Source organism: Salvia miltiorrhiza, chromosome 8 (assembly GCF_028751815.1).
Source record: "Salvia miltiorrhiza cultivar Shanhuang (shh) chromosome 8, IMPLAD_Smil_shh, whole genome shotgun sequence".
Taxonomy (NCBI): Eukaryota; Viridiplantae; Streptophyta; class Magnoliopsida; order Lamiales; family Lamiaceae; genus Salvia; species Salvia miltiorrhiza.
Window position 1 is genome coordinate 34,482,065 of NC_080394.1, and position 72,089 is coordinate 34,554,153.

At 37.1% G+C, this 72,089-nt stretch overlaps 4 protein-coding genes across 5 annotated transcripts; 1 reads left to right on the top strand and 3 right to left on the bottom strand.

Annotated features, from left to right (window-relative positions):
• The first annotated feature begins 17,940 nt into the window (after positions 1-17,940).
• LOC130997884 (aspartic proteinase 36-like) lies at positions 17,941-23,064 on the top strand. Of its 2 annotated transcripts, none has more exons than XM_057923315.1 (10): positions 17,941-18,435; positions 18,859-18,988; positions 19,095-19,345; positions 19,664-19,891; positions 20,713-20,875; positions 21,429-21,502; positions 21,632-21,728; positions 21,982-22,048; positions 22,541-22,612; positions 22,739-23,064. In XM_057923315.1, exons 1-10 carry the CDS (start codon positions 18,185-18,187, stop codon positions 22,888-22,890), a joined length of 1,485 nt encoding a protein of 494 aa, XP_057779298.1. In that variant the 5' UTR covers positions 17,941-18,184; the 3' UTR covers positions 22,891-23,064. The 2 variants fall into 2 exon arrangements, with proteins under 2 accessions (XP_057779298.1, XP_057779299.1); XM_057923316.1 differs by having other exon boundaries at positions 17,977-18,423.
• A 306-nt stretch (positions 23,065-23,370) lies between these two features.
• LOC130997883 (uncharacterized) lies at positions 23,371-29,777 on the bottom strand. Its single transcript, XM_057923314.1, has 12 exons — positions 29,529-29,777; positions 29,307-29,434; positions 29,134-29,196; positions 28,702-28,823; positions 27,926-28,041; positions 27,027-27,837; positions 25,807-26,538; positions 25,498-25,719; positions 25,223-25,318; positions 24,951-25,145; positions 24,677-24,790; positions 23,371-23,983 (listed from the first exon to the last, which is right to left on the bottom strand). The coding sequence occupies exons 1-12, from the start codon at positions 29,627-29,629 to the stop codon at positions 23,723-23,725; spliced, it is 2,961 nt and encodes a 986-aa protein (XP_057779297.1). The 5' UTR covers positions 29,630-29,777; the 3' UTR covers positions 23,371-23,722.
• Positions 29,778-39,037: 9,260 nt separating this feature from the next.
• LOC130997885 (peptidyl-prolyl cis-trans isomerase FKBP16-4, chloroplastic-like) lies at positions 39,038-41,742 on the bottom strand. The gene is made up of 9 exons (XM_057923318.1): positions 40,863-41,742; positions 40,547-40,602; positions 40,406-40,461; positions 40,055-40,112; positions 39,799-39,873; positions 39,620-39,709; positions 39,460-39,537; positions 39,346-39,386; positions 39,038-39,273 (listed from the first exon to the last, which is right to left on the bottom strand). Exons 1-9 carry the CDS (start codon positions 41,047-41,049, stop codon positions 39,246-39,248), a joined length of 669 nt encoding a protein of 222 aa, XP_057779301.1. The 5' UTR covers positions 41,050-41,742; the 3' UTR covers positions 39,038-39,245.
• An 8,000-nt stretch (positions 41,743-49,742) lies between these two features.
• On the bottom strand, positions 49,743-54,743 carry LOC130998382 (uncharacterized). The gene is made up of 6 exons (XM_057923801.1): positions 54,567-54,743; positions 53,991-54,265; positions 50,740-53,889; positions 50,405-50,522; positions 50,098-50,325; positions 49,743-49,979 (listed from the first exon to the last, which is right to left on the bottom strand). The coding sequence occupies exons 1-6, from the start codon at positions 54,741-54,743 to the stop codon at positions 49,743-49,745; spliced, it is 4,185 nt and encodes a 1,394-aa protein (XP_057779784.1).
• Positions 54,744-72,089: the final 17,346 nt, after the last annotated feature.

A 72,089-nucleotide genomic window follows, 5' to 3' on the forward strand; every position in this document is an offset into this window, starting at 1 on the left:
TGGGCATGTTTCTTTGGCTGATGGTCAGAGTTGTGATATCTTGGGTAAGGGTGATGTCTGTCTGAAATTTGAAAATGGGAGTCTGCTCACCTTGAATGATGTTAGATTTGTGCCAAACTTGACAGTGTCCAAAATTGCTGACAAAATGCTAAATGGTTCTGTGAACTACTTGAGATTTCAATTTGAGAAAGATTCTATGCTATACTTCACTGCTCCAAGAAAGGGAGACTAATATGTTGTTTGTGCTGAGTCAGTCCCTTTACCTGTTGCTAATATGGTCCATGAGGATAAGTCTGCACTTTGGCATGCTAGATTAGGAAACATGAGTAATAAAGGCATGGAAATCCTGAAAAAGACTGGTGTGTTTGGTAATGATAAGATTTCTGAGCTTCCTTTCTGTGAACCATGTGTAATGGGAAAACATCATAAGTCTGCATTTCATGTATCTGTTCCTTATCCTAAAAAGCATGTTAGCACTGAAATCCTTGAGTACTTGCATGCTGATGTCTGGGGTCCTGCTAAAGTGCCCACTCATAGTGGAAACTTCTATTTTCTATCTGTCATTGATGATTTTTCAAGAAAAATTTGGGTCTTTTTAATGAAAAACAAATCTGATGTGTTTGAAAAGTTGTCAAATTGGGCAGCACAAATTCAGAATCAAACTGGAAAAAGGATTAAATGCATTAGAACTGATAATGGTCTTGAATTTTGTAATCATGCTATGGATAACTGGTGTACTGAGTCTGGTATCATGAGGCATAAGTCTGTTCCTTACACTCAACAGCAAAATGGAGTGGTTGAAAAGATGAATAGAACTCTCATTGAGAGAGTTAGAAGCATGCTTGTTGCATCTGGTTTGTCCAAACACTTCTAGGGTGAGGCCCTCATGACTACTGTGTATTTAATAAACAGATCTCCTTCTGTTCCCTTACTTGGCAAACTCCCTGAATCTGTGTTTTATGATAAACCTATCTGTTTAAAATATTTGAGAGTGTTTGGGTGTGCTGCTTATGTTCATCAAAATGTTGGGAAACTTGAACCTAGAGCTAAGAAATGCATATTCCTTGGGTATCCTGAAGGGGTAAAAGGCTATAGGTTGTGGGATAGGTCAGTCCCTGGGTTCAAAACATGTGTGAGCAGAGATGTGTCTTTCAATGAGCTTAATTTTCCTTGTTTACTTGAATCCTCACATTCTGCTACTCCAAGTGAGGTGGAGAAAATGCATGTTTATGACTACAACAGATATGAGTTCATGTTTACCCCATCCATGGTTCCTTCTGAGGTGGAACCTCAGCCCAATGATATCCATGATACTGAAAACTTGACTGAGCATGTTGAGACTGGCCCCACTCCCACCCCTGAACTCAATATTGATCCCACTAACCCTACACCTTCTGATAATAACCCTTTGAATGACTATCAACTTGCTAGGGACAGGGAAAGGAGGAATATCAGACCTCCTGCTAGGTTTGATGATTACAATTTGTCTTTATATGCTTTCAATGTGTTTAACAATGTGGACCACTCTGAACCATGCACCTATTCTGATGTTGTTAACTCTGCTGAGTCTGATAAATGGTTGGATGCTATGAATTCTGAAATGAAGTCTCTGCATGATAATGAAACTTGGATCTTAGTCAAGAAACCTGAGAATTGTTCAGTTGTTGAGTGTAAATGGTTGTTTAAGGTCAAGCATGAGACTGATAACATAAGATACAAAGCTAGACTTGTAGCTAAAGGCTTTACACAAAAAGAAGGCATTGATTATAATGAGATATTTGCTCCAGTTGTTAAATTCACCACTGTGCGCATTATGCTTGTTTTATGTGCTCATTTTAACTGGGAACTGAAGCAAATGGATGTTACTACTGCCTTCCTTCATGGTGACCTTGAGAATGACATCTATATGAAACAACCTGAGGGTTTTGTGAATGAGGAGTTTCCTGATCATGTATGTTTGTTAAAGAAATCTTTGTATGGTCTTAAACAGTCCCCAAGACAATGGAATCTCAAATTTGACAAATGCATGCTGAACTTGAACTTCTCTAGGAGTCAATTTGATCATTGCTTGTATTACTCCAATTCTGAACCTCCTGTGTTTATGTTACTATATGTTGATGACATGCTGTTGCTTGGTCCCTGTCTGCAAACCATTGAAAATGTGCAGAAAAGATTATGTGAAAACTTTGATATGAAAAATCTTGGTGATGCCAAGAAAATTTTGGGCATGAGCATAGAAAGAAATAGGGAGAAATCCACTTTGTTGCTACATCAATCTGATTATGTGAAACAAGTCTTATTGAAATTCAACATGGAAAATAGCAGATCTGTCAATGTGCCTCTTGGTTCTCATTTTGAATTAAGCAGAAAGCAATGTCCCAAATCTGATCTCGAACTTGAAGAAATGAGAAACATCTCTTATGCTAAAGCCATAGGTTCTGTCATGTACTTGATGATTAGTACTAGGCCTGATATTGCTTATGTTGTTTCTTGCTTGAGTAGATATATGGCAAATCATGGTGTTCCTCATTGGGAAGCACTGAAATGGTTGTTCAGATATTTGAAGTCTACTATGAATTATGGTCTGAATTTTGCTAAAGCTAAAGATGGCATTAAATGTGTTGGCTATGTTGATTCTAACTATGCTAATGATAGGGATAATAGGAAGTCCACTACTTCTTATGTGTTTACTCTGTGTGATGCCTGCATTAGTTGGAAATCCCAATTGCAAAATATTGTTGCTTTATCTACTACTGAATCTGAGTACATTGCTGCCACTGAGGCTGTGAAAGAAGCCATTTGGCTTGATGGTTTACTGTCTGAAATCAGATTTATTGAGGATAAACCTGTTGTTTTCTCTGATAGCCAATCTGCTATTCAATTATGCAAAAATCCTGTGTTTCATGATAGAACTAAGCATATTGATGTGAGATATCATTTCATTAGGGATGTAGTTGAAAAAGGTAATGTTTTACTTGATAAAATTCCCTCTGAATTCAATCCTGCAGATATGGGCACTAAGTGTCTACCAGTTGCAAAGCTGGAATCTTGCATGGAGACTTTAAACATTGGTCCTGGTTGATTTCCCAGCTCTTGTGTGTGGCAAGTCCAGCCTTTGTGGCTGCTTGTTCCTTCTTGTTTCCTTCTTAAGTGTTGTCCTTGTACTTAGGGGTGAGCAGAAACCGAACCGATAGTCAAAATCGAACCGAACCGAACCGTATTGGTGCGGTTCGGTGCCAATTCTATTGGTGGTCGGTTCGGTTCGGTTCTAAAATTCAAAAACCGAAAAAATTCAGGTTCGGTTTCGGTTCTGAAGTTTTGGTTCGGTTTTGCACCGAACCGAACCGACTAATATTAATATTTTATTAAATATTTATATTTTATAATATATTTAATTTTAGTTTTAAGTTTTAACCTAGACTAAGAAACCCTAAGACTTGTTTATGTTGCTATTTGTTAAACTTTGACATTAGAATTTGTGTTTTTGTGATGTTGGTATTATCATTGGGGATTTGACATTTGAAATTTGTGCATTTTTTACCATTTTTAATAGGTAATTTCGAAAAAAAGCAAAAAAAAAAACTGCACATTTCGGTTCGGTGAACCGAACCGAAATCGACGGTTTTACCGGTTCGGTTTTGGTTCGGTTCCGAGTCCCCTATTGGTGCGGTTCGGTTTCAATTTTCACCGTCGGTTCGGTTTTCGGTTTTGAGTTTTTGGTTCGGTTTTGCACCGAACCGAACCGATGCTCACCCCTACTTGTACTGTCTGTTGTGTTTTGTTCTGTTTGTGTGTCCGATCTGTCCTTGTTGTCTGCCTTTTGCTTTGTGTGTCTCTATAGTTTGTGTCTTGTGTGGTGTTGCTTTCTTGTTGTTTGTGCCTTGTTGTGTCTTCAATGATAACCCATTGGGTTTGAGAAATGGTGATTTCCCTCTGGGTTGATCTCTGTGGTTTGAGATTGAGTTAAATATGCTAATATTTCTCTCACCCTCTCTTGTCTTGACTTTGTGGCAGATAAGAGTAAAAATAGGGGCTGTGATGATAACTCCAACTCGATGGCTGGCCCTTCCATGGTGACTAAATGATCAATGTGCCAAAGGTGGATATGTGAGGTTGGCCCATTTCTCATTTATCTTCTTTTGTCTGGGCCAGCTTTTGGGCCAAGAACCGAGCCCACTTCTTACCCTAGCCCATCTCCCCTCCTGATATATCCCACCCCAGCCCCACTCTCTCTCACTTCACTCTGCGCCACTCCATCTAACCCTAATCCTCTCTCTCTCTCAGACCCCTCGACTCCTCCACCTTCCCACCGCCCTTTTGCCTTGGTTTCTCCATCGCCTTCAATGGCGATTTTCCCTCCCGTTATCCTGCTGCTCTCCTATTTATCTCTGATGCTCTCTCAAATGGGGAGAACCGAATTATCAAAGTGAGAAAGGCTCTGCTATTCCTTTCAAGTGTGGTTGTTTTTCTTTGATAGTACGGGATTCCCTGTGTGAGTGGTGGTATCATCGGGCCTTCCTGTTCACCGGAGCCCTGTTTGGTGGTTACCTGAGAAGTTTCTGAGCCATCAGAGTTCTGTACTTAGGCTCCTGCTGTTGGTGGCTCTGCTGGGCTGAGATCTAAGAAACCACTCCTCCATCCTACACTTTGGTCTTGATCAAACTGCTGCCGGAAGGGCTGCCGAGTTCAAGGGGAAAATCTGAGCCCCACCGTGTCCCAGGGACACCTTTTCCCCTTCTCTGAACTTCATCTTTTTCTTCTTTCTTTTATTCCTTTTCTTTTATCACCTTTACTTGCCTTCCTTCTCTTTTGTGCAGATCTGAAGAAGAGCAGGAAGAAGAAGTCAAAGATCAGCAGAAGTGAAGAAGGAACGGAGAAGAGAAGATCTAGAGATCTGAAGTGGGGAAGACAGGAGGTTCGGGAACCAAGTGGTGAACCCTGGCTAGGCGAAGATACCCAACACTGTGAATTGCCCTATTAGGGGAATTCATGACTTTACGTAGATTATTTGTGAATTGTGGGGTAAAATAGTTAGAATGGCTATTTTTATTTTTATTTTATGTTAATTAGGGGTTAGATTTTATTTTATTACTATTTTAAAGTGGTTATTTTTGTTAGTTCACTATATTATAGATAATTTGTTTTAATTTATTAATAAACAAACGTTTAGGGTTCTTTGTATTGAATATTATTGACAAATAAAACTTATTTTTAGGGTGAAATAATAGATCATTTCTAGGTGCACTGATAACACCCATGTTTCCATGGTTTTTAATGTTGATATGATGATAATTTTATAGGAAATTGAGTGTTTGATAGTTGTTTTGTGCTTAAATTGCTTTATCTTGTGAAACATGATTCTTACTCAAACTTTGAAGGAATTTGCAGGTTTATTGAGTTCGAATTTGGCAAACTATTCTGAAATAGAAGTTGTAGATCGTCTCGATATGAGTTTGTGAGCGCAAACGGATTACAAATCGGAGTTTGGACGAGAAAGTTATGGCCAAAACAAAAACCACCGCGCGCAGTAGTAAAAATTCGGCGACCTAAACGGCGACCGCCGTTTATGGGCATTTTAAAGAAGAAATTCGGCGAGCTAAACGGCGACCGCCGAGTTGGTCGTCGAAATCTCTGTTTCAGTTTTGCACTGCGAGTTCTAAATTCGGCGGGCGCCGATTTTGGTCGTTTTTCAGCACAAAAACGGCGGTCAACTCGGCGACCGCCGAGTTTGACCGCCGAATTTGGCAGGTTTGCGAGATTTTCCGATTTTTAGATTTCTTCTGGGTTCCAAACACTATATTTTACACTGATACTTTAAATAGGTCTTCTTTTGACCTATCTAGGTTTCTTTTTCAGTCCTAAATTTTATTTTCTCAGTTTCATAACTTTAGATTATTATTGCTTTCCAGTTTTTACAACTTGGATTGGATTTCCACAAGATTGAAGATTCAAGCCGCTACAATTGTTTTATTCAGAGTTTTATTTAATTCAGTTCTTTCAATTGTGTTCTTTTTAATTATGTTTATGATTTATTTTAGTATGTCTTGCTAGTTCTTTTATCTGAACCTAGGGTTTGTACATAGCTGATTAATTATGTGTGTATGATTTATTGATATCAATTTGCCCTCCAACTTGTGATTCATGATTCCTGGTGCTTAATTTCTTGTGAATTATTTGGCCAATAATTTACATGTCTAGCTGTTCAGTTTGAGTCTTGAATGCGATAATTGTTCAGCCGATTCAGGAATGCATGTTATACTAGTAGCCTTGACACTTGAATGGGATAGGTGAAACTGTAGGGAGCTATTCTTTGTGTACGCTTGGGAGTTAATTTATTCCTTGGAGTCTTGAATGTGAAGGGGGGGTAAATTAATCTACTTTCATAGGTGTTCGTTAGATAAGCTTGTGAATAGTTCTGTGATTTCTCATCAGGGTTGGATTAAATTGGTAATTGAATCAATAGATTAAATGCATATAATTAATTAGTAAAAGTACATCCCTAGGGTCAGAGTCTTTTATTATTTGAGTTTTTACCTTATTTTATTTGTTGTTATCTGAATTTAGTGCTAATCAAACCTTCCTACTTTTTGTTGCCTGTCTACTGTTATAGTCTGTTTAGGAGATAGCTAAAGTTATTTCGTTGTGTCAGTCCCTATGGATACGATACTCAGTTACTGATTATTTGCTACAATTGCACCGTGTTAGTTGCGGTATTTGTTGCTAAGAAATTAGTGATCATGCACCAAATCACAATTGAGTCGTTAATAAAAGCTTTGACAATAAAATTAAATTGACATTAAGTTATAAATGCTAGAATATAATTAGTAACTTTTAAAAAGTTATAATAGAATTATTAAAAGTTGGAATTTATTCCATTGTTTTCAATGAATTCAAACAACTTTCTAAACGGTTTCCAAAAAGGCAGCACTTTTTCCAACTATTATGTTATTGCTGGCAAATGGTTGCAATATTGAAGCTATAATATACTCCACTTAACGAAAAGGTAAAAGAAGTTGCTCTTTTGTACATAATTAATAGAAGCAAAGAGAAACTTCATTTACAGCATCCCCCCCCCCCCCCCCACCAAGTTTGAATTTAAATTTCCCATCTTGAACAAAATAAATGCGTGTTTAATTGCTTTTTTGAATGGATTGCTTGGATAATACACAAAAATATGCATTCAATATGAATTGTAGGGCTTGTAATTTGAATACATTAATGTTTACAAAATTAAGGGGCTCAAAATTTGTTTTCATATCACATTTAGTTGGAAAAACTGTAGAATTGGCGATGCATAATATATAGTGCATGAATAATGATTATATATTGGGTGCGTTTATGATTAATTTACAGTTCAAATAATGTCATAATCAATATTGTGGATGCATATATAGTACGAACATCTATACACAGTATAGACCCACATAAAATCCACTTATTTATATTTACCTATCTCACCCTTCTAGATACCTTAGCCACTAAGCAACCCTTTTGTAATTATGCATCAATTCGGGGGGGAAAAAAAGTGCATCAATTGAAAGATGTGTCTTCAATTTGTGCCAATCAATTTCAATATGTGCTTTACCACCTTTTCACGCAGAGAAATATGCATGATTGACTCGTGTCTTTACTTATGCTTAATAGAGACATTAGTGACATGTTAATTATTGTGCTTGTATTATAGAGACATTAGAGACATTATAACGAGTTGCAACTTACACGTGCCTGGATACTGAAAAACAAAAGCTCTAAGATAATTAATTTTGAATTTTTCCACTATGTGCACTGATTAAGACAAGATATACTACATGAAGACGGAGAATAATAAGTATGATAAATATACTTAACACATGCAAAGTTACATCAGTCTACGGTGCAAAACGAAAAGGCCACGTAATTTACGTTAGGCGGTGCATGGCATAATACTGTTATATTGAATACGTGCAACAACAAATCAAATGGAATTAAGTCCGCTTATTTTATTCTCAAAATATTATAATAGTTAGTTTTTTATAAAAAATAAAAATATAGTATTAATTATAAACACTTTTACCAAAATATCACTTTATTATTTTATTTTCATATTTTCTAAATCCAAAGGGTTAATCGCAACGACAAATTCTTATTTTATACCCCAAGTTTAAAATATGTATTAGAAAAATCAATTATTATTTTTTTTGTAATTTTCTATTTACCAAATTTAGTATTCCCTCCGTCCACCAATTCATGTCCTACTTTCATTTTTAGTCCGTCAACCAATTCATGTCCTACTCAATTTTAATAACTATTTATATATTTTTTAATTGATGGGTCCCAATAAATAATACAATTTTTTTCCACTCAACTAATAAACAATACACTTTGTGGATCCATTTTTCCACTCAATTAAAGTGGTCGTCGTTTGAATGGCCAGAAGAATGTCAGCAAGCATTTGAAAGTGGTGGAGTCCACAATTTTTTATATGAGAAGGTGGCTTTCTTTTTTGGAACAAATCATTATTAATAGGACATATCAAAAAGGAAAGTGAGTCATTATCAATGAGATGGAGGGAGTAATTTTTTTTTTTTTTTTGCATTTCGAATTTTTTGGTTCGGAATAGATTTGATCCAAAAAAATCAATTTTTTCGATTCGAATTTTCACATAGTTCGACTTAGATATCATTTTATTCAAAATTCAAATATTCGATTCGAATCAAATCGGATTAGACAAAAATTCGATCCGAAATTCGAATACTCACCCCTAGATCAAAGCTAGCTATGATAAGAAAACTTTGGTTTGACAATTCCAAAAAGGCGATTTAGTTCTTTAGAGAGTTGATGCACTCAAATGTGAGGGCAAGTTTGAAGTGATTTGGCAAGGGCCTCTCTCTCTCGTCATCAGCAACTGTGGGTGTAGAAATTGATAGATGAGGTAGTTGTGGATGTAGCAATCGGTAGGAATTAATTTTAAATGAGAGCTTGCCGATTTGCAAAGCGTTTGAAAAGGTAACCGTGACGGGGATGGTGGGGTATTTGTTATTAAGTATTTTGTTAATTGGGTGGGGGCCACGTAGGGTTGTATAAACAGTAAATGAGTATTGATTAATTCGATAATAGAACCGCACCGCATCGAATTCGAGTATATAATAACTATTTTTTAATTATTATTATTATCTAGTCGATTTTCGATTAGTGAATTTGAAAATAATTAGGTATTAGTTAATGTGATAATTGAATCAGATTAACTAAATAATTTAGTTTTATGCTTAATATAATACTCCCTCCGTCCATGAAAGAACTTCCTAGGAGGGAGTGGCACGGGTTTTAAGAAAAAATATTATTGAGTGTATTGAGAGTGGATGAAAGGTAGTTGAGTATATTGGAAGTGGTGAAAAAGTGTTATAATTAATATTGAGAGTTGTGAAAAGTGAAAAGTAAGAGTATTATAAGTGGTGGGGTATAGTCCAAAAATAGGTAGGAAGTTCTTTTGTGGACATCCCAAAAAGGAACTATAAGAAGTTCTTTCGTGGACGGGGGAGTATAATTTTTATACTCAAATTTCTATTCCAAATTCCTAATTCCTCAAGTTAACTCACGCACGCCTTTCTAAATCTCTAATTCCCTGACCAATCAAACGCAACAACCCCGCTCAATTTCGTTCGTACAACCACCTCTTGTCGCTCGCCGTTCGTCGCTCGTCGCCACCCCATGTTGTCGGTCGTCCGCCAACAGAAGTACAATACAACACTTCATCTGGTCTCTGACTCTATGCTGCATTGCCCCCAACCAGCAGCTCCAGCCGGTCTCCGCTGCACTACGCCGCTATCAGCACAAACAGCTCCATCCGCCCACCACCCACAACGTGCATATATTTAATGTTATGTTTGGAATTATAGTTTCTTTATTTTGTGAAAAAATGGTGCATTTATCCATTTATTTCTAGCTTTCATTTGAGGATCATTTGTTCGAGTATTCCCTATTTTATACTCCCTCCGTCCGCCAAAAGTAGACTACTTTGGTTGGGTACGGGATTTAATAAAATTAGTGATGATTTTGATGTAGTGGAGAAAGAGTTCCACCACTTTATGAGATGTGTGGTTGAGATTGAATTTTGGGTGACTTTTATTGTAAATAAAAAGTGTTTATAAGTATAAAAGATTAAAGTGGGTGGTGGGACCGTTTCCATAAAATGAAAGTGGTATACTCTTTGCGGACGCCCAATATAGTAAAAGTGGTCTACTTTTGGCGGACAGAGGGAGTATCTTTTTATCCGTTATTTCGGATACCTGAATATCAAATTGAAATAAGGAATTGGTTATTGGATAATCAAATATTCAATTTGATTCTATACCAATTATTGAATTTAATAGGATTTCGGCTTCAAGTAACTGAAAATCTTGATACAGTTAACCGACCTCGAACCATTTGACACCCCTAAGATTGCCTCTCAATTTATGCAAAAGTTAAGATAATAAAATTGATTTTGTGTTGAATGCTTTTAAGGTATTTATTGAAATGGTCGTGAGTATGAGAGTAATTATTATAAAAATACAAAAATTGGAGGTAGCCGCCCTCGGAAATTGGAGGTAGCTAACTGAGCCGCCCCAAAAAACTAGAGGTAGCCAACTGGGCAAATTCGAGCTAGTCGGCAACCTCAGTCATTGGGACGACAATCTCAATTTAATTTAAAACACTCGTGCACTCAATTATTATTTCAAAAAGTAGAAAAAATCATTTCATCCGTCCACCGAAAGTATGACATTTTTACTATTTTTGGTGTTAACCAAAATTATAACACTTTTCTTTTTAGGACAAAACATCACGTCTTTTTCTTATCTTTTATTCTTATAAATTTCTTTATTTACAAAAAATCACACATGACACATTCAGTTCAATCTCAACCACTCGTATATATAATGGTTGGATCATTTTTCTACTACACAGAAATTATCAATCATTTTATTAAAATACGTGACCACCAAAAGTGTCACACTTTTTGGTGAATTAAAGGAGTAGTTATTTTTTATTAATTTTGGTGAAAAGTAATGTTTAAAGTTGTGCAAGAATTATGTTAGTTGATGTAGACATCAAAACTAATTTAAGCATCAAATTAATTTTTTTTATGAGAGTGTGTATTTTTAATATTAATATTATCACTATAGGCATTTTAATTTACTCTCTATGTATATATAAAGGCATTTTAGATAATAGTGGTTAGCTTCACTATATTTTTATTTTGTGGTTAGAATCCAACATTACTCAAACAAAATGATTATTTTAATATTTGTTCTTTTTTATATCCAACTTTAAAGGTCTCCACTTTTTGGTCGTGAAGTTTCCAGAATTCAATCTTTTCTAAAATTATCTTATTAATCTATGAACCAGTTAACCCTTTTTTGGCGAGGATTTCAAATACAATAATGCTATTTAGATAAAATATGTGTAAATAAAATATAATTAAATTTTAAAAAATAATTATATTTAAAAAAAATTGTTCAAAAAAAATAATTGGTTTTATTATTTTATTCACATTATAGTTATTTTTTTTTACAATTTTTTATTATTTTCAAAGTACAAAACCTATAAAAAATAATAAAAATAAAAAAAATATTATAAAATTACAAAAGAAATCCAATATGGAGAAGATAATAAAATTAATGGGAACTATCACATATAACCTTTTTTGTTAAAAATATAAGTTACATCGAGTACTCGATGATATAATCGATGGTGTCGTTGAGTACACCATCGAGTAAATAAGAATACATAAAAATCAAAGGGTATTATGATCTTTTAAATTTAAAATGGCTATATAATTGATCTATTATAAACTAAGGGTATAAAATTTATTTTTTTATGAAAGAGGGATATAATAAGATTTCTCTCGTCAAATTAATTAAATTCTTTTTAAATTTGAATCAAAACTTTTAAATCAATCGACTTTTAAAAATATTTATCTTTATTTTGTCCAAATAAATTTTGTTCAAATAGCCTACTATTTTGAATACTCCGTAATAATTGTAGTTAAAATATTTTACATGAATTGAGGCGGTGAATTCCGGGGATTATATGTCGGAGAATCTTTAATATTTTAAGATGGAATCAGAAAACAATACTCCATATGCTGTGAGTTGTTTATGCCATATATAAATCTAAATACTCCTGATTTAATACTTCTGTTGGATCTGCGAAGACATATACTCATCTTTTTCGACTAGCGCAATCATTGGCCGTTGAAGCAGAAGTGATTTAATTAGCTTTAAACCCTAGATATAATATCAGTCCCAAAAATTTAATTTCAATACATTGGGTTCAGTGGGGGCACATTAACACACATTCAGTACATCGCCTACATTAAAGTAAGTACTGCTAAACACCCACACGGAATGATTCCAACTGGAGTGTGAAGAGAGGTTGTGCGGAGGAAACCCTAGCCGCATGGTGCTCTCTCTCTCCCCCTCCGCCACGCCGCTGCGGCTGCGGTAGGGTCATCTTCTGCTTTTCTCCGGCCGGTTTGGCTTTCCCCGGCCCGGCATGGACTCTCGCTTACTTCTTTCGGAGTTTCCTCCTATCTCTTCTAATTTCTCGCGTCATTCTTCGAAGATACCGTTCAATCCTGCTGGAAATCTTCACTCTTTGGTTGATCGATCTTCCTTGATTGCTCAAGAGTCCGATTCTGTTGATGCCTTGCTGTTTCCAGAAATTAGGGTTCAGCCGCCACCCTTAGTTTCTAGGGTCTCCCCGTTAACTGCTCAGCCTCTTGCGGTCTCACCGTTGACCCTACATGGCATGCTGTCGCAGTCGCTATCGTCCGATTCTTCGGTGCTCGGCGGTTCCCAGCAGTCGTCGCCTGCTGCGTTAACTTTGGTTAACCGGTCTGTCGACGCTAGGGATGCGCTTCATTCGATGCAGCAGTCAGGGGTTCAGACGGTAACTGCTGCTATCAGCTATGCCGGTATCTATTTCCCGGAAAACAAGATGCCTCCGCCCCCAGGGTTTTCTGGAGATGGGCAGCCTTCTCGCCCTCTGCCGGGTTCGACGGATAGGCATGCTAAGGTTAAATCCTTCGCCGATTCGCTAAGATTGAAGTCGGGGCTGCCTGCCGACGTTCCGGCTCACGACTTTGCTGTCCTAAAGCCTTCGATGGAAGACGGTCGTCCTCGCCTCAACATCTCTCCGGCTTTCCATCAACGACAAGTCCGCTCGTTCCAATTTGTCGTGCATGGCCGATTGTTTCTTCGCAAAGGGGATGCTCCCCGCTTCGCTGCTGATATTTATAATGAGCTCACTATTTTGTGGAAAACGTCGCATCCCTGGGAGGTCATTCCCCTTGGAAAGGGTTTTTTCACTTTGAAATTCTCTTCGCATGAGGATTACTCCATTGCCTTCTCTAGGGTTTCTTGGCGCCTAAGTACTGGAATCCTACATCTTCAGGCTTGGGTTCCCAAGTTCAATCCTCATAAGGTCATGTCTACTCTTGCTCAGGTTTGGATTCGTATTTTCAATCTCCCACATGATTATTGGCACCCCGAGGTCCTCGCTGGCATCGCTAGGCAGGTTGGAACACCGATTATCATTGATGGTATGTCTGCTAGAGCTTCGGTGGGTTATTTTGCACGTGTGCTCGTGGAGATGAATGTTGCTTCTGATATTCCAGAATTTTTTGGATGTGAAATGTGGTGACGATATCTATGAAATTGAATTTGGCTATGAGAATTTACCTTATTTTTGTGGGATTTGCTCCGTGGTGGGCCATGCTGTTGAGGATTGCAGGAAAAACTCTGAGACTGCACCTTCCTCTCCGGCCATCCAGAGAAAGGATCAGAACTTCAAAGGACATAGCAGGAAAGGCAACCGGGGGTCTGCTGACTCTTGGCGGCCTATTCCCAAAACCGTCGATGAGAAGCTTCATGAGGAGACTCCTCATATCGCTGACTCTCCTAATGAAACTGGGGCAAAGAACGTGGCTCCGGATCTTAGCGTCTCGACATCAAATTCCTTTGCTATTGTTGAGACTGAGGACCCTATAGACAATGGCAAAGGAATGAATTTGCAATCTGTGGATCATGGCAAAGAATTTCAAGAGGGGGTGGTGGAAGAAGTGGATGAGGAGGTTGACACCGATACGGGCTCTCCGCCATCACCTCCTTTGAAGATTGATTCGGACTTGACTTCTCCTGCCCCGAGTTGTGACGAGACGCCAGAGAAGGAGTTGCCTCCTCCTCGCGGCCGAGGGCGACCGAAGGGAGCTACAAAGAAGGGGAAGGTTCCTGATTCCTCGATCAAGCACCGACTCCGACGTATTATAGAGCGTGGCCATGATCTTTCAACTAGCCGGGCTACTGGTGTTTTGCAGGAGGCCGTTCTTAACTCTACGGTGCCGGTGGAGTTTTTGAATAAGGTACAACATGCTCAATCTGGCGGAGCGATTCTGCAAAACTTTGTGATTCACTCCTCTTCCGATGCTGCCCGAGCTATGTCGGCGGTGGCCAAAAAGAAGAAATTGGGTGATATGTTGGATGATGATGATGTTGGGGACGAGAATGTTTTTTCTTAGCTTTCGTTCCTTTGTTTCGTCTTCCCGCGGTGCTTTGTGAGGGATTCTTACACGGTTTTTGTTTTGTTATTTTTGGTGTTTCGACCCTTTGTTGAGTCGGTGTTCTCTTTTTTCTTTTAATAAAATTTCTATTTCAGCTAAACACCCACACTGTGGTCACTCATAATTTATCTAAATAAAAACTAATTTAATTTATTTTTTAAAATAAAAATAAGATTTAGTTATTTTATCATATTCTCTACATTGTAGTTATTTTTTGCAATTTTTTGGTAACTTTTTTATATTTAGTAAAAAATAAATTAAAAACACAAAATGTAAAAAAAAATTAAAAAAAATAAGTACAATGTAGAGAATATAGTAAAATAACTAAATTTTATTTTTATTTTAAAAAATAAATTAAAATTTTCCTTATTATACTAGTTTGTGGGTGGCCACAATATGGCTGCATAGATTTATTGTAAAGTAAAACTATTGTAATTGAGGTATTTGTATTGTTTTTATGCAAACTAAAATGTTCACACACTCTCTAAGTATTAGTTGACGTTATTAAATATTTGGTGTTCCAGTTAAATTTTTCACGATTACTAGCATTTAATATTAAGTCGCTTCTTGGGTTTACAGAGACGGCCCTTCTTGTGAAACTTCATGCTATGTTGGTTGCGATTGAATTTTGCTTAGAACATGCATGATTTTAGCCTGGTGGCTCTATATACCAATTCTCTCTTGGCGATGCATCTTCTTTAGGATTTTAATCACGGCTTGAATTTTTTTTGTGACGATCATTGAGAGACTTTTGTGCATGCTCGTCGGCATGTAGTATTGGAATTCTTTCACGATTGTCGTGAGGCTAATAGAGTGACTCATGAGTTCACTCGTTTTTCTTTTTCCTACCAAGATGTAATGATCTTGAAGTCGGATTTTTCGAGCTGGCTTTTAGATGTAGCCCAATTCGATGTTGATTAATGATAGTTTCCTTTTGATTTCAAAAAAAAAAAAGTACTATCTCCATCCCATGAATCTTGACACGTTTGGTTTCGGCACGAGAATTAAGGAATTATAGATTAGTGTTTTAAGTGTGTAGTTAATAAAGTATAAAAGTGATAAAGTAGGTGATAGAATGTATTCCCTTCGTCCCACTCGAATAGGCTCACTTCTTTTGGGCACGGAGATTAAGAAAACTTACTTTTTAATAGGAAAGTGGTAGTAAAGTGATGTGGTCCACACCAATTAAGTAAAACTTTTTTACCCAAAAAGGAAAATGAGCATGTTGGAGTGGGACGAATGGAGTAAGAGCATCCACAATAGGGGCTCAATAGCCAGTGTGAGCCCCCATTTATTGCACCCGCTCCCGTTGCCGCATCGGCGGTGCAAAGGGCCGAAGCGCCCCAATGCTCCAGGTGCAAGCCACCGCGCGTGTTGCCAGCTCCCTCTTTTATCCCTATTTTCGTATTTTACATAAAAAATAAAAAAATAAATTAGAGAGCCAAGGGTGGGCTCTCTCATTGTGGAAAGTGGGTGCAATAGTAGTGGGGACCATCATTTGCACCCACTTGGGGCTCACCATTGTGGATGCTCTAATAAAAGTGATAAAGTAGGAGAGATAAAATAATAATTATTACTTTATTTGGAAATGCGTCAAGATTCGTGGAACGACTAAAAAATGAATACATATCAAGATTCGTGGGACGGAGGGAGTAGCATTTAATATATTAAGTCGTATGCCAAAATATTCATTTTTTCGAGTTTGTTAAAGTTCAATCTATAATTTCTTAAATGAAAGGCTCGAACATAAAATATATTATTTGACATTTAGAATTTGACTACTGCATTAGTGATGATTCTAATTACAATAATTCAAAACTTCGACATTATTTTGTCAAGGTTTAAAAATGATGGCCTAAATTACTTTTTAAAAATAATAAGAAATAACCAATAATTAATAAATTATATAAAGTATTTGAATATAAGAAATAACCAATAATTGGAATTCACAAAGAGTCGTCCAAATGTTTTATAGAAGTCATTAAGTACTAAACTTAGAAGTCTAGGAGATATTTGCGAAAGTAATAGGTCCCCTTGTAGTAATCGCTTTGACTCGATTAATCCCAAAAGTCAGCTGTCATACCATTGACTCGTCACCTTCTCTTTTGATACCATTGACTCGTCACCTTCTAAGCCCACGTTTGGTTGGGTGTTTTTAGAGGTTGGAAAGGGAATCAAGTAAGTGAATTCATTACTTGTTGTTTGGTTTGGATAATGAGTTAACCATTACCCTTACTTGAGGGTAACCCAATCACCCAATTTGTTATCCCTCAAAATAGAGGGGAAACAAAAGAAATGAAATCCCTTACTAATGATTCATTTCCATTGTTAAACCAAACACTCAATAAAAGTAATGGTTATTGTTACCATTCCACTCCTTTATTTGATTTCATTCCCTTTCCATTCCTCTACTTGAACCAAACGAGCACTAAGTCTATTAGGCGTTCGTATTTTTTTTGGTTGATTATTAACATCTAAATACATCTATTTTGAATATAATTTGATTTTATACATAAATTTTAAAAAGAATATAAAAATATGTTATACTGATTTTATCACAAATTTAATTTTCTCTCAAATTAATACTGACATGACAAGTCAAAATGTCGACATGTACTTATCAAACATTTTAGAAAATAACATTATATAGAACATCTCTAAGACATCCCTAAATTTGAAATTATAAGATTTCTTTAGAGTTTGAATGTTTAAATATTAAATTTATAATAAAATTATAATAATTTTAAAATTTATGTAACTTTTTATTTTTTTTTGAACTTTATGTGCAAAATAAAACTACCTCGAACTGTTTTTTTGAAGAACAAACTACCCCAGACTTAGAAAACGCTAATAACTATTTTCTTTTTTGAAAAGGCGTTGGGATTATTATTACAATAATGCTATTTGGACAAAGTTTGTCCGGACAAAATATAATTAAATACTTTATAAAATAAATTTATTTACAAATTTTGGTTCAAAATAAAATAAGATTTAACTAGTTTTATTGTTTTCTTTATATTGTAATTTTTTGTAATTTTTTAATAACCTTTTAATTATTATTATTTTTAAAGTACACAAATTGCAAATAAAATAACAAAAAATAGAAAAAATTATTAAAAAAAATACGAAAAAATTACAATATGGAAAAAACAATAAAACTAACTAAATCCTTTTAAACTTGAATCAAAATTTATAAATAAATTGATTTTAAAAAAAATTTAACTTTGTTTTTGTCCGCACAAATTTTGTCCAAATAGTACTACTCTTATTATTAAGTGGTGTAATAAAGTAGCAAAATAGTGTATATTACCGCTTTTACCCTTTGCTAAACTGCTCTTAGTCTCTAGTGAGACAGGTCGCTTAAAACAAATCTGCAAAACATACTTTTTTTTTAGTATAATGAAAGAGAAAGAGAGAATGCGTGCGTGTAGTGTGTGAATGGTGTATTTGTTTATGTACCTCGGACACCATTACTCCATTCTCAGCACTCACCTTTTCACTTTTCCCATTCTTATTTATTTTTTCGTTTACCATACATTTGCTAGAAAATTCGTACAACTTCTATACTCTATATTATACTATAGTGCGGCTTTTTGAGCGCCGGCGATGACTGTCCGGCTAATGACTGCGGTGGCGGTCGCAGTCGCTATTGCGGCCGCCACTTTCCTGTCGACGGTGCGTGGCGCCGGAATTCAAGGAGTGCTTACTCTGCAGAGAGCGTTTCCAATTGATGAGAAGGTGGAGCTCGAGATTATTAAAGCTCGGGACCGTGCTCGCCACGCGCGTATTTTGCAGAGCTTTTCCGGCGGGATTGTTGATTTTCAGGTCGTCGGGACCTTCGACCCGTACGTCGTTGGGTAACTCTCAAATTCCTGTAATTTTTAGTAATCCGCCGCCCCGCCCTCTTTCTGTCTGTTTCTGGTCCATATAATGTTTATTTTTAAAAAATACTTAAGTGAATTCAGTTGTGAATAGCGTTTTTTTTATTTGTATTTACTTGATTTATTTGGTGTTTTTTTTTTCCTCCTATGATTATGTGATGTTGAATTTTAGTTCGTTATACAGTTATATATTTGATATCTTTATTGTCGAGCTATGGAAATTGGGGGGTTAGGTATTTCACTTATGTAAATATGGCTGCATGCTTAACTTTGATGTCAATCAGTTTATTAGGGTTGCCAATTTTTTGTGAGATTGTGTTCACAGAGCATGTAATAGTTATGTCGTTAACTTGCGTTCTTTTTCTGTGATGATTGGCTGAGGGATGTTCATTTATGCAGACTTTATTTTACGAAAGTGAGATTAGGAACTCCACCACGGGATTTCAATGTGCAGATTGATACTGGAAGCGACATCTTGTGGGTTGCTTGCAGTTCTTGTACGGATTGCCCACAGAGTAGTGGATTAGGGGTAAACACTTACTCTCTATGTTGTCATATACAAGTTTCCTTGACATTTGATTATATTAATTTGCATTTCAAGTTGGACTTGGACCGATGCTGAGTTGTGCTTGCAGATTCCTCTCAATTTCTTCGACCCTGCTGCATCTTCTACTGTTTCCTCTATGTCCTGCTCAGATAATATATGTGCTTCCATAGTTCAAAGTGCAGCTGCTGAATGCTTTGGTGAAAGCAATCAATGTGGCTACTCATTTCAATATGCAGATCAAAGTGGCACAGCTGGTTTTTATGTATCCGATCTGCTGTATTTTGACTCAATTTTGGGAACTTCACTAGTCGCCAATTCCTCTGCTCCTATTGTCTTTGGGTGAGCTGTTATTATCACTCCTAATTGCAGGCGTGTGCTTATATGTGTGGTTACATATATATGCTACTCCCCTTGCATGACTAATAAATCCTTTAAGTTAGGACTACTTCTGGGGGTTAACATTCGCGCGACTGACTTGATTGTAGAAGCTATTCTTGAGCTGGAGAAATGTATTGAAAATATCAGGCCATGTATTGATTTTTGGGCCCCAAGGGAAAAAAAAGTTCAAATGAAATTTAATCTATTAAACATTTAATTTGTTGCTTGCAGTCAAGCTTATGCCTAACAGGATATCCATGTGTTGATATGTGGAAACAGGTGTAGCACCTCTCTTTTTGGAGACTTAGCCAAATCCACTAAAGCACTTGATGGAATATTTGGGTTTGGCAGACAGGATATTTCTGTGATCTCACAGTTGTCATCGTACAAGATTGCTCCTAAAGTATTTTCCCATTGCTTAAAAGGAGACGGTAACGGTGGAGGTATATTTGTTCTTGGTGAGATACTGGATCCAAGAATAGTTTATACTCCCCTCGTTCCCTCACAGTACGTATACCTTCTAAAAGATAGAACTTTATCATTCTACTGACTTTGATTATTGACACTTGAAGCATAGCATTTTCCATGCCGCTTGCATTACAATCAGGATATAAAATATGACGCATTTGATCGGCATCAAAACTAGTTGGTATTTCTTTTGATAAGTATTCATTTATGTTTGGTTTTGAGGTATTAATAGCTATAATTTCCATGGGTATGTTTGTTCTGTTAGTCTATGGTTGAGATCTTGGGATCAGAACCAAGTTTTTCTTTTGGTTCTGTTCTGTTTTTGTGTGACATCATGTAAGGTCCTATATCTTTGTAATTATCTTGACATGTTATGGTGCTTTTATTATTCAATAAATGATTTTATCTACAATTTTTCAGAAGCATTAAAATGCTTGTTATTTGGCCCCTTGGCTAATCTTATGATCTTGGAATTGCATCTGCTCTATACTTCTTATCATCATGCTGAAAGATTTAGGGTCTCTGTTATGTATTCATGCTGAGAACTGCTATGGTTTAGGTAAAATTCATATAAGGCCTACTGTCTAAATAATCGGCACCAATAGTATATAATTGGATTTTCAGATAGCATTTGCTACTATTCATTAGTAAACAAGAACAGTGTTGCATCGTGATGTTAGTTTCTATGAGTTGTGTGAATTTTGTTGTACATCCTTTTCACTTAGTATTTTGCATGCATTGGCAATCCCGAACTAACTGCAGAAAATGAAATGATGAGCTGAAAGTGCATTGATGAATTGATAACATGGACACATCTTCGATGATTTTATAGTATCTGACTTTTATTGCTAATGTTTCAGGCCTCATTACAGTTTATATCTGCAGAGCATCGCTGTCAATGGTGAACTGTTACCTATTGACCCAACAGTTTTTACAACATCAGTAAATCAGGGAACAATTGTTGATTCTGGAACAACTTTGGTCTACCTTGTGGAAGGAGCTTATGAACCTTTTATTGCTGCCGTAAATATCTTCATTCAATCTTGGATCTTATTGAAGTTGATGATTTTGTATGGAACCAGCCGCTAACTAGACTAGGGTCTAGCATTGACCCCTTCGGTAACATGACTGTCGAAAAGTTCTCACTGTTATCTTATCTTTATATGGGATAGGACAAGACTTTCCTGCCACTAAAAAACAAACAAATATGCAGCAACAGCATAACACTACTTTCCTGTTTGTTTCTTTGCAATATGCATATGCATGTCAGCTATTTTCTTTGTCTTATCCAAATGCAGCATAATAAAAAACAAGTACGAATTCAGACACTCCCTTTTCTTTGTATGTAAATTCAGCATTTGTTGGAAGTCATAACTCATGTTACTAGCCATATTTATTAAATTATATGATTTCTTAAGGCATTAGTTGTTTTCTTTGGCATTGGATATAAATTATATGCAGACTACAATTTTGCAGGTTTTGATCTGTTTGAACAATATGATCTCATTAAGTCAATATATTATAGAAACTTACTGATTTTAGCCAACTTTTATCCTGATGGTTGCTAGCCTTGCAGATAACAGCTGCTGTTTCAACATCCGCTTCCTCAATTATCTCCAATGGAAACCAATGCTATCTAGTCTCTACAAGGTTTGGCTTTTACCCTCATTGTTCATAAATTTCTCTTCACAGCTACTCATGCAAAAACTGGTTGGGTAAATATTTTTGATTGGTGACTGGTAGAAACTTGATCTAGATATCTTTTTGTTATTTAACCAGTGTGGCTGAGATTTTTCCACCAGTTTCTTTCAATTTTGCTGGGGGTACGTCCATGTTTCTTAAACCCATTGACTACCTCGTGCACTCAGGCTTTTTTGTGAGTATCCCACTTATGTGTACGTTTTAATGTATATTTCCTCACAGTTTTTCAATATTACTCTGACAATAAAAGAATAACTGGTATTCGTATTGTCATGGGTTCATTCACTTTATTGCTATAATGGTATATTCGTCGTCAGGATAATAGTTAATATTGCTGCTGAAGCCTTCTGCTATTATTGTCATTGCCTAATGTATATTATTTGATGCCCCTCAGGAAGTTCTTAAAACTTTTAATTTCTACTTTTCAGGATGGTGCTGCGATGTGGTGTGTTGGCTTCCTTAAAGCTCCAAAGCAAGGCACTACAATTTTAGGAGGTTGGTTTTCTTGTCATGAAAATGATCTGTATGTAATGTCTGGTCAGCTAACTGCCTGCCAACTGGCTTTCATTTTTCATTTATATCTGTCTGAGCTTATGATCTGTGCACGCAATACAGAACCCAAACCAACATTATATACTGCCGAAGGAAACCTCAACATGGATTACCATTGTTTCTCCTGTAGTTTTCCCAAAACTTCATTTCACACTACCAAACAGTCTATATATGAAATACACAAGCTAAACATTGATTATGCACCGATCAAGAAAATCATAAAATGAATTGCCTGTCATCCCAATAGTCTTTCCTAAAGCTCCGCAAGTAACTTAATTTGGGGGTTTGAGTGCAAAAAGAGAGCTTCATATAGAATAGGTTGACCCATGCCTAGAGCAGTTCCTGGAGGTCCGGAAGATTAATAAATATATATATGTAACAATTAGATATCTGCTGAACCATTTTTGTGCTTACCTGCTAATTTCTTATTTCCAGATCTCGTTCTCAAAGATAAAATCTTTGTCTATGATTTAGCTCACCAAAGACTAGGATGGGCAGACTACGATTGTAAGTTTAATTTCTTTTCCAAATTCATTTAATCATTTCACGAACTGATGACACCTGGTTAAAAAATTCCGTACATCTGATGATAAATTCGATATTTTGTCCAACTATGATTACTCCTCCTTTCAGGTTCTTTGTCAGTGAATGTTTCGTTAACTCCCAGTAAAGATGAATTCATGAATGCTGGACAGCTGAGCGTGAGCAGCAGCTCATCAAACATCACAATATTCAGAGTAGCCCTGCTGTATATATTAGTGGCCATTGCTTCTCTCTTCTTGTAAATCATTTTTCCTGTTTCATTATAGTCGTCGCTGATTATTTTGTAGCATTTGGCAGCCAATATGGTGTCGTCTTCCCTTTCCAAGAAAGGATGATGAAGTAGGAATATTTTACCATCTCTTTTATTTTATTCTTTTTTCATATACCTCAGATATTCACAGACAGTTTACCACCTAGCACTGGAGTGAAAGTCCATTTCTTCTTGCAGGAGACAATCCAAGATTTAAGACTTATACAAAACCCTCAGTTATAGGTGACAGTTGAATTCTTTAAAGTGGTTTTTATATCTATTTTTCTTCTCAACCCATTTGTCTGCATGACTTCAGTGTCCCCCATGCTACACGCGATATTAAATAGCAACCACTAAATCCAGAGTCAACAAAAGATCACATTGTATAAAATCGAGAGAAATAAAACAGAAATCACTGGAATACATATCTATGTCCAAGCAAACATCAAAGAAAGTAGGAAAAATAACCAACTGAAAACAAACATTTCCGAGAGATAAAATTATCCAAAAATTTGAATACGATGGTCAAGTTCAATTAGTTTCGTCAGTCACAAAATTCGGAATACGTATTTCATCACCGATCATTGTATTATGCTGGTGTTGGCTATGATGAAAACAAGATTAAGCGAGCCTACTCTCTCTTAACTTTTTTCTCTAATTCTCTAGTCATTCTGATTTACATCATTGGTAGAGAAATCCACCCATCTCGATTGGGATTAATTCAACCAGAGCAACCATGTTACAAAGGTGACTTTGTCCATGATCTAAGACAACGCCCATGGACAAGTGTCCGAGATCAAATATGAACTTCCAGACAGTTCCACTCATCTCCATTTATCCTGAAGCTCTTTCTTCTCCGACCAAACCCAGGTAACAAAAATCGCGACAACAAGGGCAACAATAGTGATTAGAAGCAGAGCATAGCTGAAATCCTCAGTAAGAGAATCATATGTTTTAGAAGGTGCCAGCCGAGTGAAAAAGAGATCAGTGCCATATGCAAAAACAAGGGTCGTAGACTCCAGCTTTGAAGGAACTGTTACGATGCCTCTGAGACCTTCCACCTTAAGAGCATGAGTTACATAGGACTGTAAAGGGTGAAAGAAACATTGTTACGAAACTTTGATGGACATCAATAAAAATAGGACAATGTTCCTAAATAAAGAGTGAGAAATCTTCATATAGTAGGAAATTGCATCAATCTCTACTAGACCTATATAGAACTAAGCAGAGTGAATTGTCATAGCTACCAACTTATTGATCATCAGCTGAAATTGAGATTTAAACCATTTCTGATTTTCTGTCGCTTTCAAGTGACAGGCAATAATGCAGTCACACATAATGAAAAAAAATACAAGTTTTCAGATTAAAAAAAAATACAAGTTTACAGTCTGTAACTACAATCAACCTTTAGGTGCCTGAGCTAATAAATAACAAAACTGGGAGCATATCCTATGATATGGAATACGAGTACACATTTGCCGAACTGTCATACTGGACCTGATTGATATAATATAGCATGACAGAAGCTAACATTAATTCTAAGAGTTTAGCTCGATTCTAGAAATAAAAAATCCTTTACCATCAAAATCACACTGGCATCTAGTATCTAATTCATTTATAGAGTGTCCCTTCACACAGCAGTAGAATTAACCGGCAAATTATTAAAATGCAAATATACAGGACATAAGAGATATATGTGATGCCCCCAGAGTAATGAAAAAGATGCTGAAAGTTCAGCATATTTCCAGTTTTAGCAACAATCTCTAAAATTTCATCACCTGAGGAATAATTGGTAATGAATCAGTAAGAGGAATAATTCCTTCTTCTTTCTCAGCTTGAGTAGGATTAACTGTTCTCCGGGGGTCTAAAAACCTCTTATCAAGAGCCAATACCTAATAATAAAAGATAAGGTAGAATTTATCAGCTAATTCCAGGTCAACCTCCCGTACACAAGAGAAATCAATGTGAAACTAGGCATGCAACATACAGAATAAAAGCCCGCAAAGATAAAGCCACAAATAACAATCACTACATGTTACCATAAAAACTGACCTGATCACCAATTGTGCCAAGAAGAACCTGCTTGGATGTTATACCTTTGGCTGTTAATGTTACCGCCATTGTTTTCAAAGAATGTGCAAAAAAATATGACTGTGACTTTGTGGAGACTTCAGGGCGGGAGTAAGCTGTTATAGGAGAAGTGAGATTATGCGTCCCAAAAACAAGCTTCAACACGTCTTTGTTTTCCTGTATGTCACAATAGTTTAATACCACAGAATGACGGAAATACAAAAAATCACAAAAGATCAGAAATGAAGGAATACCGCGCGAGCTAGGTCATATATTTCAATGACAGACATCTCATACCGATGTGCCCTTAGGTTGAAGTAGTGATATACAACCCAATTCTCACTGAAAACCTTTATAGAGATCAACAAATAATGGAGTGTGAGCAATGGAAAGAAGTTTTTATATATTATTTTATTAAGTACTGTATAATTTTGCGGAAAAACAACAAAGATTTACTGCAGCAAAAAAAAATTGTGTGCCCGGTTCAGTTTTCCTTTCTACACTTATTGCAGCAGAAAGAGAAACTTACAGCATGAACAGGACCCACAGAACCCTGATGGGTCACTCTGTGCAAGATACGACCAGTTACCGTATCAATCAAATAAACAATCAGAGATGATTCATCTGGGGTAACAGAACCAATAGGACCAACAGCTTTAGGTGCAACAGTTGCCAAAAACAGCAGATTTTTCGACACATATTTGTACATGACTTCCTGGTCTGCTGTCACCTTTGCTTGAGTATGAACTACCTGAAGAAGAAAAATGAAACCAAAGGAAATTATATCTACCAAAAATCATTTTCTCACAAAATGAAGATAAAATGATAAAAGGAGCACCTCATTTAAACTTCTTGTTGCAGTTGCAGCAATCTTTTCTGACTCTGAGGGGAACACAATTGACCATAAGTCCCTTGAGTAAAAACAGAAGTTATCTGCCTCCTCTAGAACACAATTTTTCTGCACACCATGACCCCTTAGAATACCCTCATCAGTTTCAGCAGAGTACCAGTATATGTTCCCTAGTTCTCGCTGAAAAATATCAAGAGCCTCCACAGTTCTCGGATATAAGTGAGCACGCCTGTTAGCATCTAATAGCAAATGCAAGCGCTGCTCCACCGAATCAGTAAAAGACAGTGGAATAATGTGTGCAATGGAATGAATAGGTCCCATATTATTGCGCTCCTCTCCAGTGTATGCATCAACAATAGATAGAACTCCAGCAGAATCTAGTCTGTCTCCACATCTTCCAACAATCAGAACAGACGGATTCTGGTCCAAAGCATGATGATGAGGGTCTTGCCACTGATGTAAGCTAATCCCTCTAGGATTTTGACATGTATCTGACTTACGAAGAGATTCGAGTAAGCGAGACCACACAATTCTCCCATCTCCAGTGTGCAGTGCAAAAAGTTTTCCTGCTCGTGTAAGTACTATGAGAAGCTTCCTGAACCCATTTCTGTCTCGGGTCATCTTGGTTTTCCCAGAACTTTGCAACCTCATCTTCTGTATGGCTGCCACATCATCAGGGGTTGCTAACATTAGAGTTCCTTTGAGCTTCAGCAGATGACCCTTTCAGAAGAAGAAGAATATAAAAAAGAAACCATTAGCGCGCTGCTCTATTTTTTCTAAGAACATAATAGGATAGATCAGCAGATGCCACATCTTACACAAATCCCCCATTTTTCCACAAGCTAAGGTATTTTCTTTCTATCACCTATGATACACATAAGACATCCTTTAGCATAGCACATGAACATGTGTTCAGCTACCCACAGTGCATAAAGCAAACATACTGTTAGTTAGAGTTAAATAGTTTACAATAGTATGACAAATGAATAAGAGGTCAAATTCTATTGAACCAAAGCAGGTTCCTTTTGTGCTCTTTTCCCACTATCGCTCCTAGCATTTAAACCCCCAAGAAAGGTGATTAATTTGGTCTACAAGTAATAATCTGAATCCCATTTGGAACCCAATACACATAGACATCTCAGCAAACAAACAAACTACATCACAAAAACTAAATCTACTAATCAATTAGTGTTCGAGTGACATTTTACCTTAAGCCATTCAAAAAGGTTGTTCTCTACTTTCGCCACCGATACACCATCCTTTTCAACTGGTAACTCTGCTGGTTTTACATCCACAATGGAAGCAAGTCCATCTTCTCTACTCCAGACAATCTCGCCCTGCTGTAACAAAAACAACGAATCGTCTTCCAGGACAATCAAAACCCTGAATCCGTTTGACCTGTCCATGCGGACATATGTATTGATGAAAACCTTATGTACTTTTCCCCTTTGATTATCCAAATGAATTGTTTCCTCAAGTAAGTTGGACGTCCCGTCATCATTACCAAGCTTCACAGTCAGCAGAATCTTACCATCACGATGCTGAACTAAAGCAAATGCTTGTTGGCCATCTGGAAGAAAGACGGCGTCACTGACAGCAGTTGCATGACCAACTTCTTCAACAACCTTCAACTCTCCTTTACTTATAACTTTAATAAGGGTAACAGAATTATCAGTTCCTAAAATAAACGTCCCTGGAATATTTGATGGTGATATAACAGCTGCCCTATGGAAATCTTGGATGAAATGAGAGATACGTGTCTGGTGGAAGCTAATCGGTCCATCTCGGAATTGTACAGTAATCAAGCTTGTTCCAGTAGAATCCATGGCTACTGCTGTGTCGTCTGTCACAAGTGACAAGTCCCCCGAAAACCCACTAGGAAACTCCATGCTCTTATATTTCAACAGCTCACCGCTCTTAACATCTAATATATAAACACCAAACTGCTGGGTACCAACAAAACCAATTGCAGATATTTTATCGCTCCCATCTGTATAAATTAGTTGTTGGACATCGATGCTGCAAAACATGAAGAAAATATTCAACTAGTGTCTAGACGAAGAAAATATTAAAGATGTTGGCATTTTGAGTTTAAAGGTGATCAAACCCTTCAGAAGCTAACTCCTTTTTCCAGATAACTTCACCATCAATGCTTGAGATAGCGTGAATAAAACCGTTTCCATAGACAAACATTATATTCTCCTTGTCAACCTTCAAATTAGTCTGTATCAAAAAGATATTGTGTTATACGGTATACCATTTCCTGCAGTCTACTGAAGCAAGAAGAAGAGTGGCCACCCAAAGTCAGCAACAAAGCATGAAATATATTTGGATCATGACTAGTTGTAGTTCCCTCATGCTCTGTTACTGAAAAACTGTAGTTCCTTCATATTACTCAAATACTTGAGCAGTAATCCATTATCTCGGGATAAATCAGTTCAATATTTACTCAGCAAAACAACAGTGACATACTGGATTAAAGAGTAGTAAAAGTGAGCCTACAGAAACACTTAACAAACCAAAGTAATTCGTAAAGTTCATATATAGGCTAGTTTTGGCCCTTTCTGCACTTACTGATCCCACACCAGTGCAGTAACTACATAAAGTGAAGATTGAACCCAACTGGGTATCAAGCCAAGGGATGTGGGCTCACACCAAAATAATGACATGAATCTTTCCTTTTTAAACCTTTAATACTAAATTCACTCAGAAAATGGATCACGTTTAGGGAAGCATAGTTACAATGTGCACTAACTGCATACTCAGGAATGTGCACATTCATGTCTAACTAAAGACCTCTTAATATCCTTTAAAAAAATGACTGTCAAGCATTTAAAGATCCATAAGACATCTCTTTGGATGGGTTAAGCAACATTCACTCACTGGAATTAGTAATAACGGCTTCGAGGCCTTCGAGCCAAGAAGAGTTGACTCCCACACCATCTGGCCATCAGGAAGGTTCCAGGCTCTTAAGATACTTCCCCCAGATGACAGAGTAATAACATCTGCGAACACATGAACATGTAACTTAGACAATCAGGAGTCTACAGCAGTTTATTTCCTTAACTGAACGAGGAGTAAATAAAAAACATTCATGTTATTCTTTGAGTAAGTTACAACAAGCTGGTCGACCAATATGTCCCTTCCCAGAAAAATAGAAGATTTGGCAATCTAGTTCAATCTCAAACACCAAAAGGAGGAAAATAAATCCAACCCAAGTCAACTGCAAGAAAACAAATACGCTAGAGCAAAACCAATGATCATCATAACATGTACTAAAGCTAACAAACAAACATAAAGAATGGTCATGCTTACACTTTCCGAGAGCTATATCAATTTGATCGATGACGTCATTGGGTCCCAAAACATGCCTCCAGACTGCGCCACAGTCAAAACATTACTCTAACCGATGCGGCATAACACATTGCAGAATGAGCAACGGTCATAACTTCCAACTCTAAATATAATACGGTCATAAAAACACTCACAAATCTCGCCATGGCGAAGATCAAGCGAGGAGACGACGTTTTCCTCCGTGGAGACGACAACGCGCTTCCTCGCCGCCTTCTGCGTGTGGAAAACTGCGTGCTTCACTTTGCCTATGTACTGTTGATGCCTGCACAATTTCGAAAAATTCAATCGTCAATTACAGTAACAGCGAAAATTGAATTGGAACTAATCGCACAAGCATAGAGTGAAGAGAAGGAGACCAATCCATAAGTCCGACTTGGTCTTCATAGAGAGAGAAAGCGGTGTAAGAGTAACAGAGAACGAGGAAAAGGAGCAGAGAAACCCTAATCGCCATAGTCATGACGACGATTCGTTAAAATTCCTGAGAAGACAGCTAAAGGAACAGATCTAAGGGAAAGGGGCGATGTTTATAAAGGAGACCCCTTCTCTCTCCACTCTCTACACTGCACCAGAGTTTTACTGCCAACGGGTTTTTCTTTATCTCATTTTAAAATCACCTAAGTTTTTTTTCCTCAAAAAAAAAAAATTATACTTCCTTTTAATAATAATATACTCTCATCTTCCGACCTTTTAGTATTCATTTTTTCTTTTTTGAATGTCTCTCATTTTGATATCTATTTCTATTTTTAGTAAAAATAGGTGGAACTCTTATTTCACTTTAATTATTTTAACATTTACTAACAATTTTATTAAAATATGTGTCACTCTCAAATGAATACTAAAAATAAAAGACACTCCCAACACACCCAACATCTTCATTAAAATATGTGTCACTCTCAAATGAATATTAAAAATTGGGACGGAGGAAGTACTTCTTTATCCCTGAAAGTATGATGTGATTTTAGAGCACGGATTAGTATAGGGATATATTCACTCCGTCCCACGAAACACGATCCAATTTCCTTTTCGGTTTGTCCCACGAAGCTTTACATGTTTCTAAATGACAAAAAATTATCATTTTTTCACCTTTTCATTTTTTCACCTACCATACTTAACACACAAAATACAAATTTCTTAATTCTCGTGCCGAAAAGAATTTGGTCATGCTTCATGGGACGGAGGGAGTATATAAAATAGAGAAAGATGTTCATCAAAATTATTTTATTAAATAGTTGTAAATAGTTTGTTAGATCAATTTTTTATAAATATTAAATATTAATAAAACAAAAAAACTAAAAATATAAAGATATACATACTCAAATCGCACTATATTAATCATGCATAGACTAATATATCAAAAAATCACATTTTTGTGGACTAAAAAAAGTACTAATCTCTATGTCCCAATTTAATAGATCACAAAATTTTGATACGAATATTAAGAAACGAATAGTTTATAATAAAATAGGAGAGATAAAGTAATTATTTTTAGGATAAATTTGTAAAAAAAAATAAGAGAGAAAAATGAAGATATTAGTTTAAGAGTGAAAGAATAGATAATTTTGTGGGGCCACATTAGCATTTTGTGTAAATAATGAGTTATGTGAGGATGTTTGTTATGTACTACTCCCTCCGTCCACGAAATGAGTATCAATTTGTGGACGACACGAGTTTTAAGAAATGTATGGAGTGTAGTGTGAATAGTTTAAGGTCCCACTTTTTTAGTGTATTAATTAAAGAGATGTGTGGGGTACACTTGCCAAAAAGGGAAATGGGTACTCATTTCGTGGACGGACGAAAAAGGAAATATGGGTACTCATCTCGTGGACGGAGGGAGTATAATTTTCTATTTTAGGAAGTGGCCTATTGAATTGTATCGTCCAAATAAAAAAACATGACCTATTGAATTGAGAATAAAGAGTACTAATTTACTTTAGTTCCTTTCAGAATTAAGCAAAGTTTTTACCACCAAGGTTTTTCTTTATTTTTTGTGATGATGCTTAGTTTTTCTTTATTTTCTTTTATGGTGCATTTACTTTGATAGAAAATATGAGAAAATGTATACTTTCACGAGTAAATATCAGTTCATGGTCCATCGTTTGAGCGTTTTCTCAAATATATCTCACCCTAAGCATATTTACAAAACAATATTCATCGTTTCATTATTTTCTTAATTGTGACCTATAAAAATAATCCGGTGATCGATATTTGACGTGTTCAGCCAAGCCCCATGTTGGAAGTACACGTGAAATTAAAAAAAAAAGATAAAAAAAACTAAAGAAATTTCATATCTTTGAAAACACATATAAAGTATTGCAGGTGGGCAGAGGCCGGCAGTGGAGATGGTGGTGGACGGCGGAGGAGATGGCGGTCCGCTGCCACCTCTGAAAATCCGGTGAGACTGACGTCGATCGTTCGGTCTCTCCCTTCCCCGGCTGAAGGGCGCCGCCTTCGGCTCTGCTACTACCGTCATTTTTTTCTCTCGTCTCTCACCTTCGCCCGCGGCGGCGCGGCTTCCCTTCCCAGCCGAGATGGTCTACTACTCTGGATTCCGTAACCACTTCTCATCAGAGGCAATCTCCGGAGCTATCCCCCGCGGCCAGAACAGTCCCCTCTTCTGCCCTTACAGCCTCTACGCCGAGCGGATTTTCGGCACCTCCTTCACCTCTCCCCGCAACCAAAATCAGCGCAGGTCATACTCAATATCTGTTATTTTCCATTAATTGTTTCAACATCTCAGAATCAATTGCTTCAAGTTTACTGGCTTAGTGGAAGCAGCGGGTTGTATCGCGTGAAACCGTTCGTCACGCATGAGCCGTTCCGACCTAAAATCCCGAATCACTTTAAGTTTCGGAGGCCAGCGGAAAGTTCCGGTGGCACCTCCTGCTCCTCTTTCTACCCTGACTCAAAACACCAAGACCCCCAAAATCTACAAATCCCTAATTTTATCCTTCTCTCTCCCTCGCCATGAACAGCCACCGCTCTCTCTTCTCATGGCGAACGCCGAGAATCGCCGCCGCCTTCTCCTCTTCTCTCGGTCGGACAACAACAACCCCATGGCCGCCGCTGCCACTCTCCACCACCTCCATCTCCCTCGCTCTCTCATCTGAATGGGCGGCAGCTTCCGTCATCGCCGTCCTTCTTTCCCCCTCTCAGTCCCGACTGGACTCACGCCTCACAAGCATTCCCAACAAGAATCAAGTGCAACAAGATCAAAGCTGTAAAGACTGATGTTTTAACAAAATTTTAAGGTTTTGTTTTTCTCTGCCGCCACGGAGGAGATGGTGGTGGAGGAGGGAGTTAGAATAAAGATACAGTGAAGAAAACGTTTCTTTTCTTTAACATTAGAGATGTGTTTTTTACAAGGTGGATTTTTTGTTAGTTTTTTCCTTTTTCTTAATTACACGTGTATGCCAACATAGTGCTTGGCCGGACACGTCAAATTATTTTTGCGGGCCACAAATAAGAAAAAAAAATGAAACTATGGGTATTATTTTGTAAATACGTTTAGGGTGGATATATTTGAGAAAACGCCCAAAAACTGATATTTACCTTATTTTCACCTATTTGGGTAGAATATTTTCTTGTCCAGTGCCATTTTCACTCATTTTCTCTTCAATGTTGGCTAATATTATCCTAAGGTAAGGGTGTGAAAATATTTTCCAATATTTTCTCATCTTTAGTAAATAAGTACTCCCTTCGTCCAACTAAAAGTGACATGTATTCCATTTTGGACCGTCCCACTATAAGTGGTCTGTTTCTATAAATGAAAAATTTTAATCCTTAAAAAAGTGTAGGCCCTACCACTTTTAACAAATTTATATCTTCTTCTTAATTCACGTGTCGAAAAGTTTTGAGCCACTTACTGTGGGACGAAGGGAGAATATAATAATAATAATAATAATAATAATAATAATAATAATAATAATAATAATAATAATAATAATAATAATAAAAGATAATATTTTCTCATTTTTTCTTATTCATCATTATTAATGAAAATTTTATAGCCAAAATAAACGCACCCTTAGAGTTATACTTATATATATGTACTGCGAAAAAAAATCTCCCTCCAGATACAATATCAGTCATAGGATTGATAAAATAAACGCACCAGATTATGCTCTAGATCTCACTAAAATTAGGAGGTCTCATTGGAGCGGCCCCCTATATATATATATATATATATATATATATATATATATATATATAGGGGAGGGCTAAAATAAGAGCATTTCTTAAGATATAAAATAAGAATCATTTTCAGCCCTTAGATCATCAAGATCTACGGTTGATTCGTAATCATGTTGGATGGATTTATGGTCATGAGTTCGAATCCCAAAGGTAACAAAAATTTATTTTTCACAATTTATACCTTTATACAGCGAATTCATACGTGTTCTACATAAAATTCATACATTAAAAATTGCTCTTATTTCTTATTTTAAGATGTGCTCTCACGGTAGCCCACCCATATATATATATATATATATATATATATATATATATATATATATATAGAGAGAGAGAGAGAGAGAGAGAGAGAGAGAGAGAGAGAGGGAGAGAGAGGTGGGCTAATCCTTTCATTTTTCTAGATCCTATGGCTTGATTTCATCCTAGATATAAGCCTTAAAACTAACGCCTATTAGATGGGAGGATTATTTTGTCATTTTAAGTTATCACAATCGGTTACCATATATTCATTATTTTCTTCCCATATCAAAACATATCCTTACATCATCAAAAAGATTACAATATATCTTTGCAAATTAAATCCTAAGCTACACGTAAAATACCTACTTATTTTTTAGATTATCTTTTTCACACACGCAAATTACAAAACACTTTTGAATCCAGAATGAATTCGTAATTTTTCAGCTTCGCATAGAGTCGTCCGGTACATTAATCTCATTAATTCTCTCTTCTAACTATCTATGTCTACTTATTTGTTTTTCAGATTAATTCGTGGTAAAAAGAGAAACCAACACCTAAACTAGAAAGCAATAAACGACACTGGATTTACGTGGTTCGATCGAGAAGACCTACGTCCACGGGGTTTTGGGGGGTTTTCCACTATAATTGAGATAATATTTTACAATTTACAAGTGGTGAGTTAAGAAAAAATGACTATCCCCTTTAATCTATGCATCAAGGCCCTATTTATAAGCATGAACATAAACTTAAGGCCCCTGGGCCCATTAGCCCAATGAATCAAGCCCAAGCCCCGTCATTCTAATCTACATCTTGAAATTGAGCCATCAGAGCTGGAAAGCGGAGCCGAGTTGAGCCAAGCCGAGAGTCAGGGCAATCCTGTATCAAATATCAGAAATAACCACAATAACAATAATAATAATAATAATCATAACTAGAAATATTCCCGTTATGTTTAGCACAGCGCTAGTGCATATTTCAGTCCTCATCAATTCGGTAACATCACATAGAATTGAATGCAAAAACTTGCTTCTGTAATAACTGTTTGGATTCATTCAAATAATTAGTTCATCATTATCTTACTTGGGGATAAAGAACGTTCAATTAGTAACATGTAATATGGGATAGATATATAATATTTCTCGTGAACAAAAAAGCTACGAATCAACAAAGTCTGGATCCATACACAATAAACTGCATGAATTATGTTTTGATATTGTATAAATAAAAAATACATTGCATGAATCTGTTGGATTTGTATACTGAAAGCAAGAACGTTTTATGCTTGTATACAATGATTCCTGTGTTCACTATTTTATCTCCTATCTGATTGGGTTCATGATTGTATATGTATGTTCTTTATCTCTATATAAGTAGATTATATGGTGTGTTGTAGATCACAGAAGACCGTATAATTGGAATAACCTTAAGAGATATAATATAATCACAGCCGAAATAACTCTAAGACAAGTTATTGGTTTAGGCTGCGGTATAGATGAAAGTAGTTTGTCTTGATTACTTGTCTATACCGGTACGTCATAACGTATTGATAGGACCACAGTGAGATGTATTCTTCTATCTAACTTAAGTGAAGAATCAAGATCTCGGTGACTTAATAAAATCTTAATACTAATAAGATTTCAGATATATATGTTGATTCGTTTATTACTTTGATTTACTATGAGCGAGAGTTATATAGTAACTTGAGTACTCTGTATCTTGGGTGATAGCGGTTAATATATGATATTTGATTATCTGTATTAGTACTCGTATCCGTATAGGATAATGACATCTCCTTAAGGAGCTCAATAATGTTTATTGCGTTAAACCCTGCAGGTTGATTAAGTTCAGACTGCAATAATAAGTTTTGAGTGGTACTGCTTAAGGATTACAAAGAGATTAATTAATTAAGGCTGTCAGAGCTACAATTAATTAATGGATGTCGGATATTTTAAATACGAGGATTTAATAAGTCTAAATACAAGCCCCGACTCATCACCGGCAATAAAGGGGAAAGTCAATGTCGGTTCTCTAGTGGAATGAACTGATATTTATAAATTAATTATGGTCTGGGCTGACCATAGATAAATTAATTTATTTGAGGCCCATCTTTATTCCTTGTATCTGGTCCCTGGACTGGCCCAATGTCTCCTAGCCCAAGTAGGGCTAGAAATCGCCCAGGCCTAGTAACTGGCGCCCCCTCCTCTGTTCTGTATTATATAATACAGCTGTCAGCTCTCAGTAAATACACAATGATAATTATTAGGGTTTTGAGAGCAGAAAGGAGGCGCAGAACGTGTAGGGTGAATTCTAGCTTGGGACTTTCATAGCTCGTTGTCCATCCAACGGTGAAAGCTGAGCGGGATACAGTCGAGAAGATCAGAACTGGAGTCTTTCGATTCGATCATCAACGACCTCTGCATCCGCTTTACAAGTAAGTATTCCTAACACCTATGTGCAGCTGTTAAATTCATAGGAGCATGTTTAAGATTAATCGTTGTATGATAAATTAATAATAATCCAAGAAACGATCATCGGGCAAACGGAACGTTAATTCAATTTAATATTCCTTTCAGAATCAATCGTTGATACAACACGAATCAAATGTATGAATTCAGAATCATGTAAAATAGTTCATGCAATGAACTATGTGATTCATGTTTTTGTTACTCGTTCATCTGTTCCACAGCTTTCACCAACACAGAAGGAGTGGTCCTTATGAACAATGTCGGATAATCCTCATACGGTCCGACAACCCATTCTTTGTAGTTCATCATCCCTTCCTTGCGTTTCTCATACCTAGTCTTTTTGACGACTGAAACAGGAGACCCACCATCCTCTATCGAATCATCTGACGTCTCCTGCTCAGAATTCTCCACAACATCCATTTTCTTCCTCTTATTCAAGATCCCTAAATCATAAGGAAGGTCAATTCAAAATTCCAGCAATGCTATTATACATTAATCTTTGCAAATTAAAATTATGTGTTTAGATACCTTCTAACATACTTTCCATCATAGCACACTTCATATCCTTCAGGAATTCATCATTCATATGCTTTGTCCGTGCTGCAGCAAGACGGACAATTGTATTTCATACTACGCTTAAAAATATAAAAATTAATACATGATATTTTGATTCAAACCTTCTTTCCTTCTATTTTCATTTGCATCATCGTTTCTCTTGCCAATCGTTATACATTTTCCCTTCTTCTGTGCGATATACGCTGCGATTCACATGACATTTCATAACGTTAGATAATGATGTTGTTATTTATCACATATGGATTCATAGAATTAATATAAAAGATGCATGTTATACATCATTTTGGTTCATACAATACCATAACTGATTCACACATACATTTTGGGTCATATAGAAACCAACTGATTCATACGTATAAATCATCTGATGCGACCACGATTCATACGACAATACATAATGAATCATACTCGCACAAAGTGGTTCATACATCAAATAATTTACCCATTTAATAAACAAATTCATCCAACTAACACTAATTATTCATGCTATAGGTACTGTGGTTCACATAAACTTCTCACATATATTTTACAATAGCACAAACTAGAAAACAAAAAATCCTTTTCATAACCTCTCCCAAAAAAGAATCCTCAAAACATTAAGGTGTAATCCACTGCAAATATTATCAGACACACGCATACACTTCCAAATTATAACCAAAAACAATAATGCCATAACCTGGGAAAACATCATCTTCATGGTCGCCTGTATCAATCCCTTTTCCCTTTGTCCTTCGAGGTAGCTGCCCCTAAGCATATTTCAATTTAATAAAGGGTTAAAAAACATTACCGTACGAATATATTTGTAATTTATAATCTTATTAATAATCATAAAACACAGTAAATAGTACTATTGTATTTTGGTTTATTCCACTTTGATTCAAACCAAAAAATAGAGCGATTCATACATCTGATTATTATGCAACTACCATTTATCCAAGGACCTCCCCAAATTCACGAATATAAAAATACCCACAGGTACCGAACCATAAAATAACACACAAACTGCATAAAGGCAAAAAAATATGGACTTCACCAACAACATGGGGACCACAGAGTTTACTGAATCAAGGATCTTAACAAATATATACAAAACAGTAGGTCCACCTAAAAACAAACAAAATCAGACGCAAGAACTTATAATATTCAATGTTGAGAACGACACTGACACTTCTAAAAACACTATATTTTCTAACACATAGATCGGTGTTTGAATCATAAAATTATAACTCATTAAGAATTTTACGAAGTCGGAATAACAATCGAAAATCACCGACGATTCGACTGTTCAAATCCAAGTCACCGATTTTCCAATCAAGATAACAGAAATCTGAAAAAAAAAAAAAACCAAAACACTAGATAGTTATTTACATATCCGCTCTCGTTGATTTCGTAATCGCCATTGTAGTTCTAAAATACTCTAGCCCGATTTTTTTTTTGATGGTATGAATCGCCGTCTGACAGCCAAAATTCAAGACCAAGTTCTCCGCCGGCAGAGATGAAGTGATACAATTGAAAAATAAACCTAAAACTTCTAATTCATACACTAAAAAATAATAATTTATTATTTCTTCACCCAATAGATTATCTAGCCATTAATGATCAAATATTAGTTTGATATGAACGAATCCTTTCAATTCGCAGGTAATGACAATAGATTTCACTTTCCTATTAAATTGGACACTATTTTCGGAGGAAGGTTGGTGCATATCATCAGCCGTTTTTTTTTTTTTTTTTTTTTTTTTTTTTTTACCATAATAGCCTCAATCGATTTTTATATATGATTCACACTTGGAATTAGTTTGAATCGATCAATTAGTAAAACTCTAATCTGGACCGTACAATTAATTAGATCTATGGTTAATATTTATTCCTATTTTATCCTTAGAGTTATACTTAATTGTTCTTTATTTCCTTTCAGAACTGTACTTTTTCTTGATTTCCTTCGATAATTATAAATAGTTTCTCTTTATTTCAATATCAGTACCATTGAGGCCTTGTTCTAGTGGCAAAATTTGGGCACCCAAAGACTCTCATTTATGAGAGGTTTTGAGTTCAATCATGCCTGCATGCGGTGATGTTTTCTCATCTTGGGGTGGTGTTATATTTTCGCCTGCGTGCGGTGTAGTTTTTCCACCGTTCTGTGGCGTATTTGTTCACATTGGGGTGGTGTTGTATTCTCGCTTGCGTGCGGTGTAATTTTTGCATCGTTGTGTAGTGTTTTTCCACATTGGGGCAGTGTTGTATTGCCGCTTGCTTGCGATGTCGCTTGCTTGCGATGTGTAGTTTTCCACCGTTGCATAATTGATTATGTTTAGATACTTCTTGTCATTTTAATTCAAAAAAAATATAATATATCAGTGCCATTGCTAATAAATGTTGATATGGTCTTCGAATTTAAAACACTAATGTGACTTCATAAAAATTTGTTGACGTATAAGGTAAAAACCCAAACACTAAAGTTGGAAGTGAGTTACATAATTTTTTTGCAAACACTCGACGATAGTGCTTTTCATATTTGACATAGAGACAATTGGTGCAAGAATGAAGACAACATTAAGAAATTAAAATCCGACATCCATTGATAGTGAAACAAAGATGCAATCATCCTTCAACAATTTTAACAGCCGACCTGCATCACACAAAATCACAACTCAAATAAACGATGAAAAGTGATGATGAAAACACATTTAGAGAGGCATACCCGAATGGGTTCTGCTTGATAGCCAGCAATTCAACGTCAAGCTGTATATAATATTCAATCATTATTATCCCAGAGTATTAATAATGGTGAAATTAAAGAAAGTAGTGAAGATACCTCAATAGTTGCATTAGGAGGAATTTCCTGCACACCTTTATCTCCATATGCTAGCTGAGGAGGTACAATGAGCAATCGCTGCACCAAAATCACTCCATAGATAAAACTCTCAAGTTGGTTGGCAATGCTAGCTAGAGATGAGGATTGATCTGAGTCTCACCTGGCCTCCAACACGCATGCCTTGTACTCCCAAGTCTAACCCCTTAAGCACTGTTCCTCTCTCAGATTGACCAACATCAAATCCATACGGCTACGCTACGTACAACAATACTCTTCTCTTCAATCACAATGACAATAACGATATAACAATAACAAACCACAAACCTCCATCATTCTTACCGTTCCACCGCCAACTCCCAGCCCTTGTCTGCTCGTCATAAAAGTGATGCCTCTCCACTTGGCTACATAATGCACCTAACAAGATCCAACCACACCTTATTATATATATCTAACTAAATCATCATGTGCAAATCCTATTCCTAGGTTGCTTTAGGTGTGCATAACCACTGCTTCTTATTCAAATTCAAGAGAATTTTCCACAAATATGCCACATTCTCAAAGTAAGAAAAATCCATGTACTTAGACACAGTCATACTGCAACCCGAGATCCCTTCACAGCTTCAACTCCGTCTCCAACCTTCAAATCATAGTACCTACCAAAATCAAGCCTAGCTATCATCAAATCCAGCAACTACATGCCTTGAAAAATAGCTTAGTAATGCTAAAACTAACACAGAAACATAAATGATCATAAGACTTGGCAGTTTATATCAATACTGATAAGCATATAACTTTCTGATAAGAATGAATGCATGACAGAAATAAACCAAATTAAACTTACAAACTATCAGGACTGATATATATACAAAGGTTTACAGTCTTGACCAAACAAACAATAATTAAAATGTAAAAGCAGAGAATTCGAGAGGTGTTATCATATACTAACTTGAGACCATTTGGGAGGGTTTTGAATTCACTTTCAGGAATTTTTGCTCCTCTCAGCTGCAGCAGATAAACAAATTGTTGTCATAATGGAAGAATAATATTTTAGGAGCCAAAATATGTTAGGTCGAGAAAAGGGGCTTACAGCTCTTTTACTTGTGCTCACTGCACCAGCTGCATCACATAACGAAATCCCAGCAGCTGATCAATCACAGAATTACAAAAACTTGTTATGTTAGAGTGCCATATAACAGTTCTAGGCTGTAATATGAAACCATTTTATGAGAGATGAAACAATTAGCTAAAGATTCCTTAGTAACATTCAGTTACTCGAACCTCTGTTAAAAGCAATGAATTGAAATACCCAAGATTTCATTCGATTCGACCACCCAACAGAAAACAAATCACAATTCCCTCGATCAAGAAATATTAAGCCAAAAAGGTTATAGGGAAATGCTAACTTGCAGCAAGGAGACAGCTCAGCAGCGCCCTCCGCCCCTCATTCTGGAAGTGCAATTCCAAAGATGACGACGAACAGCGGCACCCCAACAACGTCGTATTCCTGTAAGAGCATCTCTTTCCTGCGGCGGGAAGAGAGTGGTGGAAGAAGATGGGCTTGAGTGGATGCTGAAGGAGAGAGACTTCCATTTCCTTTGTTGTCAGCAGTTGACAGTTGAAACAGTGACCAAAATCACTTATGCTTTACAGTGTGAAGGGATAATATCGTAACCATTTGTAGCCACAATCTCACATTTGAAAAAAAAATTGTCTTATAATATGGTTAGGCAAAACCTTTTAATCCTAGTAAATTTAGCCATACAAACAAAATTATGGAAATACTAATCATTTCTGATCAAAATATCTTTAATGTGTTACAATAAAAAATATATTATTACAAACATTTGCCTTTTGAATTAGTACACACATAACACATTGTCCAAAAGTGTGTAACAATGTAAAAGTGCATAAGTAGGAAAAAAAGAGAGAAAAAGACAAAGGTGAATGTCAGCCGGCGGTGGCGCTAAGAATCGAGGCGGCGGTGGGGAGGTGAAGGTGAGAGAGACAAAGGCGGAGGGAGGGGGCCTCCGGCAAGGGGGACGACGGCGGTGCAGATTAGGGGGAGGGGGCCGCGATTCTCAGAGATGGCAGTGATTCACAGAGAGGCGGTGCTACGACCGCGATTCACAGAGGAGGCGCCGCAGCCACGATTTTCAGAGGAGAAGGTGTCGTGGTGGCGCGGCTTTCTTTTTCAGGGGGGTGGGGCGGAGCGGTTGTGCGGCGGCGGCGTGGAAGCAGGAGGAACGGCGCGAGAGGTGAGAGAAACACGAGGGAGGAGGGGAGGGGAAGTTGCTGGTTTTGGGGGAATTTTTTTTAAAAAAATCATTAAAGTAGGGCTATCTAATTGGTTATCGGATTTTGGATAATCCGTTAACCGAACCGAAATTCCCGGGTTTGGGTATCCAATAATCGAATTTTTTGGTTATCGGTTCGATTTCGGGTACCAATTTTAGAAAAATTTCGGGTATCGGTTAACCCAATAACCGAAACGGGTTAACCGAAATAATCGAAAATTATTTAATATATATTTTATATACATTTTAATTATTAATTTATTAATTTATTTATTTTTAAATAAAAAAATCGATTCTTAGGTAAAATAAAATTATGATATACTTTAAAGTATAAGAATGAGCTTTAGTCTAGTAGATAAATTGCTTTGTGTATTTTTTGGTGACTAGAGTTCAAATTCTTTATCTAGCAAATTATTTAAATTTTAGTACTCCCTCCGTCCCATTAAAGTTGGCCCTATTAAAATATATAACACTCAATTTCTTAATCTCCGTGTCGAAACGAATGTGGCCAACTTTAATGGGACGGAGGGAGTAATTTTTTAAATGGGTATTTCGGATACCCAAATAACCGAATCGGGTAACCGAAACGATTATTGGGTAACCGAACACCTAGAACGGTTCGGGAATGGTTAGTGAAATATGGCAATTTCGGGGGTAACCGAAAATTCGGGTACGGGTAACCGAACCCGAACCGATCGACAGCCCTGCATATATGTACATTTACATAAAAAAAAGATAGTTTTCTAATTTTTTATTCTGATGAATATTAGTAATTTCCAATTTTCTTGACTGCTTGTTTGGTCTAAGGAAATATACTGAGAAAATGTTAAGCACAAGAATACAAACTTACAAGGAACATCATCCAGTTGGACCATTTTTTAGTGTTTTCGGAGGTAATTCAGCAACTACATAAACCTAAAGAAAATGCAATTAGTTGTGAAGAGGAAATAATACATTGTATTGTAGATTCAAACAGTAGAGCATGATTTTGTTGAAGGAAGATATGCCTACACTTGCTTCCGTCTCTCACTGCCTTCAACCCATCTTATCCTCTCCCAAACCATTATCATCAGCCTCCCTATTTTGTGCGGTATGGTCTTGGCTCCTCCTCCTCATCAGCTCCAGCTCTACGCTTACCTACTTGCAATTCATCAACTGATTCTTGAATAGAACAATGTACCTTTGATGCAACACTTGTCTCTCCTTGCAATCGCTCAATAACGACTTTCAGCTCCTTCATTTCATTCTTGTTTCTCGATATCTCCATTTCTTTGCACACACTGTTTTCGACAGAAGCTTCCTAACCCTCTCCCGAAGCCGCTCATTTTCTGATCTGCGACACTCTTCCAACCTCAAAACCTCAATTTTTTTCTCAAATCTCTGATTCTCTGCTTCCCTCTCCAGAAACTCGAGTCGATTAATCTCCAACATCATCTTGCTGTGATTGTGAAGCTCCAGCAGCACCATTTCTCCATCTTTCAAGCCTTGCATCAGCCTCAAAATCTCCTCTGCGTCATCACAAGCCAAGTCTCGAGCAACATTATTGACCTGAATTTGAGATGAAGTTGTTGGAACAGAGGATTTTCGAGTCGCGATTTTGGCTAGAATAAAACCTGCAAGGGGAATGCCCGCCTTGAGCAGAACTGGTTTCATGGCTTCCACCTTAGAGCTTGAGCTCTCCATGTTTCTGACATATAGCTAATATTCTCTAACTTAAAAGGGAGAATGATGATTGTTGCCTCTTTTGGAAGAATATTTGTTGTTGTGCCATGATCATGCATTATATATATTTGCAGGTAGAATTGTTTTTCTTTTACTTGGATTCTTTTTCCTTTGTGTTTGCTTTAAGATTTCTTTGTATGTTGCTTTTTTACTACTCCATTAACGTGCATGTGGAAATTGGACTATTTTGATTGTAAATATCTTCTTCTTTCGGGTTGATTGGTTCTGTATTTTGGAATATACTTATTCTGCATGAATACATAATTGTGCCTTAGGTGTAGCAGCGGCCTTTTTCCATGTGGTCGACCGCTACATGGGAAAACATTTATAAAATAAATGAAAAATACAAGATAGGAGATCGCCCCAACCATCTTCTTTTTGTTGACCTTTTGTCCTTTTTAAATTCCTTAGTAATTGTTTTAGTTTATTTGATTATTGCTTTTTTTTTTCTGTTTTTTTTATTTATTTCAGTATATTAATTAAAGTTTGTTAATATTTTTTTAAATTGGATTTGTATGTTGCATTAAATTATAGATAATGCCACATGGTAATTAAATACATAGTTTTTCATTTGTTTCAAGAATGGATTGTAAATTTTTAGTTTCGTATTCCGATTGTTGTAATTTTATTCTTAGTTTGCAATTTTCGAATTTTTATTATTTTATCATTTTCTAAATTTTTATAATTTTCTAATTTATGTTCAATATAATTAAAAATATTGTAATTAAAAATAATTATATAAAATGTTGTGGTTGAGGTGATTGAAGTGGTCATTCATAAACCATAAAAATAAGTGTAATTGAATTGGATAGAATATTAATGATGTGAAAAGAAGAGTAATTATTGGATAGTTGACTGATTGGTCACTTCCAGTGATAGTCTTACAATAGAGCATTCATATTGGATTTATCGTAATTTTTTTTTAAAAATACTATAAGTTATGATAGTGTCAAGTGTGAATTGAATTATAAAATTTTGACGAAAGATTAATCAAATAATATACTTTTGTAACATTTTTATAGAACTTCTTGTTTAATAAATTTACAACTAAATTTAAAAACTGTATTACAGTGGACTTGAACATGAAACTTTCACCTCAGATATTAAATCACTTTTTCTTTTTTAATCTAACCACTCTACCATGGCCTCGAGTATTAATCATTTTCTTTTTCAGAGCCCAAATAAAAATTTTATAGAACTTAAAAATTGCTATAAACTAGAGAGATATGAGTGAATAGAGAAGAGAATATGTATTCAGTGTATTCAATATAAGGGCCAAAGGCTTCTATTTATACAAGTAGGAAGCTAGGGTTTTAAGGAGATTTCTTGGTCAACACTCATAAGATATATCTAGAGATATATTTACAACACTTCCCCCTGATTGACCAATCCCTAAAATAAAAAAAGTTGCCCCATTAAAACCTTGCTAAGAAAATCCAATGGGACAAAACCTAGTCGAAGGAAAAAGAGTACAACTGCTTCCCCTGAACTTGAGATTATTGAAGATCTTTGAGCCGGCACATGCCGATCTCGTGTACCAACTTTCTGAATGTCGATGTTGATAATGTCTTGGTGAGTAAGTCTGCCAGATTATCACTTGAGCGAATTTGTTGAATGTCGATATCACCATCCTTTTCAAGGTCGTGTGTGTAGAAGAGCTTGGGAGAAATATGCTTCGTCCTATCGCCTTTGATGTATCATCCTTTGAGTTGCGCGAGCAGCATTATCTTCATTTAAAACAGTTGGTTTTGCCTTTGATGAAGCTAATCCGCACGACTTTTGAATATGACTCGTCACATTTCTCAACCATACACATTCTCGACTTGTTTCGTGAATTGCAATGATTTCAGAATGATTTGAGGATGTTGCAGTCAAAGTTTACTTCACAGACTTCCATGATATAGCAGTTCATTCATGTGAAAAAGTATCCAGTTTGTGACTTAACTTCACGTGGATCGGATAAAAATCCTACATTCGAATACCCCACTAGAGTATTATCAGAATTTTCTTGATAATATAATCCAAGGTCAATGGTACCCTTTAGATAATGTAGAATGTGTTTAACAACATTCCAATGTCTCAAAGTGGGTGCGATTTGGTCATCATTCATGCCGCTCCCCCAATTAGCTCGTCATTTCTCATTAGTGGCCTCTCAAACCTCCACGCCATTTTGGACACTTTGGAAGTGTAACATGATATTTTTATTGTCACGAGTTGGAGTGCCGTAAGGACGACCTTCGTTGAAGTATTTTGTGATTTCTCCCCAATAGACAGGTGCATTTTGGTCGGTACCCTTGAGCGCGTTGAGGTTCGCCTCGGCCCACAGTGAGCAAATAAGCTCGGTCTTCGCTGGAGTGTAGCCGGCGCATACCTTCACCATCTAGGAAGGATAAGGAATATCGACGACTTCATCATCTTGAACGAATTTAGTTTCGTTCAAGTTGATGCCCTCAAGACCTTAAGTGTTGAATGTGTTGGATCCTTGAGAAAAGAGTGAAAAGCCGATGAGAGTAGAAGTTGGGATCCCCGATGAATTTGCTTGGTTGTTCAACTAATTAGAAAAGCCACTATCCATTTTTTGCAAGAGGAAAGTGGGATGAAGAAGATATACAAACATGAAGAAGAAGAAGAAGAAATGAAGAGAGAATGGATTGAATTGTAGTATAAAAATTGGGGAGGAAAAAGTAGTATTTTTATAGGAGAAAAATTAGAATTTTTTTAAAAATGAAGAAACGACCTTTGAGATCATCGACTAATTTTCTTTTTTTAAAAGAAAAAATAAAAAAATGTTATTGAAATTCAAATTCAAATATTTTTTAATAGGCACATGCAATGTACACGCCATATATTCCCTCTGTCTACGAAAAAGTGCCCTACTTATCCATTTTTTTTTCCACGAAAAAGTGCTCTGTTTACCTTTTTGTACATTCATACCCTTTTACTTTTCAATTTATTTACAACTTATACCATTAATAAACCCATCATTTTATTTAATCCATGCAATTAATCCACACAATTAACTCACTAATTAAAACTAAGAAACCAACTCCCCCACACCTACACTACAAAAAAAAAAAAATCGCTATTTATGACCATCTTTTGCAAAATTACAAAAAATCACTATTTGTAACCTTTATTACAGATTTGGAATAATAAAAATGCAATTGATTATGTGTGGCTCAAAAAATATGTTCTTTGGAGTAGGATTGAATATGTGCCCACAAGCTCAATATTTTAATGCCTATTCATATTATCAGGCTTAATATTTTAATGCTTATTTTAATGTTATTTCAATTTCAATCTTAATATCAGGCTTAATATTTTAATGCTTATTTTAATGTTATTTCAATTTCAATCTTAATATCAGGCTTAATATTTTAATGTTCTAGAATCTGTGCTCGCAGGCTTAATATCAGGCTTAATATTTTAATGCCCGCAAGCTTCCCTCCTATAGGATTCGAGAATATTACTGTTGTTTCAAGTTTCAAACCCGATACAATAAAATAAAAATTAAATAGTCATTAACATTAAAATAGGCATTAAAAGAAACACGATTCTCTTGTCAATTTCAATCTTAAAATCAGACTCAATAAAGAGTAGGATTGTTTAAACTCTCAACAACTAAAAGACGATAAAATATTAACAAACTAATCAATGGCATTAGTACTACCGCTATTGTAATTTTTACCCCACTCAAAACAACTTTATCAGCTTTCTTAGTATCCGTGCCGGCACCCAAATGGGGCACTTTTTCGTGGACGGAGGGAGTATAAAACCTCTGAGCCCGATGCAAAGAAGTGAGCCACCTCTTGAGCTTGCCTGTGCGCCATTGGGGCGGGGCTCGTTGGAGCGCAGCTCGAGCTTGCCCAGGGAGCCCTGCTGTGGATTCTCATAGGCATTATTAAAAAACTAAAAAGTTAAATGTATTTCTTTTTTGCCGTTTATTCTCATCTTCTATTCAAATTATCATCTACTTTGTCAATTAAGAGTGAGAGAAATAAGAAGATTTAACAAAATGTCTTTATGTAAAATATGACGAAGATACCGAACTTCATTCCTTTATCTTTTATAAGATACTCATTTTGTTAGTGTTGGTGTTGGTGTTGGTGTTGGTGTGTGATGATATATATAATTAGATAAGGATTAATTGTAAATTTTTATCCATCCTCAAAGTTAAAAATAAAGAAAATACCGACGCACAAACTAAAATATATAAAGATAAGGATTAATTGTAAACTTTTATCCATCCTCAAAAGTTAAAAATAAAAAAATAGTCACACACAAACTAAAATATATAAACAATACTCGTTTAAGATATTTATGCCCTTAATGAAATTATAATTAAAAAGAACTAAAAAAAAAATTTACAAGCTACATTAATTAATCTCTTTCTCTCTCTCCACCCAGATACGTCGCATCCCAATTCTCTGAGCCACGTTGTGTCGCTGCCTCGACAAATCTGGCATCTCTCTATCCACCCCAAATATGTCGTTTTCTTTCTCTCATACATCGCTTCTCCTACTCCTCTACGCCGCGCTGCACCATCACCTCTCCACAGCGCCACCATTTATCATCGTCTGTGTGTGTGTCTTGCAATGTTCAACACTCAATAACCGATGTCGAGTGTCAAGCAATAGTTTAATTTTTACTATTGCTCGACGCTCCTCGATGCTCAATGCTTGAGTGTCGAGCAATAGCTCAATTTAAACTATTGCTAGACACTTGACGTAAGATGTTGAGCGTCAATCATCAACTCGAGTATGCTATTGGCCGAGCATTCAGTTTGATTTAAGTATTGTGATGTTGGATTTTTGAATTGGCAGTGGTGATGGTGTAGATCTGCGAAGCACAAAAATTGGCGATGGCATGGTTGACGTCGGCCAACGGTAGCATGCGGTGGTCGTCGGCCACCGCCCTATCAATGGGTTGTGGTCTTCAGTCGACTGTGGCATGCGGCAATCGTCGACTGCCAATAGGGTGGTAGCAGGGTTTCTGTTTTTATTATTTTTGTCATTTGATGATTTTTGTAATTTTAATAAATAAATTGTACATAAGGGTAAAAACATTTTCAATTGTAATTTTTAAACATTTTCGGTCCGTCTCAAAAGAACACTTTTCATCTTAAGACTCGTGCCCATCCTTCTAGGAAGTTATTTAAGGAACCGAGAGAATATATATTTTATAAATGATGAGTATCTTTTAAATTTTACTTTTCAAAAAAGTATATTTCATTTTGTCTTAAACGGTGCTAGAATATTTGTAATTACTAATTAGATATCGGTCTTAGTCTACTAAAATCTACTATGCAAAGCTCTTTCTTCTTGAAATTAGTATGTCCTCTCGAGCGATGCATAAGTAATTATGCACATATTTATTTATTTTTAAAATTTTAAATTATTTTAAAATATAAAAATATCATTATTTATTAGTTAGATTAATTGGTAATAAAAATTATGGTAATTTAAATATTAATATTTGATTTAAAATAGTGTATAATAATAATATTATCAACTTAATGAGTTTAATATTAAATTTAATGAGTATTGTATAATAATAGTTAAATTTATAAATTGTAATTAATTTAAGTTATCTCATTTTGAGCAAATAACACTAAACCATCAATATAACAAAATTAATAGTCGTCATTTAATATAACTATTTTGAGCTCTTAAAATTTCAAACTGTATTATTATTAAAAATTCATATTTAAATAGTCCAAAACAAATAGAAAATCAGGCAAAACATGAATTATTAAAATGCGTTTTTATTAAAAAGAAAAGAAAAAACCTAAAACCACCCTTGAAAGCACAAGAAGAGCAGACTAAGGGCCGAGCCTCATTAAAACCTTTTCACGAAAAACCCAGTGGGAAAAACCGGGAAAAGGAAAAAGAGTACCCGTCTAGAGGAAGAAAGCAAAATAGGGAGAGAGTGGAAGGGAAAGTTTCCGGAACTCCGGCCTAACCATCGTCCCCAAACAATCCCGGCTCTTCTCCCATAAAAAATAACAAAACAAAGGCAAAAAGCCGGTGAGACGCCGTCGCCTAAATGCCAAACATCGAAAACAAAGCTACACGGCCGGTTATACGCCGTCGCCGTAAGCACAAGTAAAAACCAATCCAACTCAAGAAAGCTACACGGCCGGTTATACTCCGTCGCCGTAAGCACAAGTAAAAACCAACCCAACTCAAGAAAGCTACCCGGCCGGTTATACGCCGTCGACGGGAGCTCTCCACAACGCCCAAACCCAAAAATACCCCTCAACATGAACTACACTACCGGTTGAATGCTGCCGCCGATAGTATCCAACAAAATAACCCGAGAAACTGAAGATTTCAGCCTGTGAGACTTCGTCGCCAAAAACAACACAACCTTGAAAACCATCACAGAAACGAGAAGCAAAGGTGAGAGAATTCTCCATATCAAGAAGAGCAGCGTGTCGGGGCCGCCAGAAGAAGCAGCGACAGAGACAGCCACCGCAAGCAAAATTCTCAGTCCGACGACGAGCTACAGGGCCACACCTTCACGAAATCAACCACGCCCAGTCCCCAGAGCTCGGGCCCGATCTCATCCTAGCCAGAGAGCTCGTAGAAAGCTCAAGAAAACCAGACCATAAACCGACTACCGAGTGTTCGACGAAAAGCCCGAACCAACTTCGAAACAACCTTGACCACCAACTGCTCGACGAAACAGGGTCCATCAAGCCACCACACCATCTGCTCTGACCCATCTTCAGCCCCACACAGGAAAGAACAATCCAACTATTCAAAATTTGGGGACTACAATTAGACGAACTGAACAGCCATCCGAACAACCTTCCTGTTGGCCAAACTCCCAAACCAGCAAAACCAAACTGATTCCAAACAAGCGACCAAACGTGCTCCCAAACCAAGCAAACCCAAAACTGAACCCAGTCATATGATAACTCTAACATGACTATGGGTGGACATGTCGCGAGACACCGCAAGCCTGATTTCCTCGATAGCAAAAGGCCACCATCCCTCCCGACGGTCATTGTTTGCCATAATATCAGCCGGCTGATTGCCTTCCCTGTAAATATGAGTAACAATCAAAGAGATATCTTGGAGATGACGAAGAGCCTGCTTCCAGGACGCAATAAAGCGCCAGGGAACTTCCATAGTCCTGGACTCCAGAAGCCGCACAATATAGGTCGAATCCGATTCAATCCAAAGATGAAACCAATTCCTATTATGAGCAATATTAATGGCCGTAATAACCGCCAGAAGCTCAGCTTCAAAAAGCAAACCCAACACCTCCCTTTATATGAAAACAGCCACGGACTACAGCCCAATTATCCCTGAAAACTCCTCCAGCAGCAATGAGGCCCGGCGTGCCCAGCGCAGAGCCATCAGTATTGACTTTAATCCAGTGAAGTACCGGAGGCCACCAATGCACTTCAATCATACGTGGAGGAGGCGCAACCTTGTTGTTCACTCCAAGGTTTCTTGAGACAATATAATCGTTCCAAGAACTATTAGAATTGCCCATATTCAAAGAAATGTTATCAATCTCCTTGAAAAAGCCTTTCACAAAAGCCAAAACAGAGCGACCATCAAAACTAGCATTTTCAAAGATAATCAAATTCCTACAGTCCCAAATCTTCCACATGAGGGAGATAATTCCAGCTTTCCAGAAAGCCCTAATCCGAGAGCTAAAGGGAGCATTCCACGCCGCAACGAGGAAAGCATGAATATCAATGCATTCCCAAAGATGATCCATCTCAAACCACAAAAGGAGCTCCTTCCAAAGCAATCTAATCTTAGTACATTCCCACATTAAATGAGAAATGGACTCAGCCCCCATGAAACAAAGCAAGCAACCATTAGGAGCCGAAAAACCTTGGCGGATTAAAATATCTAACGTTGGGAGTCGACCGTGGATGACCCTCCAACAAAGAATGGAGCGACGAACAGGAATAAATGGCTCCCAAATCCACGTTCCCCACTTCACTTTGGGGAAGCAGTGACATTTATTCGAGAAAGCTAAAGCAGTTAAGATATCCCCTCTGACCGAGTGCTTCCAGTATAGGGAATCAGCTTCGCCACTCATCAGAACAAGCAAAATGTCAGCAACCACTTCAGGGAAGCGGTTAACAAAAGATGCCGAGAAATGCCACACCCCATCATAGAAATAATCCTGTACAGAGAAATTAAGGTAATCATGCATATAATGAGGGATTTTGAGCTTGTCAACCAGCGTATACCCAAGCCAATTATCTCTCCAGAAATACGTATTGTCGCCGCGACTAATACAAGAATACGTATTCTCCATAAGTTGATCAATCTCATGTTTAACCCCAACCCAAACCGGAAAGTTAGCAATCGAGGGTTTAGCATAACCGAATTTAGTGAGATATCGAGATCTAATAAGTTGATGTGCCCAATCCGCTCCTTTGATCATCTTCCAAGCCAGCTTCATCAGATAAGACTGATTCATAAGGGTGAAAGAACGAATTCCCAAACCCCCTTCTTCCTTAGGCGAGCAAGCACGCCCCCAACTTACCACACAAGTAGGTTTCTTATCCACATTTCCTGACCACACAAAATTCCTGCACTTTCTATCCAGAGCGTGAAGAAGAGATTTCGGCCACTTGTACACCATTATCGAATGCACCATCGAACTTTGGATGATAGATTTAACAAGACATAATCTGCCAGCTATAGAAAGCTGGATTCCTTTCCAACGAGCAAATTTTTGCACTATCCGATCATAAATCGGCATAAAGAAAGAAGCATGTGTCCGTCCAACAGAGATCGGCACTCCAAGGTAAGTCGTGGGCCGACTTCCTATCGAGAAAGGCAAAACCCGATGAATCGCACGCCGTCTATCAGTGGGAACTCTTCTGGCAAAGAAAATATTTGATTTCTCAGTGCTACAGTGCTGCCCAGAAATCGACCCATAATAGTTGAGAATCTCTTGAATCTTGCAGGCATTACGAACCGTAGCCTTGCAAAATAAAATGATATCATCAGCATAAAACAAGTGAGTTGGAAAATTCCTGGTCCTACTGAACCCCATTGGAGCCAAATGACAAGACTCCACACAACTCTGAAATATGCTACTCAAAACATCCTCGGCAATTCCAAATAAAATTGGAGACAAAGGATCCCCTTGCCGAACACCTCGCGAGCAAGCAAAATAACCGCTAAGATTCCCATTATAAAGGATAGAGAGCCTGGCAGAAGCAAAGATGATCTGAACCCACTGTATAAAAGACTCATGATAACCAGTCGCCCTAAGCACCTGCATGATGAAACCCCATCGAATCGTATCAAAAGCTTTTCTGATATCAATTTTACATGCCATATTCAAACCCCGGTTAGTACGATGCATGCAATTGAAACCCTCCGAACTGAGCATAATGCAGTCATGGATGTTCCTGCCACTAATAAACCCGAATTGGTTAGGCGAGACGTGAGAGGCAGCCACCACATTTAGTCTAGAAGCCATAATCTTAGAAATGATATTGAAAAAGAAATTGGAAAGCACAATGGGAAGAAGATCCGACACCGTGTCAACAGTGTCTTTATTGGGAATGAGAATCATGGTGTTAGAGTTGCACCCATTTGGCAGATAAGAATGGTGAAAAAACGCATGGACAACAAGAATCACATCATTTTTAATAATACTCCAACATTTTTGGAAAAACATTCCAGAAAACCCATCAGGACCTGGAGCACTGTTCACATCCATGCCAAAAACAGCAGCAACAATCTCGCTCTCATCAGGGATACGAACTAAAAGACGGTTCTGCTCCTCCGTGACAGCATGTTTCAAGTATGCTTCGATTTCCAGAGAATCCGCCAAAGGGTTGCCATCATCCGTGAAGAGCGTAACAAAGTGATCAACAATATGTTGTTCAATAATCCCGGGGTCATACTCATCAACACCATCAATGGACAGTCTCGTGATAGGGGCATTTCGCTTCTTAAATTTAGCAATTCTATGGAAGAATGTAGTATTCCTGTCTCCATCCTGTAGCCAGGTAACCCGACTCTTTTGTTGAAGCAAGCTATTCTTCCGGGTAAGAGTAACATTCAGCTCGGCTTGAATACTTATCTCGACGTCAAATAAGTCATCAGTGTATCCAGTCTCAGAAATTATCTTCTGAATATCCATAAGTTGGTTATGCAACCTGGCGATCGAAGAATCCACATTACCAAAAACCTCCTTATTCCAAACACGAATGCAAGCACGGAGATTCTTCAACTTTAACATGACACTCAAGATCGGGCATAAAGTGTTAACCGGGGTAGACCAAGAACCCGAAACCATATCCATAAAGTGGGATGGAGCACCCACATGTTTAAAAATCTGAAGTGACGACGCCACGTAGGGATAGCTCGACGACACTGTAAAACCAACGGTGAGTGATCCGAAGTGAGACGAGGAAAAGCTGAAGTCACAACCGAATCCCAATTATCAGCAAACTCTTGTGAAAAAAGCGCTCTATCCAACACAGATTCAATATAATGTGGAAGAAGCCGGCGTCCCGACCAAGTGAAACGCAAACCCTCAGTAGGGGATTCAATAAAGTGAGTATCATCAATAAACGAACCAAACTCCAAACAAGAAGCTCTTAGCGGAAAGATGCTACTACGTCTCTCATGAGCTCCTTTAACAGCATTAAAATCCCCAATAAACACGGTGCAGCCAGAAGCATAACGAAGAAGATCACACCAGAGAACCCGTCGTTCAATATGATCATTAGAACCGTGAACCACAACCACACAAAAATCAAGAGACTGCCAGGAGCATTCCACAATAATCACCTGTGAAGAAGAGAAAACAACAGAAGAGACGACATCAAGATGAGACAAAATCCAAATGTTGGGGCACCGCGGATCCTGACGATTTTGATGAACCGGGGTTAGGTTCAGAGAGTTCCAATAACTGATACGGACTTTTCTAAGATCTTTCTTAGGCTCAATTAAACCAAGATAGTAGGAGAGAAGGAACTGCAATGTTCCTTAAGAAGGCGCTTGGTCTCGTCCGTAAAGCCGCGGACGTTTCAGGCGATGATATTCATTAAGAGCAATTTATATTTGCGGAAGAATCTCCGCATCTTTCCACCTCATCAGCCCAACTTTCTTTCGAGACATTATCCATGGCTTGAATACTCCCCTTGCTGCTGGTATCAATCACATATTCACGTGGGTTATGCCCTGTTTCTCCAGATTTTCTCAAGCGGCTTTTAATATTATCTTCGGCTTGTGAAGAGATATAACTCGCTGCTGTCCTAGCTGCCATTTCCTATTTTGATGGTCGTCCTCTACCAATTTTACCAGTAGTCTGAGTCTCCACCTGTATAGGAGCTTTAGCGAGCGTAAGGATCTGCTCTAGTCTCTGCGCCTTCATAGCATTTTCCAAAGCCAAAGTATTGTCCTTAATCACCGGTGCCAGAGTCAACTCCATCTCCTGTTCTTCAATCAGTTCATCTTCCTTAGAATGTTCTGTAGAAAAAGGTTTATCATAAACAGAATTTCCCACCGGTTTCAAGATCGAAGCAAGGACATCCGGACCACACATATTTTTGTCAACTGCATGCATGACACCGTTGTTTGTTATTTTCTTTCCTTGGTCCAAACTCTGGGAGTCACGCTGCTCGAACGTCTGTTGCAACTGATCCCCAGAATCAATCGTAACGCCGTCCAAAACTTGAAATCTTTTAGGGGAGTTATGGTTTGATATGGCTGCCACAGTCTCAATCAATTTTGTCCTCCTCTCATCATGTTTTTTCAAGCCATCTTGCCTATCCAGCGACACAGTTCCATTCCTCATCACCGTCCCTTCCGGGGAGCTATCTCTATCAACAGCCCTCTATTGTGAAACCTTGTCGCCATCCTTACTCTCGAGCTGTTGCATCGAAGCTTCACTTCTTTTGTCAACTTGTCTATTCTCATGTCCAGCGTCCTGAGTCAACGGAGGAATATCCTTTTCGGAAACGTGTTGCCATTGTTTCCCTTGCTTACTCGGTTGTTGGATTCCAGCGTTCCGCGAGGCCTCGCCCCCCAAAGATTTTCCTTTCCGACACTTATCCATAGTATGTCTTGTAGTTTTGCATCTGGAACAAAAAAAGGGTAGAAATTCATATGTAAATTCAACATGAAATGAGACATCATCACCATCAACAAGAAGAGTATTGAGTAGAGGTTTAGACATATCTATTTCAATAAGTATTCGAGCAAATTGTCCGAAATCTCTTTGAGCAGAAGTTCCGTCAACCCTTAGAGGGTGTCCAACAAATCTTGCTATGCCAGTGAGGACTTCGACGTTCCAGTATTCAATAGGAAAATAGTGTATCCTCACCCATACATTCGCCAACGAGGAATGCTATTTAAACGGATCGAAGTTTTGCGTCCATTCTCTAATCCGCAAGTGTCCGCCTGAAATAAATAGTCTGAGCTTTAGCACGCAGTTTATCTTCCGCGGTGTTGAAGACCAACGTGTAACATCCCTTGCCCAAAGGGATCAGTTTCCATGAGGCTTCAATGCCCCATAGACCTTGCAGTTCATTCTTCACCATCATGGCAGTTTTAGGTTTTTCGCCCTTTTTAAGGAGAAGCCTTCCAGTTAAAGCGTGAGAGAATTGAGCGATCTCTTTGCGAAGCAACTCCTTGGGAATTTTAAAGGAAAATTGGTCCCCCTCCTTTGTGGGTCGCAGAGCATGGTAATGGTGAGCAGGCAAATCAGGGCGCTTCGGCGCATGATTGGTAGCAATATCCGCATAGGATCTTCCATTATGAACGTCTTCAAGAGTGGAACCGTAAACAACTTCTTTTCCACGAGAAGGATTTCGAACAACTCCATCCTCCGCATGTGTTATGTTGGAAGTTGCCCCATGAAGCGTGCAGAGATAGTGCCTTCAAGAGCAAGTTTCGAACGTGGGGTGAAGTTGTTGGTGAGTGAGGGTAAGTTCAGGTCACCTACACCCGAGGGGCCAAGAGTGTTGTCGCCGTTGAGAGCCATCGGTCGTATGGGCGGCAGGAATCAGCGGCGCAGGAGAGATTGCGGTGGCAGCAGCAGGGTTAGGGTTAGGGTTTCCATCTCTCCTCCAGAATCACTCAATTCTCTTACAATTTCATTGACAGGCAAAACATGAATAATATATATATATATATATATATATATATATAACAACAAATATGTTAATATAAATAAATAAATAAATAATTCATACATATAATAAATAAATCTATATAATATTTTAAATTCTAATTTTAAGATCTATAACTAATTTTTTATTTACAAATTTTCTGATCCTCAATTGCATTAAAAACTACTAAACTACTATAATTTAAAAATATTTAAATTTAAAATTGTTGTGACATAAAAGGATTAAAGAGCACAATCAAACAGAAAACGTAAAGAAGACACAGATTTACGTGGTTCACCAATTTGGCTACATCCACGGGCATAGAGGAGAACATATTTTATTATGCGGCTAGGGTTGCAAATTACAGATAAGGTTGTAAATGAACAGAGCTACTCGCAAGCTATTCGAGATTCGACTCGAAAAAAGCTCGTTTGGAGCTCGATTCGTTAATAAACAAGCCGAGCTCGAGCTCGAGATTTTTATCGAGCCGAGCTCGAGCCTGATAGTGCTTGGCTCGTTGAGCTCGCGAACATGTTAGGATTTGATTGTTCGCGAGCCTGTTCACGAACCTTCAGTCGAACCTTCAATTGAGTTAATGCACGAACCTTAAACGAGTCGAACTCGAGCTCGAACAATATATTAATTAAGAAAATTTTCTTATATTTATAACAAATTCGAGCTTGAACATCATATATACGAACATTTAACGAGCCGAGCTTGAGCTCAAGCTCGATTTCGACATTATCGAGCATCACCCGAGCCGAACTTGAACTGAGCTCGAGCTTGGTAAGTGGCGACGAGCCAAGCTCGAACATCAAGATAAAAGCTCGAATCGAGCTCGAGCCGAGCTCGAACACCCGAATATTTAAACGAGTCGAGCCGAGCCGAGCCGAATAGTTAAACACTGATTACAGATCTCAAGTATATATATAGCACTGAGATAAAACACTCAAATTGGGCTAAAAGTCCAAAACTGCATAACGTTGGGAGATTCAAGACATATCAATAAAAATAACTACTATAGTTAAACAATCATATAAATTTTTTTGAAAGGAAAAAAATGACATGTATTTTTTTGTCATTAAAAAAATAAAAATAAAATAAAAAAAGAGTATGATATTCAATATTATAAATAAATGAAAGAACAAAAATATTCATATTGAATTTTTTTTTTAATAGAATTTAGAAGTGAAAAACTCAGCTTTTCCTTTCAAAAAGAAAAAGAAAAAAAGACTCAGCTTTTATATACATAGATATGCAATGGGACTTTGTACTTCACTTTTACTTTTTGTTTTTCAATCAGTCATAAGTTTTTGTACTTTATATAGTGTTCTATTGAACATGTTTTTGTTTTCCTTTAAATAGTGTTAGATCGCGACTTAAGGAAATTTCCTTTATTAATTTTATTAGTAGCCAAAAAGTTTTTTTTTTTTTTTTGAGGTAAATTAGTAGCCAAAAAGTTAGTGGCTCTGCCACCATCTTTTTCCTATACTTGAAGTGCACAATCTGCTAATCAGCGACTAATCCTGATTTTTGTCCTTTAATTAATATGACTACTCAACTTGCGAGATTTTTTGGTATGCGTGATTTATTTAGTCCACCAAATTTGTTTGCTACTTTTTAAATTTGTTGTTTTTGAGTGGTAGCTTTTATAAGTAATGGGTCAGTGCAATAGTTGGTTAGTGTGTATACAATCTATATATCTATATAAAATATAAAAGATCAGTACAACGGTAACTTTTTACCGCCAAATTTTTTCTCTACCATTATTCTATGAATTTAACCAATTTCTCTTACTTGTAACCAACTAGCCGTCTCTCTCTCTTTATTTTTCTTTTTCTCTTTCTTTCCGAGTTCTCAATTTTTGTTTCCTTTTCTTTAATTTTTTTTACTTTTAGAATGTTTGTTTTTCCTAAAATTTATACAGTTAAATTAATTATTGTAAAAAAATTAATACGCATATCAAATTAAATATCATGACATGAGCTTTAATTTAATTTATAATAGTATATAAAAAAATTTAAAATAAAAAGAAGATATTTAAATTATTTTTTTTAAAATTAATCTCTCTCTCTCTCTTATTTTATAAAGGAAGTTAGTTTTTCATCTTTTTTGTTATTTGCATAAAATATTTTATGAAATCATGAAAATTATGTACATTTTATTATGCAAGACTGTAATTATTTTTATTACTCTTTTATTTTGAGTTTTTATTTTATTTATTCACTATATTCATGTTTAAAACTTGCATGAGTTTTTCATAATTTCTTTTTGTGTTATACTTATATGTTTTTTTATTGTTATTAGTGTAGAGATATACGGACCATAGTGCATTTAATTATTTTCATATGTTTTGTCGTATGTTTGGATTGCTTCAATAGATTATTTCGTATTGGTTGTATATAAAAATATGAAATTAAATGATATACAATTGAGTTTTACATGAGTTTTAATTATAATATATATTTTTTTAAATCCAACTTGGTGTAGGAATTTATATTGGTTTATTTTAGAATTCTTTAATCTATAGATCTGTAATTTATTTTTCATGTAAAAAAAGTAGAATTGAACATATGATTTATATTTATTTAATCTAACAATAATTTTTTTTGTAATATATATATATTTAAATGCATTAACTTTATAAATTCAATACAACATTCTCACATTCTTACGAAAAATATAATTTTCACAATAACCAATCCATATATAAACTAGGCATATAAATAATTTTCATATACTATTTGAATCCCCTACTTTATGAAGAATGTGTATTAAAAGATTTTTCATAAAATTTAAGCATATTTTTACTTAAAATTTACCAACCTCCTTAAATTTTTTAGTCTGAATACCTCTTAATTTCGATGTCCGTCGTGCATCGCACGAATGGGCATATTTTTTTTGTTCGTTGTTTTTGTTGGTGTCTGGACGAGTACTATTTTTTTCCTTTACGATTTTTCTCTTTGTGTTTTCTGTAAAGGAATTTTAATGAGGCTCGACTCTTAGTCGGCATTTCTGTGCCATCAAGGGTTTTCTTACGTTCGTTTTTTATTTTTTTCCTCTATAAATTACCGTATTTTAATAAGAATGCGGTATGGATGTTATAGTTTATTTTGTAAATTATGTGACATTATATTTTCTAATTTTTGTTTGCTTGCATCTAAACGTTTAGTGCTAAAGGATATACTCCAGTATTTTTCCCATTTTAATGCTTATTTTTTTGGGCGTAAAAGCAACCGAATTTTGATACTGAATTGAATATAATATTTGCACGCAAATTATAAAGTATACTCCAAATTATTAATGTTGGATTTGAGCCTTCACGTCAAAACATTTAACCCAAAAATATACTCATGCCATAACCGCAACTTGCGTCCAAAAGTTAAATTATTTTAACAACATTTCAAAAGTTGTGCTATTTTGATAATTTGACGCAAAAGGTTTAAGACCATAAACTATTATTAATTCGGAAAATTATGATCTCTTAAACTTTCGTTGAAAAAATTAGCGGTTATAAGAGACCACGCCACCACGGCTTATCCTCGTCAATAAGTAGCAAAATATTTAGGGTTAATAGCGTTTTATGTTCCAATTTTCTGTGTATTTCATAAAATGTTTCGAATTTTATTTTCTTCTAAAAAGTCATAAATTTTTAATATTTTTTATAAAATGTTCCGAATTTCTAGTATTTTTTCATAAAATGTTCCGATCTTTTGTTTTTTCTTAGAAAATCCTGAACTTTCAATATTTTATATAAAATGTCCCGTTACACAAAATTTGATGATCGAAAGATGACTTTTCTTAAATTGACTGCAGTCAAATTGTGAATCTTATACCACTAAATTAATAATTTGAGATTTCTCTGACAAAATGAGTTATCTCGATTATCAGATTCTGTATAGCGGAATATTTTATGAAATACGATGAAAATTCGAAGTTTTGTAAGGGGGAAAAATACAGTTCGAAATATTTTATAGAAAATATTGAAAGTTTAAATTTTTTTAAGAGAAAATGAAAATTCAAGATATTTTATAAAGAATGCCAAAGATTTTTAAGATAAAATTAAAATTTGAAACATATTATTAAAAACACTGAAGATTCTGCGTATAAAACACTATTAGCCAAATATTTAACACCTAAAAATAGCATCTATAGACCTTAGGGTGATATTTCCAATAGCTACACATCTAATGTAGACGAAAGTATAATTAATTATGGGAAATTTGCGTGTAAATACACCAACTATGGAGAAATTCCATTTTTAACACCAACTTAGGAAAATCCAATAAAATACATGAACTTAGAGTCCTGTCCATTTTTGACATGCCAGCTTTTCCTTAATTAGAATTCTGCCCCTATTATTAACCAATATATCACAAAAACCCAAAATGTTTCTTTCCAGTACAATAAAATCCTTATGAGATTCTAAAAATTATAATGTCATAAAACAAATTATCAGGCCCAACATGCTTCCGTAACACTTCAAAATAATTCTTAAATTTAACCAACATTATACCTTCGTCGACTGGTCTTCTTTAGGAGTCGGTCTTGTTGCGTTTTACGGCTCGTCTGCCCACCTGGCACGCACCAACCACACACTCGCAAGAGATGGTTCCAACCCTTCTCCTTCACTAAGTGCCGACTAAATAATATGTTGGAAAATAAAGAAAATATTTTTACTCAACCCGGAATAGTTGGACAAAAACTAAGCGTTTATAGAGGAATTATATAAAATTTAATTTATTTCATAAAATACTCCCTAAGGGAGGAGACTAACTTGTTTAGCTACTCATAGTAGCTAATACTTGTGTACATAAAAATAAAAAGGAACTAAACTAAAAAGTAGAACAAGAAATTAAAAAAAAAATTACAAAGATAATTTTTTTAGAGAGAGGAAGTGGTGTGTGAGAATGTGTTGTGAATTCCCGATGATCTTCTTCTCTCCAGCACTTGCGTTTATATAGAGGTTTGATCCCCTCTATAATTGCTTGGTTGTTGGCCTTGGATTCCATCCTCGTGGCCAGCTTGCTTGAATATGACATCCACCTTCTTTTGTCGGCCTTGATTGCCGACACTTGTTAGTGGCATCACATGGTACTGGACCCTTGCTTTATCGCCTTGTGATAATGCTGGTAGGGGCCGGCTGCTTTTCTTTCCACTCACTTTTGTCCTGGAGCGTTTGGTGAGTGGTCCTCCTGTTCTTCCACCCACTTTTGTCGTTTCTTTTGTGGGTGCGATCCTTGCTGTGAATCACATGATTCACTTAGCTTTGTCGGCCACCTTCCTTTTTTGGTGCCCGAGGTGTCCTTCCCCTTTTGAGGGACTCGTTGTTCTCCCATGTGTCGAACACCGTTTTCTGGATCCATTTTGGCAGACCCTTTATTTTGGTGAAGGCTGGGGCAGTGGTATAAACTGAGGCCAGAGCCCCAAACTCATACCATTCCTTGACATCGTTTGGATTGGCTCCTGGAGTCGTCCAAACCCTTGGATATTTTCCGGCAACATCAACCCGGCAATTTCCCAGATTAATGCCCTTTCTTGTGAGAAGTTTCTCCCACCTGTCCTGGTACATCTGCCAAGAAGGAGAAATTTCAATAAAGTCAGTATCAACCTTAACTTGGCCTGTCATGGGCCTAAGATTGATCTCTCCCTCTTTTACCCCAGAGGTGGAGGGTTGACATGTTGATTCAGGGTGTGACCCCTTAACAACATCTTTTCCTCGAGAGTCTGGCTGTGAAACCATTATCTCAGGACTTGTGCTAGGGGTACTTGAATCCCCTGCTACAGGTAATCCGTCCTGTACGGAAAGCATTGCTTTAGCCCGATTTTCACGGACAGCGCGCAAGAGCGGCTTGTTGGTTGCTTCCTGAAGATTGAACATCTTCATGAAACATACATCGATTTGGTTAGATACTTGAGCTTCATCAGCCGCTTGTATCTTTCCTGCTTGTTTGGTATGTAGCACACACTTGTGCCACTCTTGTTGTAGCAGCTCTAGACTTTCAAAGAGCTGCCCCTGTATTGCCTCGATGGCCTCCACTTCAGGGAGCTCCATCCCTTGTAAGGAAATTGCAAAAAACTCTTTCTCGTTTATGTGCCATCGCACAGCCTCGTCGTTGGAGAAAAGACCGCTACAGTATCTGCAAGGTTCTTCTCCATAAGGGGTGATCTTTGTGAGCACTGCTGCCCACCATGAATCACTCGCGTCGGTGTAGAGGACCAAGTCATCCTCATCTTGTGGTATTGAAAGTTTCGGGAGATTTTTGCAAATCTCTTTCAACTTCTTCATACCCTCTCGATGTTCCTCCTTTTGACGTCAGTAATGGACACCTGTTCTTCTTCCTTGATATCTTTGTGTGATATCAGGGATATTTTGAGTATTTGAGTTTCTTCCTCAGAGAGATTTGGGAATCCCTCAGTTCTGCATTTGAGCAAAACTTCTCCGAATCTCCTTTGATCCTTCATTTGGGGTCTCTGGAGTCTGCCATCATCACCACGCTTGCTGCGGAACTTGATTGGCATTGAACGATGAAAAGCTCCATTGAGCCTTTGCACAATGATCTTGTGATCACAATTGGTTGTGAACACTAGCCTCCTGGCTTCATTGTCTTGTATGTATCGCTTAAAGCTTTGCAGAAAATTATTTCCAAATAATATATCTGCTCCGGTATCATGGAAATAAATTGGTGGAGTCTTGACCTTGTACCAAGGTGTCTGTCCTGCTCCGCCGATCAGTATTTCCGTCTGTTTTACTCCCTTTGATAGAAGTAAAATCTTTTTGGAGAAATCCCTTCCTGCAATTCGAGGTAGATCTTCTTCAACTTCTGCTGGAAAGACTCCTCGTTTTGCTGTACAGATTCCTGCTCCTGAATCCACATAAGCAGCAAAATATTCTGCTTTGTATTTCTCGTATAACATCCCTACAGAGATGTATATCGAGAATGGACTTGTCATTAGATCATCAATCTTTGCCGTCCGATTGTGATCTCCATTCTTCCTGATTTCCATGACCATGGCTTATATTTGTCAAGGAAATCTCGTCCTAAAATCAGGACGTCTGCTTCTTGTCCGGCTTGGCCTTCGGTCTGAATTTCAAAACCTCCAACCTCCAGAGTTCCGATGTATCGGTTGTCACCTGGATTTGCCAAATAATACAACGAACTACAAGGAAACTGGTTTTCCCTGCTTGTTGTATCAAATCTTGTGGAAACTTGTCTCCATCCTTCGGGACATTTGAGCTTGATTCTCATGTCCTGAGCTGGTGTTTCCTGGATCGTCCTTCTCTCATATGATTGAGAGAAACTCCTTGTTATAGGCCCTGAAGTTAGCCTATTTCCTTGGAATGATAGCCTTGGTGCTCCTAGTCTGAGACTCTGAGTATGGCTAAGCACCGGCTTGTCTCCAATATCGATGTTGATTTCTCCGATCTGAGGAATCTCCACTCGGTCTTGACTGACTGCCTTGGCAACCGCCTTAAATATTTCTGGAATTTCAATATATTCTTTTCCCAGAAATAATTCCGTGTGATGAGAATTTGATAAGGCATACGAGACTTGATAAGTCAATGAGTATGGCCTATTTCCGTTCGTCATATATTCCTTCTTCTTGTAGTCCTGATAAAGAGTCAGGGCTCGGCTGAAGGATGAATCTTGCAGATTATAAGCGATTTGTGGATAGAACTCGGTTATAATCTTCTTGGCATAGAGATTGCCTGAAAAAGCTCCAAGAATTGAATTTCTGGCATCTCTGACTCTTTTGTCGCAAAGTGCAACATCAATCGGTTGGTCTGTCCCCGGGAAAAGGGAGGATTTGATTACCAACTGAATTGCTCCAATATGAATCCATTTCATCGTACTTGCGACTTCTGGCTTCATTTTCTTGAGATCCTGCTTAATATCTTCAGCTGGAACCAACTGGATTTCCACCTGATTACTTGTGATCTCAATGGGAAGCGCCATTTCTTGGCTTGTGACGCCAAAATAGACATGATGCTTCCTTTTGGTTGGAATCAAGCTATGAAAAACTCGATTCAGTCTCCCATTAGAAAACCCTTGGTATGTTTGTACCTTTTCGGTTTCCTTTTTGAGTTTTTTCACGAGCTTCTTCACCACTTCTTCCTGTGGAATCAGAAAATGGCTAGTAAATCCATTCTGATCCTCTTTCTGGGTGTGGTGAACCTCGTGCTCTTCTTTAGTCTGACTCGTCTCCGATTGATCCATCAGTCCTTTCCGAATCTTCAGAACTAAAGACTTCTTCCTGCTCATATATACTCTCATCAGATGATATATCTTCGAACTGATACACGGGTATCAATTCCTGATGATAGATGGCGTCTTCGATATCCGGTGTGGATTCGAATCTCCTTATCATCTTTTTCTCGTTGTCTGGGCAATTGGTTGAAATATGCCCCTTTGCACCGCACGACCAGCAGTTGCAATCCTTGAAACTTTCATTTGTTTTGGCCTGAGTGCGCCTGAAAGTTTTCCTCGTCGGGATTCTCTTTTGATTTGAGAATCGGTTTCTGGATGGTCCGCTCCGTTGGCCTGATTTGTAGGAGCGCGCCTTCTGTCTGGTCCACATAGTTCTTGGCTTCCAAGAACTTCTTCTGGACTTCCTTTCATAGGGTTGATACCTATGTTTCTTTCGGCTCCTCTTTTGATACAGCAACTCAACACCAATCTCTGTTGGAAGATCAATGTTGTTGCACATCAATGGGGATTTCTTGTTGAGTCTCCTCAATCTCTTGAGATTCCTCTGGTCCGCTGCCTTCTGGCACCATTCGGACAGCTTCTTGTGGACATAAGACATCCTCCTTGAAGCGCTATCAAGTGGATATCCTTCTGGTGATACATACTCGTTGATGAGCATCTCCCTCCATGGACTCGGAAACTTTGGGAAAAAGAGATCCATGGCTTTCTGATCATCAACTTCCCCCATATGGATATATAGGGTGTATATACGCAGAAATTCATCGAGAGCTTTTGGCTCTAGCACCATCAACCTTAGATTGTAGAGTGCCTGTTGATATTTCTTGCGCTTCTCCTCTGCGGATCCTTCGAAAAAACCCATTCCCAAGAAATGGATTTTTATCTGTCTAGTAGTTTCCTTAATGATATCATACATTGAGGTGCTACTAAACATTTCTTCCCTTGCTGGAACCTCAATTTTGTCCCAGTATTGTTTTGCCATGCCTGCCAAACTGGCTTCGAAGACTCTGGCAAATTCTTTTTTGTCGTAATCAATTGTGGCAATCACGACTTTCAATGATGAAGCCCATTCGTCGATGAGACCCTCCCATTCTTTGAAACTGGCTTCGTCGAGGTTGAGAATCAATCCATATGGATGGACTGGTTCCAGTGTGACCTTTCCTACAGGAGTATCCTGCATCTGAGGCCTCCGTCGTCTGGTTCGTTGGAACTGGCTCGCATTGTCTTGAGCTGATCCTTTTTCCGACGGTTCTCCTTCTTGAGGCTCAGTTTTGGGCCCCTCATCTCCTTGGTTCATCTTTAGATCAACCATATTGAGGTTAGCAAAAGATTCTGCTAACTCTTGTAGATCTTCTAATCCGATTCTGTCCAGGCTATCCATGATATTTGCCTTTCATGATTCGGATTATGTCCTCCGGCTGCAACTCCTTAGGTGTTGCATCAAATAGAGATAGATGCGTTGGGTCTTTGGACCATTGATTCCGAATTTTCCCGGAACATGGTTTTCGCCTTTCGATCTCCTCCATTCTTTTCTGGATATCACGCAAGAGGGTTAATATTTCCTCTTGTTTGAGTGATATTCTGCTTAGCTCCATCGGTAGATCGTATAGCTTGACGCCATAATATTCCACCGTCTTTTGGATCTCCCGCAAATTGACGTTGTCGGAAGAGCTTGGCTCGATCTTGTGGTAGCTTGGAAAAGCTACTCCCGCCTTGTCTTTTGGTTCCATCAATCGTGCGACTGATGGGCCTCGTCTCTCCTTTGTTCTATCGCCGCTCTGGTTACGGCGAATCTCATGAGGTGCTCGTGGTAGAATTGGATACTCGTGATAATCTCGCGAATAAGCTCGATATCTCCTCCTTGTCGTAAGTTGGTAACAAGGGCTCGATTGTTCCATTTGAGATCGCCTATTAGGCGACTGGTTTCTTCCTCTAAATCTTGAAGAGGAATCCTGTATCGTACACATCTCGGACACTCGTCCGGATCCATATTTTTCAGTGGAGTCTCCTCCCACATAGGTTAATTATAAAATAAATTAAAAATAATATAATTCCTCTATAAAAACCCGCTCTGATACCATTTTCAACAAGGATCTTTTTGTTTATATTTTTGCTTGAAAGTACGTGGCGTTGTCTCACAGTCCAGACCCAGATTACATAGTAATCTATCGGGCACGAGGAAAGTTTCCAGCCGATATACCATTCAAGCCATAATTAGAAGAAACATCATAAGAATATAAATTTTTGGGCTAGAAAATCCCAAATTAAAACATAAGTAGGTCTTTGTGTAATTAGTTTCGAAAAGGGGTCATTTTTCGAATTTTTAAACCTTGAGCCGTGTCAAATTTGGACAAGATTGGAAGTTGGTGTATTAAATTGGAAGATCCTAAGTTTGCGTTAAATTTGGATTTTGATCAAAGTTGGTGTATTTACCTGCAATTATCCCATTAATTAACCCTATATTACTTTCACTTCCGTCAGATATGAAAATTTCCAAGACCAAAAGACAAAGCTAATTATTCTAGAAGTGGATCAAAATATGGAAAAATCGATATATTGCATTTATTGTGTTAAACAATATCAAAAATATCGAAATTATAGTATATCATAAATTTTGATACGATATTGTATCGTATCAAAAAATTTCGATATGACAGCAGTATCAATTTTGCTTATACCACAATATATTGATATATATACTCATATTGCGATATAGTTCGAAAAACTGGTATATATCGTTGTTTCGATTTGTATCACGGTACTGATATATATTGAAAATAAACTGATATACTGTACCGATTGAAATAAATTATATATATATATATATATATATATGTGTGTGTGTGTGTGTGCGTGTGTGTGTGTGTATTTAGTGATAAATTATTAAAAAGTTTTTGTTGGGTCCCGGGGTGCTATAGAGCTGGTGTGTGGGGGGGAATACATCAGTAGGCTTTTTTTTAAAAAAAACTTTTCTGTCGACTGAGGTGTGTAGAGATAAAACTGAAAAGATGATAGGACACACAAAGGAGTTTCAGTTGCTTGAAATGTTTGTTCAGTCGAGTCGGAAAGAAAACAGAGTAAGGTGAGAGATCTTTCCAATAGTCCGAAGAAATATCAGCAAGATGTCTCACACAGGTGCAGACGCAAAGTGAACAGAAAAAGTCTTTAGTGCGATAAGTTATGAATTTTAAGGTTTCTCTTTTTAAGTTAACAGTTTTCAGTATAAGGTGATTGAGAACAAAAGACAAAATTGAAAACTGAAAGCTGTAAGAGACACAAGATTTTTACGTGGTTCGGAAACTCGTTCCTACATCCACGGTCAGTCGATCAGGTTGACGAGTACTCGCTTGTGCTTACGGGTGCACAACAAACCTTACAACTGAAACAACTATTTCAGTACCAACACGCTGGGTTGGATTTCTCTTCTCTTTTCTTAATCTCGCAAGAACGCTAAGACTTCACTCGTCTTGCTTGCGGGGACTGAGAACTAGACAACCGTCTTTTTTCTCGGTTGAAAAGGGATTTGAAAATCTTCCAACTAAGATTACTGAGAACAGGCTCTCGAGTAATCAAGGACTAGGCTAAGGATAAAGAATATGATTGCCTAGACACTTCTAAGAGAGTGTTTATAAATCAGGTAAACTGATTTTTACAACAAGGTTTACTCTCTTCTTCGATTCAAGTTTGATAGATAAGTAGTGGCTGACTCGATATTTTGGCTAAGCTTTAGCGTAAGTCTTTGAATCGGTGAAGAGTGAATTTGAACGTTGAGCCTATTTATAGGCAGTGTCCTGAATAGATCATCTGGAGAAGATGTTCTTCAGAAATTGCCGTTGTGAGACATGCTTGAATTTGGGCTCAAGTCTTCAATCTTCTATTCTCCATGAAGCTAAAAGAGGTAACGTCTTCTTTAGTTTGGAGATGGTGTTTGCGGGCCGATGTGACACGGAAAGGGAAGCTTTGTGTCAGCAAAGACGATCTCCTATCTTCGACATTTAATGCTTCTGTCCTTTTGCATTAAATTCTCCTTGTACGGTGGTTGACTTCTTTAGCTTCTTGAGGAACGGACTGATGCATTCCAAGGTATCAGTCAGAATATCGTCACATAGACTTCAGTGCCATTTCATTAGTCGGCTCTGCTGATCATGTTTCTTCAAACTCATGCTTTATTTAGATGTTCTTCAATCTTCTGCTTCAGTCAATATCCTTCAATCTTCAGTCTGGTGTCTTCATACACTGGTCTTCTGTATTTGCCGCTTCAGTCTAAACTAATGTGGACCAAAACACTTAAGTTCAGAAAAGAATATTAGTCTAGAGAGATTTTTCTAACAGTTTTGGTATCATCAAAACAAGGAGGTTGGATATATCTTTTTGTGTCCCAACAGTTTTATTTCTTTATAATTACTAAAAATTAAGGACGATTTATAAAATATACTCCCTCCGTCCACCAATTCGTGTCATAATTTGTCATTTTGATCCGTCCACTAATTCGTGTCCTACCCATTTTTAGTAATTATTTCCTTAATAAATAAATTATTTTTTTCTTAAAAATCGTGCCCCCTTCTCCACTCAACAAATAAACAACACACTTTTTTGTCAAAACCCGTGGACGGAGGGAGTATATTTATTAATAATTACAAACATGTAAATAAATTGAGTAAATATTAAATAAATTACATCTATGTTATTTAACTAAAGGATTTTGAAAAGTAATATATTATATAACTATATAAGTATGAGCTACATATATATATCTATATTTGTATATTTATCGACATATAATTATAAGTCTAGAATAAGTTACATATATGTTATATAAAAAATAAATTATAAGATAAATATAATTACAAGTCATAAGTATGTTTTGAAAAGCAAATGAATGAAGTAAATATTGAAGGATTTAGCCCCACGTGGATCGTTTTTCGGATATCTTAATTCACCATACAACGATTAATTCATAACATGCTCCTATGAATTTAAGTGCTGCACATTGGAGTCAGAATTACTTACTTGTGAATTGGATGCAGAGGCTGTTAACGGCTGAATCGAATGACTCCAGTTCTGACCTTCTGAACTGTATCCCGCTCAATTCTCAACGTTGGATGGACAACTAACTATGAGAACTCCCACAGAGAATTCGACCACCTAGAAAACGGCGCCCCCTACTGCTCTCTCTAAAACCCTAATTTTTGTATGTTTTATTCTGAGAGCAGATATTTGTATTTAAAGACAAAACACAGTCGTAGGGCTCCAATAACTGTACTAGGCGTCCCTTACTCCTTACTGGGCTCAGGAGACTTTGGGCCAGTCCAGGGATCAGATACAAGGAATAAAGATGGGTCTCTAATGAATTAATTCTTATGATCAGCCCAGATCATAATTAATTCATAAGTATTAATTCATTCCACTAGAGAATCAATACTGACTTACCCCTTTATTACCGATGATGAGTCGGGGCTTGTATTTAGACTTATTAAATCTCTGTATTTAAAATATCCGACATCCATTAATTAATTAAAGCTCTGACAGCTTAAATTAATTAATCTCTTTGTAATCCTTAAACAGTACCACTCAAACCTTATTATTGCACCTGAACTTAATCAACCTGCAGGGTTTAACGCAATAAACCTTATTGAGCTCCTTAAGGGGATGCCATTATCCTATACCGGATACGGGTACTAATACAGATAACCAAATATCATATATTGACCGCTATCACCCAAGATACAGAGTACTCAAGTTAATATGTAACTCTCACCCATAGTAAATCAAAGTGATACACGAATCAACATATATATCTGAAATCTTATTAATATTAAGATTTTATTAAGTCACCGAGATCTTGATTCTTCACTTATGTCAGATAGAAGAATACATCTCACTGTGATCCTATCAATACGTTATGACGTACCAGTATAGACAAATAGTCAAGACAAACTATTTCCATCTATACTGCAGCCTAGACCAACGACTCACTACTACAAAATTACACATACATAACACTTCATACATAACAGTTTTTTTAAAAAACCGTTATGTATGAGCGCATTTTTTGAAAAGATAACGGTTTTGACAAAAAACCGTTATCTATGTACTGTTGTCCATGGAAATAGATAACGGTTTTAGTGAATTCGTTATGTATGAGCGTTATCTATTAGTTGCATACATAACGGTATTACCAAACCGTTAAGCCAACCGTTATGTATGAGCGTCTTTTTATAACGGTTGTTTTAACCGTTATATATGAACGTCTCAAAACTGTTATGTATTATATTTATTTTTAAATTTAATAATATTATAAAAATAAAACCCTAAATCCCTCCCTTTACCCCCTACTCTCTCTCTCTCGTCCTTCATCTCCCCAGCTTTCTCTCTCTCTCAACTCCGGCCATAGAAGCACGTTTTCCCTCTGTCCTCTGCGGCCGCAACAACGATAGCCACCAAGCTCGTCGCATTTCCCTCGTCTCCCTCTCAATCCCCTCTCTCTCTGACTCAACCATAGAGCACGCACGCACACCACACCGCGCCTGAAAATCCTAGATCTATAATCTACAGCCATCTCCCCGTCGATTCCTGTCGACCGCACGGCGGGAAGGCCACCGCCGTCGCGCCCTAGCTTCAATTTCCGGCAGCGACGCCTTCGCCGGGACCTCCTGTCCCTGGTTGAACAGCAGAGCCTCCGACGCCAAAAGTAGGAACCCTAATCGGGTCAACCCGAAACGTGACTACGGTGAAATGGAGTCCAGATCCGAATGCAGCCAGAACACCAAGTGAGAACTGAAGCCGGAGCGATGCTCTGGATGACATGTGTTTTTCTAAATCTGAAGCTTGGCGATTGCCTTACCAGGTGTTCTCTTGTGAATTCTGATTTTACCGCTTCCTATTTCTTTCATTTTTGTTCCAATTTTTCTCGATGCTGCTGTATTGTGTGTAATATGTGAAGAAATATTGCCAGTGTGCTCAATTTTAGGATTCATTGATGGTTTCTTGGCATCCTGTGGTTCGAGATTGAGACTTCAGATTTAGTATTGGCCTAGATTTTTTCTACTGATTGTGGAATATGGATGAATGTTTTCGGTTCATAGGACTTATGTTTGGGTAAATGTTAGTTGTAGATTTATAGGCATTTTTGAAGTGCAAAGATTCAATCTTGAAGCGAATCTCATTAAATTCTGACTTTGAAATCAATAAAATTGATATGAATTGCTGCCTCTTCCACGTTTTCTGACTATTATTTTTTCTGCAGAATGTTGCCTTTGAGTTGTTGAAAAAATCTCTTCTATCGGAGCGGCA

Excerpts from the sequence above, each read along its gene's own strand:
- LOC130997884 (XM_057923315.1), top strand. The coding sequence starts at position 18,185 with ATGACTGTCCGGCTAATGACTGCGGTGGCGGTCGCAGTCGCTATTGCG. Across the intron at positions 18,436-18,858 it reads TTCGACCCGTACGTCGTTGG|ACTTTATTTTACGAAAGTGA; the intron begins GTAACTCTCAAA and ends TCATTTATGCAG. Across the intron at positions 19,892-20,712 it reads ACTCCCCTCGTTCCCTCACA|GCCTCATTACAGTTTATATC; the intron begins GTACGTATACCT and ends CTAATGTTTCAG.
- LOC130997883 (XM_057923314.1), bottom strand. The coding sequence starts at position 29,629 with ATGACTATGGCGATTAGGGTTTCTCTGCTCCTTTTCCTCGTTCTCTGT. Across the intron at positions 28,042-28,701 it reads AGCCGTTATTACTAATTCCA|ACTAATTTGAAGGTTGACAA; the intron begins GTGAGTGAATGT and ends TTTTTGATACAG. Across the intron at positions 26,539-27,026 it reads ACCTTTTTGAATGGCTTAAG|GGTCATCTGCTGAAGCTCAA; the intron begins GTAAAATGTCAC and ends TTCTTCTGAAAG.
- LOC130997885 (XM_057923318.1), bottom strand. The coding sequence starts at position 41,049 with ATGGAAGTCTCTCTCCTTCAGCATCCACTCAAGCCCATCTTCTTCCAC. Across the intron at positions 39,387-39,459 it reads CTCCTAATGCAACTATTGAG|CTTGACGTTGAATTGCTGGC; the intron begins GTATCTTCACTA and ends TATTATATACAG. Across the intron at positions 39,274-39,345 it reads ATCAAGCAGAACCCATTCGG|GTCGGCTGTTAAAATTGTTG; the intron begins GTATGCCTCTCT and ends TGTGTGATGCAG.
- LOC130998382 (XM_057923801.1), bottom strand. The coding sequence starts at position 54,743 with ATGGCAGCTAGGACAGCAGCGAGTTATATCTCTTCACAAGCCGAAGAT. Across the intron at positions 54,266-54,566 it reads AAGAAAGTTGGGCTGATGAG|GTGATTATTGTGGAATGCTC; the intron begins GTGGAAAGATGC and ends TCTTCTTCACAG. Across the intron at positions 53,890-53,990 it reads GAGGGTTTGCGTTTCACTTG|CTTTTCCTCGTCTCACTTCG; the intron begins GTCGGGACGCCG and ends TTGTGACTTCAG.